Here is a 72089-nt window from a genome sequence, read left to right as displayed (position 1 = left end):
TAAGGAATAAAGCACATCCTGAAAGGCAAATTTCCATGTTCAGTTTAGAGGGAATATCTTCGAAACCATAATATGCAAAAAGATGTGCTTCATACAGAAGCTGAAATCTATTTAACGTTCTTGAAAATTGTGTAACAAACTTTTGTAAAAATTTGAAATTTTTCCAAATATTCCGTCACTATTCATTAATTTTGAAAAATTAAAACTTTTGTTAAAGGAAAGTTAAAGAAGTTTTCATCCCACATCGATCAATGTGTAATAAAGCCAATTTCTGAAATATCTTTCCTGGGAAGTAAGCTGTAGACAATGTGCTCTCAGAGTATTTTCAACATAAATACTTAAAATATCTTACATTCACTTTTGTTCTAATTATTTATCTAACTTATTTTTGTTTTGTATTTTAAACTGTCATTTTAAGTTTTACATTCATGTATTAGTGTATTTTGTTATCTGAAAATCAATACAATAATGATCATCTCTAAATAAATGCTTAATATAACGTATTTACACTCCATGTACATAAAATGAACTAATTTTTCGCACAATACACAAGAAGAGCTGCACAATATAAAACAAAACAAAATTCAGCGGGATTTGAAACTGTGGTGGGTGACCCTGCGTATATCCTAATTTCTACCAGACGTATTTTGCTAGACTGAAAAACTTATCGAAGAGAATTGACTATATACTAGTGACTGCAGCTAGAGTATATTGTTCCTCAAGTGAAGACTGACGTCATAATTATTCAACAGAAATAGACCAACAAATCTTCTCACAAAGTTCTTCTATCATCAAAACATGTATACATCCAATAGCTGTACCTGTCCTGCCGAGCCTTTTGGGATTACTAGATGAACAAGGTTTTTGTCCTCAGGTACAACGATAAAAACGGTTTTTTTCACACTGAACACCACCGCCCCACCCCTTTTCATAGTTTTAGAAGAAATAAATGGAGAATTTGGACCGAGGATTCGAGAATCTCTTTTTGACGCACCAAATGTTCTTGTTCAGAAAATAGTGTCAGCACATCAAACGACATTTACAGAAATTTTCTTTCTGAGAGGGGAAGAATACTCTTCATTATTGTTAGACTGTTAAATACATGTTCGTGAAACAGTAAAATAAGAAACCAAAAAACATGAATGTAAAATAACAGTTTAAGACACAAAACTTCAGTTACCAAATACAGTAATAATGAACATTTAGAAATTTTAATTAGGTATGTCGAAAATACAACAGATTGTTTGCAGCGGAGTGCGCAGTAATGAAACATGCTGGCAGATTAAAATTGTGTGCCGGACCGAGACTCGAACTCGAGACCTTTGCCTCCACAAAGTGAAAATCTCCTTCTGGAAACATGCCCCAGGCAAAGCCATGTCTCCACAATATCCTTTCTTCCAGGAGTGCAGTTCTGCAAGCTTCTGTGAAGTTTGGAAGGTAGGAGACGAGGTACTGCCGGAAGTAAAGGTGTGAGGATGGGTCATGAGTCGTGCTTGGGTAGCTCACCTGGTAGAGCACTTGTCTGGGAAAGGCAACGATCCTGAGTTCGAGTCTTGGTCCAGCACACATTTTAATCTGCCAGGAAGTTTTAATGTGTAGTGGTATTATTGTAGTCAACGCCAGTTTTGTTTTGTTTTTGAATGAAGACAGATGCAGTTTTCATATCGTGGTTTGTCAAACACCAAAATATAGTGAAGCCCCTCTGTTTTCAGGAATATGTTAAGTTGAAATTGTAAAATAAATTGTATTATATGTAGTCTACGAGTTGAGTAATTAGAACTCAGTTGTCTGGTAAGTAGTTACATCTCATTGTGACAGGAAATTTCGATGAAGTAAGAAATTTTCATCTGTATTTGTTCTTTAGTTTTTCTAATTAATAGTTTAATTTTGCTTACTCCTATGAAACTGGCCCTCAAAAAACATCACAGTGCAGTTTCATAACATGTCCAAGATACAAAGATTGAAAATTAAACATCAGTGTCATATGTACAGTAGATTTTTGACTTAGAACACATCGTTCCAGGGTGTGGAAGGTATTTCAGCAATGAAGAAGACATTGAAAGAACATTGTTTCAAATATTACATGCATATATGACGGACTGCAGGGCACTCTCACTTCTGATTCAGTGCTATGCCATTTCATGTTCTTAGGGAATATGATCTTTATTGCAGTTTGACTTCATACATCATGATGAATTGGTGGGCAGTAGTTAATGCTCTTGCTTGTGTGCTCTAGGGAAGGAATAACAGTAAGCTTTACCTGTGTTCAAAAGAATAGGATGCCGATTTAAATGACTGCAGTAAAAGCACGGCAATGGTGGGCCGAGGGAAGCACATTTTTTCTGCGGAACCTGGGTGGAAACATTTCCGGACGGCCGAGTTCTGCAGTCTCGTTGTGCAGACATGTTGATTGGCGCCAGTCAGTAGGCAGGCGCATCCAGGTAGACTGACTAGCGCTGAGGAGTCTCCGGTGCAGTGGCCAGCGCATTGTAGACCGGCAATAAAGCAGAGGATGGGCCCTTGTTAGGGAGCAAGCCGACTGGATAACTGTGAGCGTTCTGCTAATTTCCGTGGGACGGGTCACTGGCGCCCAGATGTCGAGACTCTGTTACAAAACATATTTGTGAAAGCACGAGGCTTTTATTGAGCTTATGACTTTTCTTTGCAAACTTCGAAATAGACGCAACAGGGGAGATAACAAGCTTTTTATGGAGGGGTGTGGTTCCATCCTGTTCATGTTGATAGCAAAAGACATGGCGTAAATGCGTGGGAAAGAGGCCGCAAAGCTGAATCTTTTTTATTTTCTTTTTCCCAATCAACTTTAAAGTCTGTGATAGGTCAAATCAGTGTATGCAGACCAAGGGGTGCTCTTAGAGCTTCGAATGCCATGCCCCAGCTCGTGATTGGCTTGTGCTGAAGTAGGGAAAGTCAAAGATGTAAATGGGCTTTTGCTACTGAGCTGATGAGAAACCTGACATAAAGAGAAGATTACTCTGCTACTGGCCATTCGCTAGTAAAGAACTGCAGGTCTCTACCTAAACAGTGAGACTTATGTCCTTTGCTAGTGTGCCACTTAGAGCCTGTCCCAGTCACCTTCTGAATCATCAGAGTTACTGCTTATAGCATCACGCACACGAGTGATGCGTGGGTGTACTTACGAGTATTTGTCTTTAGTTGGCTAGCTAAACATTTGACATATTCCGTCACACATAGTCGTGGCACGGAGTCTAACTGATTTGGCAGACTAGCAAACGGGTCCACCTGCACACTGGAATCCATCGGGATTTCAGAGGCTCATAGGGAAGTACCTGCGTTCCAAATTAACCGAATGCGAGACCGCGTACTTGCATTTTTCGGGTGCCCGCCGTTAATAACAGATTGCTGCCGTCCATGACTTCAGTCACCGAACGCATTGCGGTGTGCCGCCTTGAGCAGCAGAAAGGTAAAGTATTCGCTGCTATGGCGTAGGGCTCCAATATATGTTTCTCAGCACCCTGTTCTTTCTAACCATATTTTTCTTTTTTTGTACCGTAGATTATAGATGCTTGATGCTGGTGTAGTTTTTGTGCCATAACCCGGATTCACGTGTATGAAGTCAGATAAATCGACTTGTGTTCTGCTTAATCTCGTGTGTCGATCCCCAGCTGATCACTTTGTCCACCATAGACCCCATGTTAGTGAAAGCGTTTGTCAAATAAAAATGTTTGTGTGAAGTTTCTTTAGTCATTTTTGTTGTCTTGTGATGTTAAGAATGAATAAATCTATTGTCATTTAGATCACAACTTCTCCCTGTGTTCTGATTAACATTACCTTACCATTTTTATTAAAGTCCAGTTTATAAAAGAGAGTAGCAAGCTTGCAAACAAACTATGTGTTACAATTAAATTATGACATACATAGGCCTACTTACTTTTTCTCTTATTTTTTACAGTATGAACATTATAATTGAAACTTACAAAACTTTCGTAACTTCAAAGAAGTAATTCTGTTATGGAAAAATCAAAACTTTTTGTGATTGATGTATGTTCCCAAAATTCGTTAATAAGGTTTTCACCAACATTTGGAACAAAGCGTGTATTTTTTATCGGATGTAATAATAAAACGATCGTGTCTGTCGTTGTTTGAACACGCTAATCTCAAAAAATACTAGGCGAATTTTCATAGAATCATCACAGGTAACTTGAGTGCAGCTCGGGGCGACGTGTAGGTTTTACTTCATTTCGTCAAAACTGGCTCACGGAAAGAAAGAGCTATCGCTCATGCAGCAACACATCAGAGTACAATGTTTCGTTTATAAGTTGTAACAAGCTTGTAATAATTGGAATCGACTTCTATTTTTATTTACTGTGTGCATTTTATTCTAACTTCTTACATTTCTAACATATTTGTGTTTGTAGTAGCCACAGTTCTGTATATTAGTTACTGTCTAGTCTATAGTTCCACCGTATTTAATATAGATAGGGGCAGTGATTACTGCGTTCAGATGCGAGCTGAGTTGGCTCACAGCTTCAGGTGGTGCTGGCTTTGGTCACGCAGCTTGAGGCTATAGCCAGTGGTCATTACGGGGGGGGGGGGTCCAAACATGGGGATGAAATGCATCTCCAGCACGTCCCTCGCGTGTCCTGATCGGTCCAGTACCGTGACTGTCCCAGTTACTACTCACACTGAGGATGATCCCTCACCAGTGATCGAGTGGCAGGTCATATCAAGGTGTGGCAGACAGTGAAAAACTTTCAATGCAGCTGACTAAAGGGCCTCCTCAGTTCGCCTGACGACCTGGTTTCGAGCGTTATCTATTCTGTGGCCATAAAGACCCTGAGCCAGATGTAGTTGCTGGCCGTGTTCCAGAGGAAACCTCTCAGCCCGCAAGATCTGTAGCTGAGGGCTGCAATGTTATTGTGTAATGGGGGCCCTTTAGGGATGTGGCTGCCAAGCACAGGAAGAAATGCAGAGTCTGCCCTGTGTGCATACCTGGAGAGCTCATTCCAGATGTTGAAAGAGGGCTTCCAGATGCCATGAAGAGCACAGGATACAGTCAACTGCAGACGGTGCACATGTTGGTACCAACGACTTGTGTCACTTCGGATCGGAAGAGATTCTTTCTACTTTCACGAGGCTAGCTGAAGTGGCAAAGATTGCCAGTCTTTCTTACGAGATGAAGGCAGAGCTCACCACCTATAGCATCGTAAATAGTACTGATGGGAGTCATGTATAATTTTGTTATCTGAATCGACTGTGAGGGAGCAGCGACGTTGTAATGCTGCATCGCAGAAGTTGGCTTATTGTCTTTGGTCTGCGCGAAGGCTCAGTGAGCAGATAATGTTACGCTGTGTTGGAATGAGGAAGCAATGGTAACGTTATGTTTCAAATGTAAAGTCTCAACTTATCAATGTGTTTAATGAGCATGATTATATAAAGATTGTAACGGAAACTGATTTGTGAAGGAGGTGGCAGTTTAATGAAACTAAGTGTATACCAGAAGTGGAATGTCAGAGGTAAATATTATATTGATATTACTTTTTTCCATTATTACTGCGCCATTGGACTAACTTGGTTATTGTACTTAGAGATGCGAGATTTGAAGGATAGGAAAGTGTATTGTTTGGGTATTAAGACGTTCATTAAATTTAAAATCAGCCTTGAGCAGTTTTTTGCAGTACGCAAAAAAAACTTAGTGTTGTCGTTTATACCCATATTTCATTTTTCACTTATCTTTCTCTTACAATTTTTAATTGATCATGGTTTTTCCAAAAGCATACTTCGATTTGCAACTAGCAGAGAACTAATGTCACCTCACGAGAGTCTCTGGATAGATACAGTAATTTGAAGCTTTAGCATAGCGGCGCGCGAGACAGAGAAGTACTACAACGCGTTATTCAGAATTGCGCAGAATAGAGGCAAGGATTAAATATTTTGAGTTTTTTTTTTATTCAGTCGGGGTCAACTTACGTCGAAATTCGAAATTTGTGGGACCAAACTGCTCAGTCATCGGTCGCTAAGATTACACACTATTTAATCTAACTTTAACTTACGTTAAGGACGACACACACACACTCATGGCCGAGGGAGGACTCGAAACTCCGACGGGAGAAACCGCGCAGACCGTGACAAGACGTCCAGGACCGCGCGGCTACCCCGCGCTGCCAACTTATGTCATTCAGATCAGTTTTGCAAAACTAATTTCCGTAGGTTTTATGTCAAAGTTCTTTATTCAGGCAGTTTATACTGTTCAAAATTCTTGCGGTCAGATTGTTAACGTTTACAGTACGAAACAAAGTGGTTGAAATGGCTCTGAGCACTATGCGACTTAACTTCTGAGGTCATCAGTCCCCCTAGAACTTAGAACTAATTAAACCTAACTAACCTAAGGACATCACACACATCCATGCCCGAGGCAGGATTCGAACCTGCGACCGTAGCGGCCGCTCGGTTCCAGACCGTAGCGTCTAGAACCGCACGGCCACTCCGGCAGGCTGTACGAAACACTTCGCTTTACATTACGACAATTCATTATTATTACAGTGCTGCTTTGCCTTCACATGACGACAGTTCATTTATTATTACAGCTCAGATCCTACACTCACAAACAGTACTTCTGGCTTGTTTTTATTTATTCAGAGAGAACTTTCAGTACCGATTACAGACCTTTGGCATAGCACGGAGGAGAGCGAGTGAACCAGAGGACCAGACGGTTCTACGACCGTGTAGGTTGCAGATTTATCGACTTGAGCCATAGTGTCGAAGTTTTTCGGTTTCGCTGAGTAGGTCACGCTTCTACTACCCGGGTAACAAGCATTGAGTCCAAATTAACACGAGCATCAATGCGAAGAATAGAAGACGCCAGCATTTGCTTCTTCGGCTGCAATCTGCAATCGACCTTACGTGTTGGGCGGACGGTAATTTGTCACCTTTCTGTTGCAACCGTGTATGGTGCACTGGAAGAATGTTTGTTGATAAAGCTCCGTTTGATCATGAATCTCTCTACTTTTACCTTCCTGGTTTTATCGTGAGATATGCTTAGGATGGTTGCCTCCTTTGAGCATGTATGCTCTCATAATTTTCACAGTAAATTTCACCATGAGGTAGAACACCTCTCCCATGGTGTCTGCTTTGGTGCTTACTAAACAGTCGTGTGACAAAAAGCACTGCTCTTCTTTGGATCTACCCTTTTCTCTCTATCGGACGTACCTAGGACCAGATTTACAAGCAGGAAGTATCTGTTGAACAACTTTTGTAAGTTAATTCCTTCGTGGATGAGCTACGCATCATAAGTAAATTCAATGAATTTGTCTGGAATCTGCCTTCCATACCATTAGATGTATGTGGTGATTCCAGTATAAATCGTTCCGCTAACGTTCTCTCAGATGTCTAATGGACGTCACTGATTTCGTTAACTGATGGTCAACTAAGTAATCATACAATAATGAGTTATTCCACTTACTTGTTCAAAAAACTTTAAATTTGGTTTTAGCTGAGGGTCAGCACAAATCCCTGAAGAAAACATGGAACCACAGGAAGTCATTCTATAATTACTACAATTTTCACGCATTGCGGCATCTCCGTTTACATCATTATCCGAGAACAGCTTCATGGAAGTTCCGATGTTATCTATAAGTTCCGATGTTATCTACTACGCCGGTCACATGTATTGTGAGGAGTAACCGTCCTAAGACTCTACCCTGGGGTACGCCAGAAGCTGTTTTTCGTGTGAAGCCTCCTCTCTGTTAAGAGTGACTTGCTGCGCTCTGTTTGCTAGGAACTCTTCAGTTCGGTCAAAGAGCTGGTCTTATATTCCATACCCTCCTATTTTGTTTACTATACGATAGTTCTGAACGGTATCGGAACGCCTTCTGGGTGTCTAACTGGGTGTCGATAACTACTTCATTCTAGTTCTCTTGGACAAACGGAGTGAATTTCAGAATATAATATATCCAGGACGATTATAAACGGACTAAAACGTGTTCCAAAATTTTGTAACAGGTTGTCGTCGATGATGTAGCCCTGTAACTGGCAACACAAGCAAATTTTTGCATTCTCTTGGGAATATTTCGTTCCTCTAGCAATGTCATGACGCAGCGTTCCTCTAGTATCATTATCCATCTGAGCAAATAAAGATGATAGATATTCCTGACTGCAAACGCTGCATCTGGGATGCTACACTACTGGCCATTAAAATTTCTACACCAAGAAGAAATGCAGATGATAAACGGGTATTCATTGGACAAATATATTATACTAGAACTGACATGTGATTACATTTTCACGCAATTTGGGTGCATAGATCCTGAGAAATCAGTACCCAGAACAAACACCTCTGGCCGTAATAACGGCCTTGATACGCCTGGGCATTGAGTCAAACGGAGCTTGGATGGCGTGTACAGGTACAGCTGCCCATACAGATCCAACACGATACCACAGTTCATCAAGAGTAGAGACTGGCGTATTGTGACGAGCCAGTTGCTCGGCCACCATTGACCAGACGTTTTCAATTGGCGAGAGATCTAGAAAATGTGCTGGCCAGGGCAGCACTCGAACATTTTCTGTAACCAGAAAGGCCCGTACAGGACCTGCAACATGCGGTCGTGCATTATCCTGCGTAACACATCTAAAATGTAACGTCCACTGTTCAAAGTGCCGTCAATGCGAACAAGAGGTGACCGAGACGTGTAACCACCGGCACCCAATACCATCACGCCGGGTGATACGCTAGTATGGCGATGACAAATACATGCTTCCAATGTGCGTTCACCGCGATGTCGCCAAACACGGATGCGACCATCATGATGCTGTAAACAGAACCCAGATTCATCCGAGTAAATGACGTTTTGCCATTCGTGCACCCAGTTTCGTCGTTGATTACACAATCTCAGGCGCTCCTGTCTGTGATGCAGCTTAAAGGGTAACCGCAGCCATGGTCTCCGAGCTGGTAGTCCATGCTGCTGCAAACGTCGTCGAACCGTTCGTGCAGATGGTTGTTGTCTCGCAAACGTCCCCATCTGTTGACTCAGGGATAGAGACGTGGCTGCACGATCCGTTACAGCCTTGCGGATAAGATGCCTGTCATCTCGACTGCTAGTGACACGAGGCCGTTGAGATCCAGCACGGCGTTCCGTGCTACCCTCCTGAACTCACCGATTCCATATTCTGCTAACTCGAGCAGCAATGTCGCGATACGATAAACTGCAATCGCGGTAGGCTACAATCCGACCTTTACCAAAGTCGGAAACGTGATGGTACGCATTTCTCCTCCTTACACGAGGCATCACAAGAACATTTCACTAGCCAACGCCTGTCAACTGCTGTTTGTGTATGAGAAATCGGTTGGAAACTTTCCTCATGTCAGCAGGTTGTAGGTGTCGCCACCGGCGCCAACCTTTTGTGAATGCACTGAAAAGCTAATCATTTGCATATCACAGCATCTTCTTCCTGTCGGTTAAATTTCGCGTCTGTAGCACGTCATCTTCTTGGTGTAGCAATTTTAATGGCCAGTAGTGTATATTAAGTAGAATCAATGCTTTCCTTCAGCCGATCTTGATGACTTCTCCAATAGCGCGTTGTCGAGCGGTGCCTGAAAGCAGAATCTATTCTTCCGAACACATTGTATTTTGCCTCATCTGCCAATTGATCTCACATGTCCCAAAGGAAAAAGCAACGTACAAAATTCCAGATTCAGTAACTGGGCCAATAAAATGTAATTTATAAATACTTTCATAGCGGACAAAAACGATTATCCGTTATTGCATAAAAACTGTATTTAGTCACAGTCGCAGTTGGTGTGTCCTGCTAGTACCAGTTTTGAATCGTTGGTCATATTCAGATAGCGATAGTTCTCTGTATCAAACAAACAAAAAATTATCCACAGAGTAAAGCAGACTGCATCTGCGTCTCATCATATTGAGGCCAGTTGAATGACGCCTGTGGACGGATCATGCTTTGTTTTATATGAAGAACAAGGTTATCAGGAAATGCTAGTAGGATGGGGTTGGTGACAGCTCATGTCGCGTAACTGTTCCGTTGCTAACGATATCGTAAAAATAAATTTAACGCTCGCGTGAGTAGAGGATTATTCGTGCGACGTACCGCGGTTCAGAACCAATAACTGCTTCTGAAGCTGGAACTACATCGGTCTGCCGTAAGTGGGTTGGACTGCATTTCACTTTCGTTCTGTTCCACTTTTTTCTCTGGCTGCGACATATCAGGCTGCCTCTGCTGCACGCTGACCTCAGCTGCAAAGAGGCCACGCCCACTCTCGTACTTCCGCACATGACCAATCTTGGTACTAAATACCTTGCGCGGTGCTCAGAAATAGATTTCTCCTTGAGAAAGGTTTCTACCCTGTCCTTTTTGCTTAATGCAAATCACTAAACAGATCCGCCAAGTATTGATCTGACCGATATGTCTCTTAAAAACCATCAAGATAGCATCCACAGGCCAGAGACAGTTATTAATTTGTTCCACAACGTTCAATATTAGGTTCACCATTGTTTCTCATACATGCAACTGATCTTCCATGTAATACACGTCATGCAAAATTAGCCCTTTCCACAAATCATGCAAGAGTTATAATCAATCCCAATAGCATGCACCAAAAGGCTATATTGTAAACAGTGTCTTAAAATGAATAATTTACCGGTTTTGTGTAATTAGCCTCTCTGTTCAAAACAGACACCATTTCCACCAGGTTGCGGCACTGACGAGAGCTTAAATAAGCACTGCTGGACACTTTCGATTGCTTGTAGATTTTCTGGTGTATCTGCAGACATAATATTACCTCAGAATTGAATGAAAGTCAAATATATCAAAGTCTCTGCAAACGAACAGGATGTTGGTTGATTTGGGGATTAGGGAAGGAGGGGGAACGAAGTGGGCCGTGCCCTTTCAAATGAATCATCCCGGCATACACTTGAAGCGATTTAGAGAAATCACTGAAAACCTAAATGAGGATGGCCGGACTCGCGTTTGAACAGTATTCCTCCCAAATGCATATCCAATGTGCTAACCACTGCCTCACCCCGCTCTATGTCTCTTCTAATGAAACTGAGTTCTGCACAGCGTTTCCGATTGTTTTGTGTTTATGAATTAGCTCGAAATCCATGAAATGATACTCTCTAGCTTAAGGAGTAATACGTCGGATTTACTGTGCCTTCGCCCTCAGTCTCTCCATTTCTCAGTATTTTCGTGAATTTGATTTATTACTCATTTGAAGACCTGTTGCCTTATATTTTACACCAGGTCATTTCATTTTACAGCTTTTCATGTATATTACAAAATATATTCCATACTACAAACAGCAATTATTGTTTTCAGCAATAACAATGGAAATAATTAAAAGTATATTACAAATTGAAAGAAAAACACAAACAATATTAAAATTTTAAGAATATATGACAGTAGACGATGAGAAAGACTTCGATAGGAGGAGAGAGAGAGAGAGAGAGAAATGTTATCCTATCTGAGCCAGCCTGGTCTGAAAGTCTCGGAATTACTTCGAGGCTTGTAGCCCCCGGTGTTTACTTTAGGGATTAATAATTCTAAACACTGTTTACGAAATCACTATAACTGTTATGTACATTGTGAAAAGTGCAGTGATGTGTGAATGTAAAGTACGTTATTTCTTCGCTGGCCGCTGTGGCCGAACGGTTCTAGGCGCTTCAGTCCGGAACAGCGCTGCTGCTACGGTTGCAGGTTCGAATCCTGCGTCGGACATGGATGTGTGTGATGTCCTTAGGGTAGCTAGGTTTAAGTAGTTCTAAATCTAGGGGACTCTCCTTGAGACATCAACAGCGATTTTATATATTATCTATTATCTCCCACTCATCTTTGTCTCTTTTTGCCCGCATCATGTCATTGTCGTTCTGCGCTGGTGTCTGATGTGCTGCTCTGTATCGGTGACAGTGATAGAGTATGTGTCCTGGGCATCCATGTTCCCCACTTATACATGTATCACTAGCTGCGGCCAACGCGGTGTAAATGCGCAGGGTAGGGTCCGTGACCTGTCATAAAGTGAACCGTACCCCGTGTGAGATTGACGTGGCTCAGTCTCAGACGTTGTAACGTCTAGTAAGAAACAAAAACAACATGTTGTGTGGTAGCGAGAAGGTTATATGTGTCATATTGTGTTATTGTATAAAATTATGTATTTTTTTTATTATTTATTTTTGAGAATATCTGCGTCGGCGAGTAATGAAACCGCCACAGACGATAAATGTCGAACAAAGATTAAAATAAGTAACTAGTATATAATACGTGACGAATAGCAATGTCTTTGTCTTCTTCATCTGGGAGTCGAACGAGTAAGATATCCTGTGTCGTAGTAGCGAACGCTAGTGTAGCATTCTTTTGTCGAGACTAAGCAATGTACGCCATTACGTGTGAATTCACAAAGGTCTGTAATCACTGAGATATTTAAAGGTTTTAATAGAGTTGTTTAAATGAAAACTTGTATTATTTATTGTTAAGCTTGCTTGCATATTATCCCATCCTGTTGAGACATTTTTCAGTTATATAAATATTATCTGTGGTGCTGAGCTGCGTGGAGAACGAAGAGCCGCTGCCGTGGCGTATTTAAACGACTTACAATATAGTCGAGCATACCGCAAGGAAGCGGTAAAATAATAGTAAAATAATATTATTTCTTTTAGCTCCCAGACTGGCAGTGAAGATCAGCAGATTTTATGATGTGTTGCAGATTGACGCGGGCTGCTGATAGGATATAATTTACAGTGCAAATAATTTAATGTACCTTCAGAATCTGATAGGAATCTTGCTGTGCTCCGTTCTGATCTGGCAAACTTTATAGTGACAACGTATTTTTTAATGAGAGTCTCATGTTCTTGGGCTAGTCGTGGTATGAAACAGCATTTTAACGAGAAATAAAATCCACTGCGAACTTGTGTTTTTGAACGATCACACGGACTGTAACATCAGTGCTCATAACAAAGTAATTTCAACTTTTAATCACTATGAAGTAGGGAAGATATATTGATTCTTAGCATGAGTTGCAGTTACGAAAAATCGTTCCTTAAATTGTAGGCCAGATACAGAACAATAAGACTTCCATATATAAATTTTATTCCGCTAAAGGGTAATGATGATAAAGAAATTCAAAGCACAGCATTATTAACAGATATTTCGCGGCTCTTTTCGTATATGCGATAATAAAAAACGTGAAAACGTTCCGCTATGCCCAGGAATAAATGATATCCCCTACGGCCCATATCGCTTGATTCCCATTCCCTTTCCAGGTATTCAACCGCCATTTAATGAGTTGGCGCTTCTCGGCAGTGTCCTGACCGGTAACCTCGATTACCTTACCCTGTGTCTCCCTCCTCAGCCAGCACATTGCAGCCAGAAACCGAATGATTATTTCGAAATGGAAGGTTCAAAACACCATGCACAGTGATTCCTCTCACATGGTGTTAAAAGCTCCTGACAGCCTTATCAAGACACTTATCTGCCCTCACCACACGATGTTCCTATTCGGCACCAGAAGTACTCGGTGGGCGCATGCACTGGCTGAAGAACATACCACATACTCAAAGAGCGCATTATGGTAACTTCTCAATGTGTGCAATGGTATACTGAAGTGTATTATGTTGGGTATGGTAAATTTGTGCATGGTCTTGTCAGCCCTATCAGTCGTTGTTCTGATGTGTTCGTCAAACGCCAGTCATTCATCAAGTTGCACACCAATATACCGTTTTTTCCGTTGTCTGCGTATGCTAATGTCTTATTAGTTTTTTGGTTGTATTACTTTGTAGTGATCCTTTGTGTACTTCTATGGTTGGATTGTTGTTGCTGTGGTCTTCAGTCCTGAGACTGGTTCGATGCAGCTCTCCATCCTACTCTATCCTGTGCAAGCTTCTTCATCTCCCAGTACCTACTGCAACCTACATCCTTCTGAATCTGCTTAGTGTATTCATCTCTTGGTCTCCCTCTACGATTTTTACCCTCCACGCTTGCCTCCAATACTAAATTGGTGATCCCTTGATGCCTCAAAACATGTCCTACCAACCGATCCCTTCTTCTAGTCAAGTTGTGCCACAAACTCCTCTTCTCCCCAATCCTATTCAATACCTCCTCATTAGTTATGTGATCTACCCATCTAATCTTCAGCGTTCTTCTGTAGCACCACATTTCGAAAGCTTCTATTCTCTTCTTGTCTAAACTATTTATCGTCCATGTTTCACTTTCATACATGGCTACACTCCATACAAATACTTTCAGAAACGACTTCCTGACACTTAAATCAATACTAGATGTTAACAAATTCTCTTCTTCAGAAACGCTTTCCTTGCCATTGCCAGTCTACATTTCATATCCTCTCTACTTCGACCATCATCAGTTATTTTGCTCCCCAAATAGCAAAACTCCTTTACTATTTTAAGTGTCTCATTTCCTAATCTAATTCCCTCAGCATCACCCAACTTAATTCGACTACATTCCATTATCCTCGTTTCGATTTTGTTGATGTTCATCTTATATCGTCCTTTCAAGACACTTTCCATTCCGTTCAACTGCTCTTCCAAGTCCTTTGCTGTCTCTGAAAGAATTACAATGTCATCGGTGAACCTCAACGTTTCTATTTCTTCTCGATGGATTTTAATACCTACTCCGAACTTTTTTTTTGTTTCCTTTACTGCTTGCTCAATATACAGATTGAACAGGATCGGGGAGAGGATACGATCCTGTATCACTCCCTTCCCAGTCACTGTTTCTCTTTCATGTCCCTCGACTCTTGTAACTGCCATCTGCTTTCTGTACAAATTGTAAATAGCCTTTCGCTCTCTGTATTTTACCCCTGCCACCTTCAGAATTTGAAAGAGAGTATTCCAGTCAACATTGTCAAAAGCTTTCTCTAAGTCTACAAATGCTAGAAACGTAGGTTTGCCTTTCGTTAATCTTTCTTCTAAGATAAGTCGTAGGGTCAGTATTGCCTCACGTGTTCCAACATTTCTATGGAATCCAAACTGATTCTCCCCGAGGTCGGCTTGTACCAGTTTTTCCATTCGTTTGTAAAGAATTCGCGTTATTATTTTGCAGCTGTGACTTTCTAAACTGATAGTTCGGTAATTTTGAAATCTGTCAACACCTGCTTTCTTTGGGATTGGAATTATTATATTCTTCTTGAAGTCTGAGGGAATTTCACCTGTCTCATACATCTTGCTCACCAGATGGTAGAGTTTTGTCAGGACTGGCTCTCCCAAGGCTGTCAGTAGCTCTAATGGAATGTTGTCTACTCCCAGGGCCTTGTTTCAACTTAGGTCTTTCAGTGCTCTGTCAAACTCTTCACGCAGTATCATATCTCCCATTTCATCTTCATCTACCTCCTCTTCCATTTCCATTATATTGTCCTCATGAACATCGCCCCTGTGTAGATCCTCTATAAACTCCTTCCACGTTTCTGCTTTCCCTTCTTTGCTTAGAACCGGGTTTCCATCTGAGCTCTTGATATTCATGCAAGTGGTTCTCTTTTCTCCAAAGGTCTGGTTGGATGACGTTGCATTTTTTAGTATTATGTAAACTGTTTTATGCAGAGCCAATTGAAGTTTATTATGTTTGCAGCACTGGCTGATGTTTGTGTGTGGTACAGCTGTGTTGACCGGTGTTCGAGTTTCGCTCTTGAGTCCGCAAAGACCATCGGCAAGAGGTCATCTGCGTGCTATTGCCCCGTTCGCACGGTTCTCCCCTATCCAGTTGATGTAGGAGGGCTTAAAAGGCGATATTCCAAAAGACGGGACGACAAATTGATCCTTGCGGGCGACCTTTGGTGATTCTTTGAATCACTTTCTGATTTACCAAGCGCCATTCAACCACTCTGTTTCTACAGTAGTTCGAGAGACTGTGGTAGAGGGCCTTAGGTACCTGCTTTTCTCTGGGTCTTTCAAACATTACGAGCAACCAGAGATTATCAAAGGCGCCCGATATGTCTTTAAGAATAGCAACAGCGCATTTGCTTTCTATGTTGTTAACAGTGGATGGTACCTTATTTAGTGCGTTATCTATAGATTTTCCCGCTCTGAAAGCGAATTGATGTAGACTAAGGCCAAGGAGCTTTCTGTGTGATTGTAAGCGATCGCCCAGAAGTCGCTAGACCTTGGCCAAGGTGTTAATTAAGCATAAAGGCCTATACGTTTTTGAATCTGAGGCATCCTTGTCCTCTAATTTTTTAACTATGACGGCATTTGCTGTTTTCCAGACCACAGGTACCCTTCCCAGCCGTAGCGCTTCGTTGGGACAACCTATGGAACGACAATTTTCAGTGTCTCGGAGTGGCTACCACCTGGCCTGGGGGCTTTTTTTTTCTTTAGTTTGGCAATCGCAAGCGTGGCCTCCTCACATGCAAAGCGAATAACGACGGTACCATATTCATAGCAACAGTTCATTAAGGATCGCTGTCCAGTGTGAATCTGTTCAGTCGACTATTGCTCGTCATCGGGGGGGAGTTTGTTTAGCAGGAATTCCGCAGAACTTCTCCATCCCTTTATTACGGTACCGTTGTCTCGTCTCATCGTTGCTAAGACAAGTGGCGTCTGCAGATTCTCCGTTTGATTTTCAAGGGTTCCTCGCGAATGTTGGTTTGGAGCTGTTTCTCCATGTGTGTGTTCCAATGTTCTTCTCGTGTTTTTTGTACTTCTTGTTTGTAGCGTTGTTTTGCATCCCTGAACTGAGAGAGTCTGACATCTCTGGCCCTTTCTGTTGTCGTTCAACGATACCATTTCCATTTGTTTCTTGCTTCTTTGCGCGACCTTGTTAGCCTTCTAGTCCACGGTATGTTTAGCTTGCGTCCTGTGTCAGCGGTCGGAATTGCAGCCCTTTTGTGCTTTTTTATAATCCACTGAATTCTCAAGGGCATGTAGGGGGAAGGCCTCAATCATCTGTCTTGGTTTTACCCAGTCCGCCTTTTATTCTAAGTGCTTCGAAACGGATCTATACCCGTTCTCTTTGCATAAGGACAAACCATATTCGAGGGCTAACCTCAGTGATGTTGTTCATCGTACGCTTGTTTTTCGGACCTCAGTGATGTTGTTCATCGTACGCTTGTTTTTCGGTCCTGTTTTAAACTAAACCTTCACTTCATCGTCAAATATTTCTCTGGTGACGTCCTTCTTCCACGAAATCCTTGTCCAAAATGGACGTGGGGATGTTGTATATGGCCATTAATGGTCTGTTTTTTTGGCCTCTCCGCATTTGATGTCCTTTAGATGCAGTGTTACCTCTACGATTTTCATGGCAAATGCCTTCGTCTCGGTTTCGATAGTCATTGTGTTTGTTGTTGATCTGATCTCGTTTATTTTGATTTAGTCCTGACGTGGATTAGTCGTTTTAGTCAGTGTATCTCGTACCGCCCTTATGTCCTCGTTGTTTGTTGGCTTAAACAACAGAACACTTCTTTTGTTTCTCAATTTTACTAACCATTTCGTTTTTCGGTTTCGTGACACTAGGAGCAGAAGCTGCAGCAGCATACGTTGCGACATTTGGCATTTACATTCGGAGTTTGTAATTATCTTCCTTGAGTGCCTTTATTTCCGCTTCTAGTTTGGTAGTTCTGAATGGTGCATCAGGTGCAACGGCGACAGCAGGTTGCTTTCATAGTCTTTCATTTTCCACTCTTAATTCCTCGTTGTCACCTGCGAGTATGGCCTGACCAAGAGCAAGTGATGATTCCTTTGTCTAACAGGTGCTGTGATTGTTGAGGTTACTCTTTTTGTTTTAACTCAGCCTGGAAGAATGTGAGAATATAATTAACAATTTCTATTAGTTTTATCTCCATCCTTGATCGTCGCGGTGCAGCCTTCCCCGTCGAGCTAGTTGCTCTGTTCGATGTGTTGTTCCCACCGTCTGACGTGTGTATTATGACCACACCCGGGGATCGGCTCGCGCCATCACTATTTGCAGCGTTGCCTTCAGCTTAAGCCAGGTTACTTACTCCAGCGCCTGCTTATTAACACGGACTTGGGGCTAAACTTAGTGGAGAGCGTCCCTAGTACCCCACTGTGTGACTTAGAGATAACGCACACCAGACAGAAATCGCTGAGCAAAAGCCGCATGATGACACTTACTGTGGTAGTGCATAAAAATAGCCTTTAAGCAGTCACTCGCCGGATGAGGATACCTGAATGCAGCTTTTTGTAGGCTCCGTCTCAACGTAGCGCTGTTATCGGCGTGTGCTGAGTCGCCCGCAGCTGTCAGTAATGGCTGGGCAGCTGGCAGCCGTGAAAGGATGTGTGTGTGTGAATCCCTAAGGGACCAAACTGCTGAGGTCATCGATCCCTAGACTTACACACTACTTAAAATAACTTACGCTAAGGACAACACACACACTCATGCCCGAGGGAGGAGTCGAACCTCCGGCGGGGAGGGGGGGGGGGGCGGCGCGCAATTCGTGACATTGCGCCTCTAACCGCGCGGCCACACCGCGCGGCTCGGGAACTCTCGACGCAGCGCTGCAGTCGGCGTGCGTTGTTGCTCCTTAAGTTTCGGCTGATGATGCGTGACGCTTGACGTAACGCAAGCTGGTTCGCGCCAAGTAACAGGGGAGGCCGACGATCCCTTCACGCTGACGTTATCGATAGCAAATCTAAATTTCATCGCTTGGTCTGTGTAATTCGCACCTGATTTCTTCTTAAAATATTGGGCACCACGACGAATGTCAGTTCCGGCGCTTGTGAGAATAAACACAAGTTGCTGAAATCCGCAGGCCGGAGTGGCCATGCGGTTCTAGGCGCTACAATCTGGAGCCGAGCGACCGCTACGGTCGCAGGTTCGAATCCTGCCTCGGGCATGGATGTGTGTGATGTCCTTAGGTTAGTTAGGTTTAATTAGTTCTAAGTTCTAGGCGACTGATGACCTCAGAAGTTAAGTCGCATAGTGCTCAGAGCCATTTGAACAATTTTTTTGCTGAAATTCACTTCTACCACATGAAAACTACGTCCCAACATGGAGCCGACATCAAGCCACAACCGAACCGGCGGCCATCTTCCTTAGAACATTGTGTCAAGTTGTACTAGGCTTAGATTTTCCGTCGACAATGCGTACGACGTAACGTTGATGAACTTAACCTCCCCATATAACAAGTACCTGATGATTACCAAAGGGGTGTACAACAATTGTTGATAAGCAAACCTGATTTAATGAAACGAGAAATACAAACAGAACCTTATAACTATCTTGGCGTGACACTTCTTACAGTCGAGGACCAGAATAGGTCTTCCAGGTTTACAGTGGAAAGAATATTGTTAAGGAATAGACGAATGACTCTGTGAAATAAAAGTAAAGAAAGTAGTGAATTTCTGCTGACCGGAGGAAATATATCGGTGCCACAAGAATGGTCTCTTTGTGGACCACCAACGGCAAGATAGAACAGCTCTTTACCCTTACCTGTGGTGTGGAGAGGGACGGAGGGAGGAGGAGGAGGATGCGGTAAGACTGCCTCCAGGTTCGTTAGTTCGTGAGCTCACATCGAGGAAAATGCACATTCAAGTACCGCCCCCTCTACAGTCTTCTGGGAAGACGATTTTCCGGAGTACATGTGTTGCATTATGACCAATTCATTACAAGTGCTGGTTCTCTTCATGACAATTTGGATGTGTAATTAGAACAGCATTTTCCATCAGTTGCGGAAACGTCTATTTGTTTTGATTACGAGATGAGATCGACAGGAAGTGCAAAATGGCTAAGCAGGGATGGCTAGAGGACAAATGTAGGGATGCAGAGGCTTATCTCACTAGGGGTAAGATAGATACTGCCTACAGGAAAATTAAAGAGACCTTTGGAGAAAAGAGAACCACATGTATAAATACCAAGAGCTCAGATGGAAACCCAGTTCGAAGCAATGAAGGGAAAGCAGAAAGGTGGAGGGAGTATATAGAGGGTCTATACAAGGGTGATGTACTTTAGGACAATATTATGGAAATGGAAGAGGATGTAGATGAAGATGAAATGGGAGATATGATACTGCGTGAAGAGTTTGACACAACACTGAAAGACCTAAGTCGAAACAATGCCCCGGGAGTAGACAACATTCCATTAGAACTACTGACAGCCTTGGGAGAGCCAGTCCAAACTAAAGACTACCATCTGGTGAGCAAAATGTGTGAGACAGGCGAAATACCCTCAGACTTCAAGAATAATATAATAATTCCAATCCTAAAGAAAGCGGGTGTTGACAGATGTGAAAATTACCGAACTATCAGTTTAATAAGTCACAGCTGCAAAATACTAACGCGAATTCTTTACAGACGAATGGAAAAACTGGTAGAAGCCGACCTCGGGGAAGATCAGTTTGGATTCCGTAGAAATATTGGAACACGTGAGGCAATACTGACCCTACGACTTATCTTAGAAGAAAAATTAAGGAATGGCAGATCTACTTTTCTAGCATATGTAGACTTAGAGAAAGCTTTTGACAATGTTGACTGGAATACTCTCTTTCAAATACTGAAGGTGGCAGGGGTAAAATACAGGGAGCGAAAGGCTATTTACAATGTGTACAGAAGCCAGGTGGCAGTTATAATAGTCGAGGGACACGAAAGGGAAGCAGTAGTTGGGAAGGGGGTGAGACATGGTTGTAGATTCTTCACGATGTTATTCAATCTGTGTATTGAGCAAGCAGTAAAGGAAACAATAGAAAAATTCGGAGTAGGTATTAAAATCCATGGAGAAGAAATAAAAACTTTAAGGTTCGCCGATGACATTGTAATTCTGTCAGAGACATCAAAGGACTTGGAAGAGCAGTTGAACGGAATGGAAAGTGTCTTGAAAGGAGGATATAAGATGAACATCAACAATAGCAAAACGGAGGTAATGGAATATAGTCGAATTAAGTCGGGTGATGATGAGGGAATTGGATTAGGAAATGAGACAAAGTAATAAAAGAATTTTGCTATTTGGGGAGCAAAATAACTGATGATGGTCGAAGTAGAGAGGATATCAAATGTAGACTGGCAATGGCAAGGAAAGCGTTTCTGAAGAAGAAAAATTTGTTAACATCCAATATTGATTTAAGTGTCAGGAAGTCGTTTCTGAAAGTATTTGTATGGAGTGTAGCTATGTATGGAAGTGAAACATGGACGATAAATAGTTTAGACAAGAAGAGAATAGAAGCTTTCGAAATGTGGTGCTACAGAAGAATGCTGAAGATTAGATAGGTAGATCACATAACTAATGAGGAGGTATTGAATAGAATTGGGGAAAAGAGGAGTTTGTGGCACAACTTGACTAGAAGAAGGGATCGGTTGGTAGGGTATGTTCTGAGGCATCAAGGATCACCAATTTAATATTGGAGGGCAGCGTGGAGGGTAAAAATCGTAGAAGAGACGAAGAGATGAATACACTAAGCACATTCAGAGGGATGTAGGCTGCAGTACGTACTGGGAGATAAAGCAGCTTGCACTGAATAGAGTAGCATGAAGAGCTGCATCAAACCAGTCTCAGGACTGAAGACCAAACAACAACAACAAAAACAACGTGGGCTGCAAGGTGATTGACAAGCAGGTGTCTGTAGCGAACTCTGACATCAAACAGCGATAGATGCAGTTCTCAGCCGTATGCTTACAGGTAATACACTTATTAAACTCTTTTCTGTCCAACACCAGCGTCTTGTTAGTTTAATATATTTCCTGCCAAAAATAATAATGGTAGAATTACACCCCAGCCTTTTTCCCGCCAGCTTATAGGTCAAAGGTAGGATTTGAGTGCATTTGCCACTATTTTCAAGTGGTATCTGAAATTTTTTCCCCACAGGATAGCGCCAGTTGTGTCGCATTCTCAATTTTTGAGCTGTATTGTGATTTTAGGCTGTCCTTTTGTAGCGCTAAGAATATATACTGAAGAGCCAAATAAAATGGTACACCTGCCTAATATCGTGTAGGGCCCCCGCGAACACGCTTAAGTGCCGCAACATGATGTGGCATGGGCTTGACTAATGTCTGAAGTAATGGTGGACAGAATTGACACCATGAATCCTGCAGGGATGTCCATAAATCCGTAAGAGTACGAGGGGGTGGAGATCTCTTCTGAAAAGCGCATTGCAAGGCATCCCTGATAAGTTCAATAATGTTCTTGTTTGAGGAGTTTGGTGGTCAGTGAAAGTGTTTAAACTCAGACGAGTGTTCCTGGAGCCACTCTATAGCAATTCTGGATGCGTGGGGTGTCGCATTGTCCTGCTGAATTTGCCGAAGTCCGTCGAAATGCAGAATGGATATGAATTGATGCAGGTAATGAGACGGGATGCTTATGTACGTGTCATCATCAGGGTCATATCTAGACGTATCAGAGGTCCCATATCACATCATTACAGAGCCTTCACAAGCTTGAACAGTTCCCTGCTGACATGCAGGGGCTATGGATTCATGAGGTTGTCTCCATACCTGTACACGTCCACCCGCTCGATACTATTTGAAATGAGAGTCGTCCGACCATGCAACATGTTTCCAGTCGACAACAGTACAATGTCAGTGTTGACAGGCCCAGGTGAGGCATAAAGCTTTGTGTTGTGCAGTGATCAATGGTACGCAAGTGGGCATTCAGCTCTGAAAGCCCATATCTATGATGTTTCGTTGAATGGTTTGCACATTGACACATGTTAATGTCCCAGCACTGAAATCTCCTGCTATTTGCGGAAGGATTGGACTTCTGTAATGTTAAATGATTCTCTTCAGTCTTCATTGGTCCCTTTGTTGCTGGATCATTTTCCACTTGCAGCGATGGTGGAGATTTGATTTTCTACGTAATTTCTCATATTCACGCTACACTTGTGAATTGGCCGTGTGGGAGAATGTCCACTTTGTCACTACGTTGGAGATGCTGTGTCCCATGCTCATCCACCGACTATAAAACCATGTTCAGACTCACTTAAATCTTGATAATCTTCCAGTGTAGCAGCAGTAACCGATCTAACAATTGCGCCAGACACTTGTTGTTTTATATATGGGTTGCCGACCACAGAGCCGTATGCTGCCTGTCTACATATCTCTGTGTTTGAATATGCATGACTATACCAGTTTCTTGGCCGCTTCAGTCTAGTTGTGTAATTAGTAGCGATCTTTATAATTAATTACATAATTAGGACTGGTCTTTGCTGGATCATTTTCCACTTGCAGCGCTGGTGGAGATTTGATTTTTTACGTAATTTCTCATATTCACGCTACACTTGTGAATTGGCCATGTGGGAGAATGTCCACTTTGTCACTACGTTGGAGATGCTGTGTCCCATGCTCATCCACCGACTATAAAACCATGTCCAGACTCACTAAAATCTTGATAATCTTCCAGTGCAGCAGCAGTAACCGATCTAACAATTGCGCCAGACACTTGTTGTTTTATATATGGGTTGCCGACCACAGAGCCGCGTTCTGCCTGTCTACATATCTCTGTGTTTGAATATGCATGACTATACCAGTTTCTTGGCCGCTTCAGTCTAGTTGTGTAATTAGGAGCGATCTTTATAATTAATTGCATAATTAGGACTGATCTTTACTTCAGTTTCCCAACCAAAAGAAATAAAGTACACTGACCTAACCTTCCTTTCCTCCATCTGGGCAGTTTCCATGTGTTGGGGGCACAGCTGTGTTTTCCGTCCAGAAGGACCAGGGTTCAAGTCCCAGAATGTGTACCGTCATTTTTATATATCGTCATTCATTTCATTCATTATATGTCGCCATTCTTTTCCAAAATATTAAAAATACACCATACCCCAGGTTTGGAGCTCCCCCCCTCCCTCGCCTACAAACTACCTACCCTATGGGCGCTCATGCAGCAAAGCGTATTCCGAAATTTCAAGAACCAGGTTTATGCCATCAGTCTAGGAATACACTACAACAATTTACTTATCAGTCCTGTGGGTATTGGGAAACCGAGTTTATGCTATGTTCAGTGCACACAGAGGCATTTAAGCAATCATTCTTCTGCATTCCATCCGTGAGTGGAACGAGAAGAAGCGCTACTAACTGATTCAGTATGGTGCAGTGGGAAACACCCTCCGACATGCACTACACAATGGTTTGAAGAGTAGTTGTAGATGTAGCTGTAGAAGACACTAGTAAACATGGTGTGGTAAATGAAATTATCGTCTTGCATTGTAGTATTGGACGGGAGACCCGCCCGCGGGTTGTTCATCTGCCTTTTGCCGCCACTTCGCTGACTTGCCAGTCGATATTGGTATGATGATTTCTAGCGATAAAGAGTTGCTTTGATGGTAGTAGGAATTATTTCGAGACATTAATATAAAAGGGTCACTATGACAAAATATGGCAAATAAGCTCTATAGTTATGATTAACAACAGGTTCTCTGAGCATCTCCCTAATTACAGTTAATAGTAAGCCTATTTGTACGAAGGCTGACGATTTTTGAAACAGTGTGTTGTTTTGCCGCGCCCAAGCAGTGAATGGCAGATATTACACCTGCCCTGCCTGCACAATTTGTGAGCCAGGAAACGCGCAGCCTCTTTCCACACTCTCTCCCGACTTGTTCAAGGACTTGTTTGTAGGGAGGGGAGCCCGTTCCATTCCGCTGTGACGTGTTCCCTCCCACCGCCGACTGATCGGCTGTGAGACCATTGCGTGGCGGTGGACGCGTCGCCGTATGGTTGTGAGGCAGCCAGTGCCATCTACCGAGCGAGTCGCACACTGCCGCGAGTGTGCGACGCACGACACTGCGCTCTGGTGACCCGCAGACTTTGCTCCCCTCCTCGCCTATGTGTGCACTGTACGGCGCCTGACGACCCAGACGTGCGAGCGCCATTGTTCTGAGGACATTCACTCCCTGCGCATACCTGTCCGTCGAATAGCGTATGCAGTTGCTTAAACAAAATCAGGTGCACGACCTCCGTGCTGAGATCGGTGGTGTACGACGTCTCTGTGTTCGTGACATGAGTTCGTTAACCCTCTATTGCACGGTGTTAATAATTGGCAAAAAACTGTAAATTTATGCAGAATGTTACAGAAACAACTCGTAAATGCATATTGTTTCCGCCTGGCTGCATACAGTAAATGACGCAGGCAAAAAGGAATACAAACGTCTCAAAAATGAGATCGACAGGAAGTGCAAAATGGCGAAGCAGGGATGGCTAGAGGACAAATGTAAGGATGTAGAGGCTTATCTCACTAGGGGCAAGATAGATACTGCCTACAGGAAAATTAAAGAGACCTTTGGAGAAAATAGAGCCACTTGGATGAATATCAAGAGCTCAGATGGAAACCCAGTTCTAAGCAAAGAAGGGAAAGCAGGAAGGTGGAAGGAGTAAATAGAGGATCTATACAAGGGCGATGTACTTGAGGACAATATTATGGAATTAGAAGAAGATGTAGATTAAGATGAAATGGGAGATACGATACTGTGCGAAGATTTTGACAGAGCACTGAAAGACCTGAGTCGAAACAAGGCCCCGGAAGTAGACAACATCCATTAGAACTACTGACGGCCTTGGGAGAGCCAGTCCTGACAAAACTCTACCATCTGGTGAGCAAGATGTATGAGACAGGCAAAATACCCTCAGACTTCAAGAAGAATATAATAATTCCAATCCCAAAGAAAGCAGGTGTTGACAGATGTGAAAATTACCGAACTATCAGTTTAATAAGTCATCGCTGCAAAATACTAACGCGAATTCTTTACAGACGAATGGAAAAACTGGTAGAAGCCGACCTCGGGGCAGATCAGTTTGGATTCCGTAGAAATATTGGAACACGTGAGGCAATACTGACCCTACGACTTATCTTAGAAGAAAAATTAAGGAATGGCAGATCTACTTTTCTAGCATTTGTAGACTTAGAGAAAGCTTTTGACAATGTTGACTGGAATACTCTCTTTCAAATTCTAAAGGTGGCAGAGGTCAAATACAGGGAGCGAAAGGCTATTTACAATTTGTAAAGAAAGCAGATGTAAGTTATAAGAGTCGAGGGGCATGAAAGGGAAGCAGTGGTTGGGGAGGGAGTGAGACAGGGTTGTAGCATCTCCCTGATGTTATTCAATCTGTATATTGAGCAAGCAGTAAAGGAAACAAAAGAAAATTCGGAGTAGGTATTAAAATCCATGGAGAAGAAATAAAAACTTTGAGGTTCGCCGATGACATAGTAATTCTGTCAGAGACAGCAAAGGACTTGGAAGAGCAGTTGAACGGAATGGACACTGTCATGAAAGGAGGATATAAGATGAACATCAACAAAAGCAAAACTAGGATAATGGAATGTAGTCGAATTATGTCGTGTGATGATGAGGGAATTAGATTAGGAAATGAGACACTTAAAGTAGTAAAGGAGTTTTGCTATTTGGGGAGCAAAATAACTGATGATGGTCGAAGTAGAGAGGATATCAAATGTAGACTGGCAATGGCAAGGAAAGCGTTTCTGAAGAAGAGAAATTTGTTGACATCGAGTATAGCTTTAAGTGTCAGGAAGTCATTTCTGAAAGTATTTGTATGGAGTGTAGCCATGTATGGAAGTGAAACATGCACGATAAATAGTTTGGACAAGAAGAGAATAGAAGCTTTCGAAATGTGGTGCTACAGAAGAACGCTGAAGATTAGATGGGTAGATCACACAACTAATGAGGAGGTATTGAATAGAATTGGGGAGAAGAGGAGTTTTTTGGCACAACTTGACAAGAAGAAGGGACCGGTTGGTAGGATATGTTCTGAGGCATCAGGGGATCACAAATTGAGCATTGGAGGGAAGTGTGGAGGGTAAAAATCGTAGAGGGAGACCAAGAGATGAATACACTAAGCAGATTCAGAAGGATGTAGGTTGCAGTAAGTACTGGGAGATGAAGAAGCTTGTACAGGATAGAGTAGCATGGAGACCTGCATCAAACCAGTCTCAGGACTGAAGACCACAACAACAACACACACACACACACACAGTCTGGCTGCATCGACCTAGACTGTATTTAGTGTCACTGTATTGGCATAAATAGTTCATTCAGTAATGTTTGCTGGAGATCGAGTGTACATAAATACGCGCGAAATCCTCTGAAAGCGTTAATTATTTCTACAACTTACACCACATCTTATTAGATTTTTAAGGTATTTAAAATTATGCTTAATGACAGCACAGACTCTGTTTCCTTGTCTCTATAACTGACTGATTAATAATTAATCAGTATTTTCTGTTACATAATATTTCACGTGGCAGACACTATCTCTAGGCTTTCCTTCACTGCATTAGTTTCCTAACAAAAGATATGCGATAGAGGGTTAATACAGTTGTCTTACGTCTACTTTTGGAGGGGATGCAAGGCCAGTAGAATGGAAAGTTGTGTTAGAGTTGCAACTCTGCGTGGGAGTGAAACACGTAGAAGGAGAAAACAAAAATAAAGTTATTAGAAGTTTGTAAAATATGGTGTTACAGGAGAGCTTTGAAGACCGCAGCAAAGTCGTTCTGCAATAAGTCAGCTAGAAAAAAGCCTAATGTAGGACGTAATTAATAAAATAGACCGACTGGTTGGGGATATATTAATATGTAATCGTTGCTAAAAGCTGTAGTTGAGAATGTGGTGGATGTAGAGAATCGCAGGGGTGTATGAGTATCTAAAGCACATCGTTAGTTGTGTGAGATGCAAAACCTACGTCGAGATTATGGGGATAGCTGACAAGCGACAAGAGTGGAGAACTGTGTAAGGACGATAGTAGACGTAATGAGCGAAATAACAACACAGAACCAGTTGGCTGCTTACATGTTATGTAGGCTGGAGAAGTACTGTGTAACGGAGCCTATAAAATTTCTCAGCCTAAGGGGGAGACGATCTTTGGACGTAAGGCCCACTGTGAGGTTTTAGAGACCATCTCTCGGTTTCTCGTTTATGGCGAGCATGTAAAAAACGTCTTACTGAGTAAAAGTCAATAACGAACTGCAAAAAAATATTCGTTTGAAAGGTACAGGCCTATCAAAGAGAAGATACTTTCGACGTTACGAACTTCTTACCTTCTCTTTCCGTCTGTTAAGAAGTCGTACTGAACTTGAACATGCCGTACATGAAATGAAGATGACAAACGTTTAGGACGTTCATTATTTACAACTAACGAGAGCGTGGTAACAATTCACAGTGCTGTTTGTACTCAGTAATCGCGAGCAAACAGATCCCGATAGCCTATGTCCACCTGGGTTTACGCCAAGTTCTCAATGAAACAAACCTTTCCGCTCAATGAGGCAGCGTCCTTTAACCACCTGTAACATCCCCTGGTGGTAAGTCTCTTTCAGTTAATGAATGTCTGTTCTGTTCTGTTTTGACATGAGTGGAACAGCCATCAGCTGCTATATTAATATTCTAGAAACGTTATGCAGGAAGTTCTCTTTTAGCTTTTTCTGTGAACAAACGAATTTTATTAAAGAGTAATATATCTCTGGCATTCCCAGGTTGTAGTATGGTCTCGGATGCATCTATGTGTTACAGCGCTAGTTGACCTATTAAAATAGTGAAAAGGTAGTTATCGTCATTGAAAAAGATGAGATGATTGTGTATCATTTTTCTACTTATGAATTACAAACACGAAGGAACACGGTGTAAATCAACTTCTCTAGTCCTAAAGTGCGGGCACCATCAGAGATCTCAACCTGACAGGATGTTTATTGCCAAGATTCTACAACAACAAGAAAAGTGGTAAAACTTTAATTGATTCTCATCCCAGTCTGATTGCCTTCATGCAGTATAGGAATTCTGAGGCCCCAGTAGCGAGAATAAAGTCATACACCAAAAACATATTTGAAAGAAGATAGCTCAAGAATGTTTAGACTTTTGGAAACGACATCCAGTTTCTACGTTTCATAACAGTAGATGAAACATGGGCTCTCATCATTACACTTCAGAGACGAAATCTCTGTAAAACAGAGCATCCCAAAATATGTGAAACTGCAGCAAAGAAGGCGGGAACAGTTCCATTCAGACCAGTGGCACCCAACCCGGAGGCAATTAACATCTAAGGCGTAAAACGAAAATTTCTGAGTGGTAAAACCAAAATTAATTTGGTGTAGATTTGGTGATCATTCTAAATAAATTTTTTGACGATAATCTCTGTTACCAACATTAGATTTCTATGAATTGCAACCTTCAACGATAAAAATGAATGTTGCTCCTGCCAATTTTCTAATATCATCAATTTACTTTCGATTAGTTTGTGTTCTCAGTCTTTTCTTATTTCTTGGAATCCAGAAAGGACTTTCTCTGGCCATCTACCATCCATCTTCCTGAGTATTGTCCAGCTCACCTCCACTTTTTAATCACTATTATCACAATTCCATTTTGCTCCTTAATCCACTTACTTGCTTTCTCATTTTTTTTTAGCAATTTGCTGCATGCATCTCTCCATTGGTCGGTGAACTACCCTCAAATTTTGAATGGAAAATTTGTAAATTTGTGGTACGTTTCTATGGGACCAAACTGCTGAGGTCATTGGTCTCTAGACTTACACACTACTTAATCTAACTTAAACTAACTTAAGCTAAGGTCAACACACTCACCCATGCTCGGGGGGAGCCGCGCGAACCGTGACAAGGCGCCCTTGTTCGCGCAGCTACTACACGCGTCAAATTTTGAATGGACTTCGTGTTAAAAGATCTTGTCTCATTGTCATGACCGGAAACTATTAATACGAACTGTTTCTTAACGTTCACTTTCACACAATTAAAGGCTTCGTTTCGAAAATTTACTCTGTTTTCCAACAGCATTCAAGGTCAGCTTTACTCTTCTACACTAAGGTGCAAAAGTCATGGGCTACGTTCTAATATCATGTCGGACCTCCTTTCGCCCGGCGTAGTCCAGCAGCTAGACTCAACAAGTATTTTGAAGTCCCCTGCAGAAATATTGAGCCACGTTGCCTCTACAGCCGTCCATAACTACGAAACTGTTGCCGGTGCAGGATTTTGTGGACAGACTGACCTCTCTATTAAGTCCCATAAATTTTCTATGGCATTCATATCGGGTGGTCAAATGATTCACTCAAATTTTCCAGAATGTCCTTCACACCAGTCGCGAACAACTGTGGCCTTGTGACATAGCGCATTGACAGCCCTAAAAATTCCATCGTTGTTTGCGAACATTAAGTCCATGAATGGCTGCAAATGAACTACAAGTAGCCGAAAACAACCATTTACAGTCAAAGATCGGTTCAGTTTAACTAGAGGACCCAGTCCATTCCATGTAAACACTCTTCACATCATTATGGAACCACCACCAGTTTACACAGTGCCTTGTTGACAATTTGGGTCCATGGCTACGTGGGGTCCGTGCCACACTCGCACCCCACCATCAGCTCTTACCAACTGAAACCGGGATTCATCTGACCAGGTGACCGTTTTCCAGACTTCTAGGGCACAACCGATATGGTCACACGCCCAGGGGAGGCGCCGCAAGCTATGTGGTGCTGTTAGCAAAGGCACTCGCATCGTTCGTCTGCCGCCATAGCTCATTATCGCCAAATTTCGCCGCACTGTCGTAACGGATACGTTCGCCGTACAGCCCACATTGATCTCTGCGGTTATTTCACGCCGAGTTGCTTAGCTCTGTGCAAATGCCGCTGCTCTCGGTCGTAAAGTGAAGGCCGTCGGAAAATGTGTTCTCTGCTGTGAGAGGTAATGCCTTAAATTTGGTATTCTAGCTACACTGTTGACACTGTGGATCTGGGTATACTGAATTCCTTAACGATTTCTGAAATGGAATGTCCCTTGCATCTAGCCCTAACTAGCTTCCCACGTTCACAGTTTGTCAATTCCCGTCGCGGGGCCATAATCACTTCAGAAACCTTTTTGACATGAATCAAATGAGAACAAATGACTGCCCGCCAATGCACTGCCGTTCGTTCTGTGGTAGTGAACACTTCTTATCATAAAATTAAGTAGTAATTATTTTTTCAGATTTGGAAATTTGCCCTGGGCTCTAGGCCATTTCAATGGATGAAGGAGGATTTTTAGGTAGTGAAACTCGTACCAATATACAGATACAACACACTGTAAACCGATTTTAATAGGACAAACCTGAAATTGTTTTAGCTGATGGTCTGCCGTTAACAACAGTTATTATTGGGAGAACTCTTAAGAACACCAATTCTGTTATAACCTACAGATGTGAAACTAGACGTTCGACTACGGTTGCAATGAAAATAAAAATGAAGAACCGAATGATCTTTGTACATGACTTCTGATGTACAATGGCTGAGATCAATCAAAATATAACAAGGGATTGTTATAAATAAGCGTACCTAAACACCCTACGAGGTCATTATTTTTCCGTTTTGTTAGAACCGTAGAAAGCTGGTGTGTTTCAGTTGCTTGAATATTAATTATTATAAATAACTTGCCACTCTAAAAATATTAGTGGCAATTTTTTTACAGTCTAGTCTAATTAGGCCCAAAACTTTGGTGTACTGGATGATATCTGATCTCATTCAGGGGTAATGGCCTCAGAATGGTTGAGAACTACGAATGTAGAGGAAAAGCCTTGAATACTGATTTTCTGGAACATTCATGGTGTCGTGTTCAGTAGGGTAGAATCATTACTATAAATCATTATTTCGTTTCTGGGCAAACCGTACACTGTTGTAGTAACAGTCTTATTAATCTATGGATCACTTTTACAGGGATACTGCGCATGTCAGTACACTATATTACAGCTTCAGAACATGAAGTGGAACTGTTGTCAACCGAAAGGTTGGTTTTGGCGTAGCGATATACGTTGACGAATAGAAAGGTGTAAGACTCTACTTGGTGTTCACTAGGACCCTGTGCCGTAAAGAACGTGTCCCCACGATGAGCAGTTGACATATTTCTTCTCTCTGCTCGCTTGCAGCAGGCCTAATCACGCACGTGAACGCTTCGCACATCGTAGAAACCTAACACAAATCTGAGAATTAATAAAGTTATTTCCCTTACACCAATCGCTATGAAATTTTATTCAAGTTTTCAGAATAACAATAGGTAACTGTTGTACGAATTTCAGTTCAGTGATTCAAATAATTTCTGAGATATTCGGAACTACTTAAAACCTAGATGATATAACTTCCCATAACAAGGTACTTCCTGACACGTCCGACGTGTATGTGAATAGCTGAGAAGAGGAACTTAAACGCTACACTTCGTTGCTAAATAATTAATTAAACAATATTTTTTAATGTTTTCAGTTTCACACTATAATTGTTATTTTCAGTTGTTAGGCATTAGTATTTTGATTTATTGTGCTATTAGAGAAAGTGAGAGAGTGACTACACAATGTATGTGATGAATGAATATCCTAATTTGTTAATAACTGATGATGAATGATCATGTGAATGATGCTGTGCAATCGTGCAAGGGACTCACATACAGGGCTTGAAAGGCTTGTTATAAAGTAGCCAGATTAAGCACTCTGAAGCGTATCGTATAAAAAGATATTTTTATTGCTTTTGTGAAGAAACCATCGGCCTGAAAGAAACTTTTATATCACAAGATTTAAGAATAGATTTTAATTGTAAGTAAGAGGCGACAGGCAGTATGGATGAGGCGTAATAAGCAACCTCTGTATTGCATTAATATTTTTTTATATAGGAACAAACTGTTAGGAAGCTGGCTACGACGTACATATTGTCATTCCTGTTTAACATGTGATTTATAGAATAATAATAATATTATTCAAGAATAGTTGCGTCTGCAGTTGTTGTAGAATGCTTTTCCTGGTACCAGATAGATTTTATTTGGTGATATCATATTTTTCAGGAAGATATATCAGAAAAATCAAGGGCATAACGACTGATTGCTTACCGCGTCGTGTCCTTTAAGTATTTAATCTCCGCAAATAAATCAGCAGATCTATTTGTATTAAGTCCGAATTAATATTTATTACGAGAGTTTACGTAGAAATCACTACAGCATTTTCACGGCCAACGAGCCTTCTACCAATGATGACGCTCTATAACTTGACACCTCGAAAGATCATGATGTGAAATGGTTTAAGAATATAAATGACGCGTATTTACAAGGTGTGCATCTTTGCTTCTGCCGTTTGCCGGTAGGTGGCGACAACGGCAAGTAGTGGTCGAAAGAAACAGATCGCAGACGTCAGGCAGTTAGCTTGGACCTCGGTCAACATAACCTCATTCAAACATTAGTCAATTTGTGACTGCATCATAAAGTTGTTCTCCATTGAAAACGTCAGTTTACGAGCCTAATTCACGTCATTTGCGGGAGGTGTAACTGTTTTGTTTCAATATGAACAAAACAGCGGCTGAGTCTCATCGAATGCTCTCAAGTACGTATGATAAGGACGCTATTAGTGAAAGAACGTGTCGAGAGTAGTTTCAACGCTTCAAGAACGGCGACTTTAACGTCGTAGATCGGCATAGTGGTGGAAGAGAGAATGTTTTCGAAGATGCAAAATTGGAGACTGCTGAGTGAAGACTTGCGTCGAACTCAAGAAGAATTGGCACGATTAGTGGGAGTGACACAGCAAGCCACTTCAAAACGTCTCAAGTCTATGGGCATGATTCAGAAAGAAGGAACTTGGGTCCGTGTGAGCTGAAACCGAGACGTTGAACGGAGTTTGTGTGTTTGTGAACAGTTGCTTCATAGGGAAAAACGGAAGGGATTTCTGCATCGCATTGTGACTGGGGACGAAAAATGGGTTCATTACGATAATCCTATATGCAAAAAATCATGGGGATATCCCGGCCATGCTTCCACGCTGACGGCCAAACCGAATATTTACCGCTTCAAGATCATGCTCTACATTTGATGGGACCAGCTCGGCGTCGTGTACTATGAGGTGTTAAAACCAAATGAAACAATCACAGGTACTCGTTATCGAACGCAATTAATGCGTTTGAACAGAGCATTAAAAGACAAAAGGCCGCAGTACGGCGAGAGACACGATAAAGTGATTTTGCAGCACGTCAACGCTCGACCCCACGTTGCAAAATAGGTCAAAACTTACTTCGAAACGTTAAAATGGAAAGTCCTACCACACTCACCGTATTCTCCAGACATTGCTCCCTCTGACCATCACCTGTTTAGATCAATGGCACATGGCGTGGTTGACCAACACTTCCAATCTCACGAGGAATTCGCAAATTGAATCCATTCGTGGATCGCTTCAAACGATGAACAAATTTTTCGACGCGGGATTCGTGCACTGCCCGAAAGATGGGGGAGGAGGTAGTGGCCAGCGATGGAAAATACTTTGAATGATGCATGTGTAACCAGTTTGTTTCATTAAAGCCTTAAATGCTGGGGAAAGCAAAGTTCTACACCTTGTAGTGCGATAGGAAGTTTGCCTGTATCACAATGTGTGTAATGTTACCAAACACATCGGATTTGCAACGTTTGTTTCCCGATGCAAACTTTTATTCATGTATTGCATATTTTTATCAAAATTTAAATATTTCCCTCACTTTTATCTGCTAGAAAGGAAAGGTACATTAGAATTCTAGAAACAAAATCTTTGCTTCCGTCTTTGAAACAAGTAAAAATGAGAATGCTCCGAGTTTGTTTGCTTTTCAAAATGGTTCAAATGGTTCTGAGCACTATGGGACTTAACATCTATGGTCATCAGTCCCGTAGAACTTAAAACTTCTTAAACCTAACTAACCTAAGGACATCATACAACACCCAGTCATCAAGAGGCAGAGAAAATCCCTGACTCCGCCGGGAATCGAACCGTTTGCTTTTCAGAATGTGTAAATTTTGTCATATGATTAAATGAAATCCGAAGTTGAGGACTGGTCTAGAAGGGAAATTACAATGCTGTTCGAGAAAAGCTATCAAGCTGATCGGTTACAGTGTGTTGCAACTAATCATAAAGGAGAAGATACAGGCGAGAGAGATATGCTCGCTTCGTTTCGAGGAGTCGTGATTCGGCTTTAGTAGTACTCTAGTTATGCCGGCCGCGGTGGTCTAGCGGTTCTAGGCGCTCTGTTCGGAACCGCGCGACTGCTACGGTCGCAGGTTCGAATCCTGCCTCGGGCATGGATGTGTGTAATGTCCTTAGGTTAGTTAGGTTTAAGTAGTTCCAAGTTCTAGGGGACTGATGACCACAGATGTTAAGTCCCATAGTGCTCCGAGCCATTTGAACCATTTGAACCATTTCCTCTAGTAATTTTGTAAAAATATCTGCATTTGCTTTTGCTGAGAAGTGCTGGGGCACTTTGGACGAAAACTTCGGCAACCCTGGAGCCTACAGTGCCGTCTGGGAAACTTCCGAAACGGACTTCCCTGTCAGTCGGCATTTGCCTGGCGGTGACTCGCGAACAGTGGCGGGTCGGGAGTCTCTGGGCGGAAGGCGAAAGTGTGTGCCGGCCGCACCGCTCCCCTTCCACTTCAAAAACAGGTTTGAGGTGTTGCTCACTGGTGAAAGTAACGTCTGAGCCAGCACGGGATGCCTCGCCTGTTGTTTCTTCCTGAGAGATCCGGACGAGCACAGAGGTTGGGATCCCTGCCCACTGGGGTCTCCAATGTAAGATGGGTGATGGAAACCCTCAGGTAAATAGAGGGCAGATCGGGAAAGAAGGCCCGTGTCGTTAGCTCGTCGGGAGGTTTCTTCTGAGATATAGAGGAGACTCTGCCGGCAGCGATTGAGCGCATGGCTCATGTAGAGATGAAAGATGCACATCGTCTGGGTTCAGAGGCCATCCTCGGTTATTAAAAGCGGCTGGCTGATTGGGTGAACACAGCTAGCCTCGCTCATGGGGTGGAAGCAGGGCAAAGGGTTTCTAGCATCGTTCCGAGAAACGGCTACGGTCATCTAGTTTCGAACTTAAAGCACAGTCAGACTATTCTGCGAAGATCCTGGATGCGAATTTCTAGACCTCCGCTATCGATTGCTGAACTGTAGGACTTCCTGAATAGATCCAGCGTTCACTATAAGAATGAGGCTGTACAAGGGTAGCGTGTACCCCTACACATGTTGGTTTTTCAGAGCAGAGAAATGACTTCACAGGCCCGAAAAAACGCGTCCAGACGGGATGGCATTCGTCACAGAACATCGGAGGAAGACAACGTCATTATACTATTACACTACTGGCCATTAAAACTGCTACACCAAGAAGAAATTCAGATGATAAACGGGTATTCATTGCACAAATATATTATACTAGAACTGACATGTGATTACGTTTCACGCAATTTGGGTGCATAGATCCTGAGAAATCAGTACCCAGAACAACCACTTCTGGCCGTAATAACGGCCTTGATACGCATGGGCATTGAGTCAAACAGAGCTTGGATGGTGTGTACGGGTACAGCTGCCCATGCAGCTTCAACACGGTACCACAGTTTATCAAGAGTAGTGACTGGCGTATTGTGACGAGCCAGTTGCTCAGCCACCATTGATCAGACGTTTTCAGTTGGTGAGAGATCTGGAGAATGTGCTGGCCAGGGCAGCAGTCGAACATATTCTGTATCCAGAAAGTCCCGTACGGGACCTGCAACATGTGGTCGTGCATTATCCTGCTGAAATGTAGGTTTTCGCAGGGATCGAATGAAGGGTAGAGCCACGGGTCGTAACACATCTGAAATGTAACGTCCACTGCTAAAAGTGCCATCATTGCGAACAAGAGGTGACCGAGACGTGTAACCAATGGCACCCCATACCAACTCACCGGGTGATACGCCAGTATGGCGATGACGAATATACGCTTTCAATGTGCGTTCACCGCGATGTCGCCAAACACGGATGCCACCATCGTGATGCTGTAAACACAACCTGGATCATCCGAAAAAATGACGTTTTGCCATTCGTGCACCCAGGTTCGTCGTTGAGTACACCATCGCAGGCGCTCCTGTCTGTGATGCAGCGTCAGCGGTAACCACAGCCATGGTCACCGAGCTGATAGTCCATGCTGCTGCAAACGTCGTCGAACTGTTCGTGCAGATGTTTGTTGTCTTGCAACCGTCCCCATCTGTTGACTCAGGGATCGGGACGTGGCTGCACGATCCGTTAAGCCATGCGGATAAGGTGCCTGTCATCTCGACTGCTAGTCATACGAGGCCGTTGGGATCCAGCACGGCGTTCCGTATTACCTTCCTGAACCCACCGATTCCATATTCTGCTAACAGTCATTGGATCTCGACCAACGCGAGCACCAATGTCGCGATACGATAAACCACAATCGCGATAGACTATAATCCGACCTTTATCAAAGTCGGAAACGTGATGGTGCGCATTTGTCCTCTTTACACGAGGCATCACAACAACGTTTCATCAGACAACGCCGGTCAACTGCTGTTTGTGTATGAGAAATCGGCTGGAAACTTTCCTCATGTCAGCACGTTGTAGGTGTCGCCACCGGCGCCAACGTTGCGTGTATGCTCTGAAAAGCTAAACATTTGCATATCACAGCATCTTCTTCCTGTCGGTTAAATTTCGCGTCTGTAGCACGTGATCTTCGTGGTGTAGCAATTTTAATGGCCAGTAGTGTAATAACAGACTTTGGCCTATAATTAGCAGCGAAATTAAAATTTCCCTCTGTTGAGGGTCTTGTTTTTTCTAATTATATGAGCTTTCAGACTGTTTATTGAGTGGCCAAGGCTTTGACTGTTTGGACAGTACCCGGGTTCCCGGGTTCGATTCCCGGCGGGGTCAGGGATTTTCTCTGCCTCATGATGACTAGGTGTTGTGTGGTGTCCTTAGGTTAGTTAGGTTTAAGTGGTTCTAAGTTCTAGGGGACTGATGACCATAGATGTTAAGTCCCATAGTGCTCAGAGCCATTTGAACCATTTTTTTTTTTTTTTGGACAGTATGTTGCGAAATCTATACCAATGTAGTGAGAGAATGTGTTGCGCAAATGAGAGGAGAATTGTAAAGTACGATCAAGTATTCGCTATTACCTCGGAAATGTTTTTTGTTACGGACGTAGTAACAGCATCTGAATTGCTGAAGTAATATTGCACAGCGCACATTTTAGTTGAGAAACGGTATTATTTAGTAGCTTCAAAAATGGTTCAAATGGCTCTGAGCACTATGGGACTTAACAGCTTAGGTCATCAGTCCCCTAGAACTTAGAACTACTTAAACCTAACTAACCTAAGGACATCACACAACACCCAGCCATCACGAGGCAGAGAAAATCCCTGACCCCGCCGGGAATCGAACCCGGGAACCCGGGCGTGGGAAGCGAGAACGCTACCGCACGACCACGAGATGCGGGCATTTAGTAGCTTCAGCTGAACCTGAAAGAATTAGCCCTCTTTTCACTTACGAGAAGTTAAAACTTACGCCCTCTGCTGACGCTGTATCTTTTACAGCTTTCCATGTTGAAAGACGTTACGCGCTACATGAGGGCAAGATAGTGAGTCAAAGGAGCTAGCTGAGGTAACTGATTAACTTCCAGGAATAAGAACGACAGAACTGTGGCGCAGTTTAAACACAACCGTGCTTTCCTAGTCACGTTCGTATTAGGCTAGGCGCAAATTGAGGCGCGTAAGCGCGTCTGGCGCGTCGCAGCGCTACGGGCATTTTTGTAGCTTCACAGGTTCAAATGGGACCGCGGAAATTGCGACGCGGCGCGACTGGGACGCGACACGCGCCTGCGCCAGGTCGCGCGGCGTTGTGGTTGGGGCACAGTTTCTCGCGCCGCGCGTCGCGCGTGCCTCGCTAGCACCGTGGGAAATTTGAGGCGGGGAGCGCAAAAGTAGCCCGGCCATATGCTCACATCGGAACGGCGCATATCAGCAGTGGTAGTATTGCCCATACGATAAATTTTGCCTTACTGTGTGCTAAATGTTATTGCTTTTGGGTGGTGGTTCGTTTTTCGCCGTTTAAACGCCCTAGCTTTCTTCGTTAGTGCATTATACTTTTCTGTTATGTATATAGTATTCTTTTGTTTTTCTTCTGTCAAGAAAAATGCAGACCTCAGTAACTGGTGAGCCATTGGCCGCTGGAATTGTATCATATGCCTCCGCGATGCTTTCAGATCGCAAGAAGGGACAGAGCGTAGTGAATAAGGAAGCAAGGAATATTATAAAATCATGTGATTAAGAAGCAAGGCAGGAAAGTAAAACAAGGTTATCTTCTCGCTGCCTAGTATGCTGGCGTACCTGTTCGATCTGTTGCAAAAATTTAGAAAGAGATATTCTTCACAGGTGTGATCCCTTTGTGCTCCTGGTAAAAAGCGTCAAAATCTGTAGTATAGAAGTCTCACTGTGATTTTTGGATATGGATGTGATAATGTAATACGACACATTGTACCACATGCATGTGAACATCACATTTCCACCGCAGGCTAGAACAGTCGAAAAGCAGTCACAAATAACAATGGTTTAATTGGTTCGCCGTGATGAGAAAAACATTTCAATTGTTGCATGCACATTATCAGTATTAATAAACTAATTATACAACAGGCTACACAAATGAAGAAAATGGTCGGTATTATTACGAAAGTAGGGATTTCCTAAAAGAGTGTCATGATTAGATATATTTAATTCGTTGAAATGTACTGCTGGCAAAGGCAGATCTTCATTCATGACAATGTTTTTCGAACTCCAACTCACAAGGCACACATGGCTAGCTTGCGCATTACTGTCGCGCGTATTATCCTCCGCTGCTGACAACACACTGCCGGCCGAAGTGGCCGAGCGGTTCTAGGCGCTACAGTCTGGAACCGCGCAACCGCTACGGTCGCAGGTTCGAATCCTGCCTCGGGCATGGATGTGTGTGATGTCCTTAGTTTAAGTAGTTTTTTAGTTCTAGGGGACTGATGACCTTAGAAGTTAAGTCCCATAGTGCTCACAGCCATTTGAACCATTTTTTTGACAACACACTGACCATTGTGTTGTGCGACAGATCAATTGTTTATTTTTCTCAAAAACAACTATTTTATTCGCGATCACACATTGTCAGTTTTGCAAGCCATAGGTGAGTAACCAGTATCTGGCATGTGCCTATCATTCCGCCTGATGGAACGCTCGTCATTATTTTAATACAGCTCAGATCAAGAGAAGGAATAAAATCCTTTGGTAAGTTTCCATTCCAGTCGCTCAGTGTTAAAGATACGATGGGTTACATGGATTCCACCAAAATTCCAACAGAATTTTCAATCTACTGTATTTTTGTGTGAGTTGTTAACCTTTTCTCATTCGAAGAAACATCGCCATTTGTGAATAACGGCCACATTTCTCTTGGTGACTGGTTTAATTGTACTTCCTTTGTCACAGTGTAATTTGCCAAACTCATCTCACAGCAGCTATTGCGACAGAATTCCGAAACGGAGTGCCTCATTAAACAAGTAATTGGCAATCACAGAGCTCAATAGCTTACGAAAAAGCTCATAGTGTCGTTTTGCAGTAACATAAAAGAAGAAATTTCATGTTTATTTTCATACTAGGAAGCTCTTGATTCGCAAGCTGTCGATAACTCTTAAAAAGTCACTGGAGTGAAATAAATAAAAAGGAAAGTATAAGTACTGATATATCGCCGTAGATAAGAAAGTTCCGTGCGTTTAAGAAGTGGCAAAACACTCTCCTCCTTGTGTGCTATCATCCACCAAATTTTCGTTTCGATGCCTCGAGCGGTTTAGGAGATATGAGAGATGCTGCGAGTATTTCATTCCCGCGGGCGTGAGATCGGAAGTGAGCGCGCTACATGGGATTCGTTTTCTCGAGATCGGAGGCAGATAGAGACCTCCTCCCAAGTCTAAACAAAAGTTCAACATGTTAGCTAAATTTCATACGCAGCAATATATGGTATAATACGCACCAAACGCAAAGTCATAGCGACCCCTAATTTTCGTGCAAACTTTTTGAGTTTTGCGTAGTGTCTTACTAAAATGTGTACATCACAATAAGAATGGTCATTAGCGAGCTGAAGGCACTTCGTCACGAAGCTGACATATAGCGCTACAAGTAAGGCGAAAATCAAATATTTTCAGTTAATAGTTTCTGTAAAATCGTTTGAGAAAAATAACAGGTTGCGCGCGCTTCGGTTCTGTCAGCGCGCGTTTTTGTAACATCACAGGCCCAAATGGGATGAGGTGCGCATAGACCTCTTCAAACGTATACCATTTTATCTACATATACAGATATACAGAATTTTAATAAAATATGACGCGCAGCCGCGCACCTGCGCGGGATGCGGAGGTGAAGGTCACCTCTGTGCGCGGTGCAAGCAACAGCCAAGAGCGCAACTAATAAACCCAGTCATACTTGATGACGCTAAGGAAATGCAAACAGAGCCGTAACGTATGCATATACAGTCACGAGGCCAGGATCTTCACGAGAAGCATTCCCACATCAAACACTCGCGGACAGTATTGAAATTCAATCTAACAACAACTCGCTGCAGTCAGATAATATCATGAATAATCAGACTGAGTCAGCAATTTACACAAATAAATGTATGTCCAACACGAACATTCGACTACAATGTGTCTAAGCAGTCTAACAACACACAGCTCACGGGACAACTACTGTGACCTCTGTAAGTCAGAATGTTAGGAATAATCGCAGAGCAGAAACCGTAATTCCACTGCACAGACAGAATCATAAGTCAGAGGCAACATTAAGTCAGGACATTGCCAAAGAACCATCCCGATCATCATCTCAGACGAGAAAGAAGAAGAACAAACCATAAATACTAAAGGTTGAATCAACAAGGATTGTTACAAGGCAAGTCACAGTAGAAGAGACAGCCGTGCGTAGAACAAATCTAACGCGTGTCCATTCGTTAGACTCACTATCGACCACTAGTAACACGTTGCAAACCAAACAACAGGAGGGCACTGAAAAAACACCACAGAGCAAGAGAAACAAATAGGAGACGAAAGAAGCTTCGTACGCGGGGCCAAACCCGGAAAGATAAGGAGAAGGATGCGAACCAGGATGCTCGAACAAAATAAACAGACAAGCCAGGAACACATGATATGAGCACAAACAATATACAGTAGATGATACCGAACAGATGGATATCACACAACAATCTGATGATCAAAAAAGGATTGACTTGACGCGTGATACTGAACTTTAAACGAGCACATTGATATAAGGGGCGTTCAAAAAGAAACGAGCCGGAGTCATAATTACAGAAACCAGTTCCTGTATGTTAGAAGTACTGACCCTGGCTGTTGAGAAACTTGTCCCCTGTATGACACAAGGCGACGAATGGCTGTCTCATGAAATTGCCGGCGCTGCGATGTTAACCAGTTCCGCACGTACAGCTGGACGTTGCCGTCCACTATAGTGCAGGAAGGGTTATGCTGACGTCCTTCTTTGACCATATCGGCCCCCTTCTGATTCACTTGCTGCAGCACGGGACAACAATGAATGACCAGCGTTACTCGCAAACATTGACCACCCTTTGCCAAGCGATCAAATCGAAAAGATCGGGCAATTTCACGCATGGGGTCATTCTGCTCCACGCCAATGTAAAGCCTCATACGGCCAACACAGTCGCGGCACTCCTGCAGAAATTCAAATGGGAGGTTCTCGGCCACCCTCCATACAGTCCGGACCTCTCTCCCTGTGATCACGCTAGTTTTGGTCCCCTTAATAAGGCTCTGAAGTGCAAACGATTCGACGTCCAACTATACTTGTGGAACTGGTTAATATTGCAGCCCCGGGAATTTTATGAGACAGCCATTCACCGCCTTGTGCCACAGTGTGACAAGTGTCTCAACAGCCAGGGTCGGTACTTCCAACATAAGGAACTGGTTTCTGTAATTATGCCTCCGGCTCGATTCTCTTTGAACGCCCCTTTCTAACAATACCACCACTTGCAAAGTAGGTTAGAAATCAGATTAATAATGTTGCTCACGTAGTATATGGTCGCTTCATCGGGCAAAAACAAAGTTATTGACTGTGGATGGTATCGTCAGAATGGAAATAATGAAGTCACTGTAAAAAAGTCATTAATTTTGGCACTTATCTTGAATGGATTCCCCCGTAGATTTCGTCGAAGTTGTTATCGCTCATCTTGTTGACTGCTAGAAGGTCCAGATCTGTATTTTAGCAATATTTGAAGACCTAACAAATGCGTTTTTCAGGAAATTCTTGACGTTCAAACAATCCCAGATGAGAACAATGGTATGATAGAAATAATTTTTGACTTGGTGTTCACGATCCACATTTTTATTAAACTTCTTGTAAATTCATATATATTTCTTCTTAATTGTCACATCATCAAGAAAACAGTTTTGTATCAATTTTCACAAATTTAATTTCCACTTTAACTAAACACAAGCCTTGACTGTTCTTTTACAAAGCGAAATAACAACTTAACTTCTGCAAAGTGAAACAATGACTGCTCTGTGCGCATTCGCGCCAGAACGGTTACAAGTAAGGCAAAGATTATGACAGTCTCACAGAAATGAATACACACAAGAACCATATCACTGTAATATATCGATACATCGGAGTACCTATACATCAATAAAACCAAATGTGAATATTGTCACAAAAATATGTCTGTTACTTCGCAGAAAAGTAGTACGATATTACTGGTATCGAGAACTGGGGATGGAGTGCCGTAATGGTCACGTAAATAAAGAACCATTACACCTTGTATTACAGACTTGCACACTCGTGACCATTAATTTTAACAGGGTGTAGTAGGCCGTGAACATTAACAGCCTCAGACAATACGTATATGCCGCCGACTTGGACATTATTCTGATTTCTGATGCAGGAAGTATCGAACGGCATCTCCAGCCGCGTCGGGAAGCCGCGCGGTCTTGGGGGGGGGGGGGGGGGGGGGGGAAATCTGCCACGGTTAGCGTCGGAGGTTCGAGTCCTCCCTCTGGCATGGGTGTGTGTGTTGCCTTAGCGTAAATTAGTTTAAGTTAGATTAAGTAATGTGTAAGCCTAGCGACCGATGACCTCAGCAGTTTGGTCCCGTAGGACCTCGCCACAAATTTCCAAATTCCCGACATCTCCACAAATGCCGGGATATGTTGCAGCAATTAATATGGCTAGTGAAGAGGGTACGGCAATGTTACACAAGGAAGGAATCAGTTACACCGCCGGCCGGAGTGGTCGAGCGGTTCTAGGCGCTACAGTCTGGAACCGAGCGACCGCTACGGTCGCAGGTTCGAATCCTGCCTCGGGCATGGATGTGTGTGATGTCCTTAGGTTAGTATGATTTAAGTAGTTTTTTAGTTCTAGGGGACTGATGACCTCAGAAGTTAAGTCCCATAGTGCTCAAAACCATTTTTTTGTTACATCATCACATTTCTGCTAGAAATGAACCAAGGCATTACCATCTCGACGCATAAGTTTAAAATTTGGCTCAAAGGTTGTAAGAGGTCCATGAGTAAGGAATTTCTTGCTAGCGCACTCGAGCAGATGTAATTTCGATGGATTGCTCACAACGCTGCCTGCGATATATAAGCTATAAGAGAATCTCAGACCAGAGAGCAGTGTTGACTGCAGTAGGAACTGTGTGGCAGTAGTAGTAGTAGGTAGCAGTCGTGTGTATGGAGTTGGCTGGGCCGGTCGTGGGGAGGTTAGAAGGCCTCGGTAAAGTACGGGGTGGGCTGCAATCTCAAAGGGTGCATGGCAAATACAGGACGTGCGTGAATCAAGGAACAGTCGGAATTGTAGTTGTAAATTGTTGTAGTTGTGCTGAGAAAGTCCCTGAGCTTCAAGCGCTGATAGAAAGCACAGAAGCTGAAATCGTTATAGGTACAGAAAGCTGGTTAAAGCCTGAAATAAGTTCTGCAGCAATTTTTACGAAGTCTCAGACGGTGTTCAGGAAAGATAGATTAGGCAGAATTGGTGGTGGAGTGTTTGTGTTTGTCAGTAGTGGTTTATCTTGTAATGAAGTCGAAGTAGGTACTCCGTGCGAATTGGTATGGGTGGAGGTTATACTTAACAGCCGAACTAAGTTAATAATTGGCTCCTTCTACCGACCCCCAGACTCCGATGATATAGTTGCTGAACAGTTCAGAGAAAATTTGAGTCTCGTAACAAATAAATACCCCACTCATACGGTTATAGTTGGTGGGGACTTCAACCTTCCCTCGATATGTTGGGAAAAATACTTGTTCAAAACCGGTGGTAGGCAGAAAACATCTTCCAAGATTGTCCTAAATGCTTTCTCCGAAAATTATTTCGAGCAGTTAGTCCACGAACCCACGCGAATTGTAAATGGTTGCGAAAACACACTTGACCTCTTAGCCACAAACAATCCAGAGCTGATAGAGAGCATCATGACTGATACAGGGTTTAGTGATCATAAGGTCGTTGTAGCTAGGCTCAATACCGTTTCTTCCAAATCCACCAGAAACAAACGCAAAATAATTTTATTTAAAAAAGCGGATAAAGTGTCACTAGATGCCTTCCTAAGAGACAATCTCCATTCCTTCCGAACTGACTATGCAAATGTAGACGAGATGTGGTTCAAATTCAAATATATAGTAGCAACAGCAATTGAGAGATTCATACCGCATAAATTGGTAAGAGATGGAACTGATCCACCGTGGTACACAAAACAGGTCCGAGCGCTGTTGCAGAGGCAACGGAAAAAGCATGTGAAGTTCAGAAGAACGCGAAATCCCGAAGATTGGCAAAAATTTACAGATGCGCGAAATTTGGCACGGACTTCAATGCGAGATGCCTTTAATAAGTTCCACAACGAAACATTGTCTCGAAATTTGGTAGAAAATCCGAAGAAATTCTGGTCGTATGTAAAGTACACAAGCGGCAAGACGCAGTCAATACCTTTGCTGCGCAGTGCCGATGGTACTGTTACCGACGACTGTGCCGCTAAAGCGGAGTTATTGAACGCAGTTTTCCGAAATTCCTTCACCAGGGAAGACGAATGGAATATTCCAGAATTTGAAACACGAACAGCTGCTAGCATGAGTTTCTTAGAAGTAGATACCTTAGGGGTTGCGAAGCAACTCAAATCGCTTGATACGGGCAAGTCTTCAGGTCCAGATTGTATACTGATTAGGTTCCTATCATATTACGCTGATACAATAGCTCCCTACTTAGCAATCATATACAACCGCTCGCTCACCGATAGATCTGTACCTACAGATCGGAAAATTGCGCAGGTCGCACCAGTGTTTAAGAAGGGTAGTAGGAGTAATCCATCGAACTACAGACCTATATCATTGACGACGGTTTGCAGTAGAGTTTTGGAGCACATACTGTATTCAAACATTATGAATCACATCACCTCGAAGGGAACGATCTATTGATACGTAATCAGCATGGTTTCAGAAAACATCGTTCTTGTGCAACGCAGCTAGCTCTTTATTCGCACGAAGTAATGGCCGCTATCGACAGGGGATCTCAAGTTGATTCCGTATTTCTAGATTTCCGGAAAGCTTTTGACACCGTTCCTCACAAGCGACTTCTAATTAAGCTGCGGGCCTATGGGGTATCGTCTCAGTTGTGCGACTGGATTCGTGATTTCCTGTCAAGAAGGTCGCAGTTCGTAGTAATAGACGGCAAATTATCGAGTAAAACTGAAGTGGTATCAGGTGTTCCCCAGGGAAGCGTTCTGGGACCTCTGCTGTTCCTGATCTATATAAATGACCTGGGTGACAATCTGAGCAGTTCTCTTAGGTTGTTCGCAGATGATGCTGTAATTTACCGTCTAGTAAGGTCATCCGAAGACCATTATCAGTTGCAAAGCGATTTATAGAAGATTGTTGTATAGTGTGGCAGGTGGCAGTTGACGCTAAATAAAGAAAAGTGTGAGGTGATCCACATGAGTTCCAAAAGAAATCCGTTGGAATTCGATTACTCGATAAATAGTACAATTCTCAAGGCTGTCAATACAACTAGGTACCTGGGTGTTACAATTACGAACAACTTCAGTTGGAAAAACCACATAGATAATATTGTGGGGAAGGCGAGCCAAAGGTTGCGTTTCTTTGGCAGCACACTTAGAAGATGCAAGTCCACTAAAGAGACAGCTTACACTACACTCGTTCGTCCTCTGTTAGAATATTACTGCGCGGTGTGCGATCCTTACCAGGTGGGATTGACGGAGGACATCGAAAGGGTGCAAAAAAGGGCAGCTCGTTTTGTATTATCACGTAATAGGGGAGAGAGTGTGGCAGATATGATACGCGAATTGGGATGGAATTCATTAAAGCAAAGACGTTTTTCGTCGCGGCGATATCTATTTACGAAATTTCAGTCACCAACTTTCTCTTCCGAATGCGAAAATATTTTGTTGAGCCCAACCTGCATAGGTAGGAATGATCATCAAAATAAAATAAGAGAAATCAGAGCTCGAACAGAAAGGTTTAGGCGTTCGTTTTTCCCGCGCGCTGTTCGGGAGTGGAATGGTAGAGAGATAGTATGATTGTGGTTCAATGAACCCTCTGCCAAGCACTTAAATGTGAATTGGAGTGTAGTCATGTAGATGCCTGAGCATTGTAGTATAAGGTAAAATCAGCCTCGCGCATATGTACTATTGTTATATCAATTCCCATGTAAATGTTTTTAAAAAATCTCTTAATAATATTCTTTCTTATAAAAATTAACTTTTGATGATCATTCATCTCAGTTTAAAGAATTTACTAATTTCTCCAATCCATGGTCATCCCGATTATTGTAAAGAAAAATCAGTTGTTTCTTTTTATACATGACAAATCTATTGGCCAGCATTGCACTGGGCTGTGCCAGAAAAATTTCTTATAGGAGCGGATACATACGCGTTATCCGGCGACCTTATTGTGGTAAGAATTTTCAATTTATTCCGTATGATCTTTCAGGGCGATGACGCAGTACTGCTGACGTCCAGTTTAGATTCACAGTCAATTAATAATTGAAAGGTTATACGTAAGCCACAATATTATTGAGAGATTAGTCACATTTTGTTATTGGTAGATTACGAAATTTTATGTGTTCAAATGGTTCAAATGGCTCTGAGCACAATGGGACTCAACATCTGAGGTCATCAGTCCTCTAGAACTTAGAACTACTTAAACCTAACTAACCTAAGGACATCACACACATCCATGCCCGAGGCAGGATTCGAACCTGCGACCGTAGCAGTCACGCGGTTCCGGACTGAAGTGCCTAGAACCGCACGGCCATCGCGGCCGGCTTTTATCTGTGGGGAGGTTACAAGGTGCTTACAAGATTCCTCTGTAGTGGTACACAAGCATGGCGCCCTAAGACATCACCCTTTGACACAGTGATACTTGAAACAGCAAGGTGTCGACACGTTCGAAAAGAAGGCTACTGCTCAGAAGTTAATGTGAGTTGTAAGGTGGGTTAAAGATGTCGCATTGGCACCAAATTTCACCATGATTCTGCCCAACTCCACTGTAAACGTGTTACACAATCGGAAGACCGTCACAGCCCCTCGTACCCACATCTGACCCCTTCCTTTGCTCCTGTTCGATGGTGTTCCGAACGGCGACACCCAGTGTTGAAATCACGCGGTTTTCTTATAGATGACAGTGGGAAACATTTCAGACACACCGCCTCCCAAAATCGACACGGAAAGTCCTCAGCGGATCCACCCCTCTCCTTCGGGCATTGATTTCCATACATTTCGAAGTCGAAAACGACCGTTTGCAGTGGGATGACAACACGATGACGTTCTCGACAACGTTCGACACTGTTACCATCCTCTGGCCATTTCAGCCCGTCGAAACTTGAAAAAAGAGGTCCTTTAATTCTGTTGCACAGAGTGGTTAATTTTCTATATATGACGCTTCAGTCGGAGATTTCAGTTGCGTCTACACCGGGATGATCTAGAAATATGTATTACTCTACTGGCCATTACAATTGCTACAGACGCGAAATTTAACCGACAGGAAGAAGATGCTGTGATATGCAAATGATTAGCTTTTCACATTCACAAGAGGTTGGTGCCGGTGGCGACAGCTACAACGTGCTGACGTGAGGAAAGTTTCTAACAGATTTCTCATACACAAACACCAGTTGATCGGCGTTGCATGGTGAAACGTTGTTGTGACGCCTCGTGTAAGGAGGAGAAATGCATACCATCACGTTTCCGACTTTGATAAAGGTCGGATTGTAGCCTGTCGCAATTGCGGTTTATCTTATCGCGACATTGCTGCGCGCGTTGGTCGAGATCCAATAACTGTTAACAGAATATGGAATCGGTGGGTTCAGGAGGGTAATACCGAACGCCGAGCTGGATCCCAACGGCCTCGTATCACTGGCAGTCGAGATGACAAGCATCTGTAACGGACTGTGCAGCCACGTCCCGATCCCTGAGTCAACAGATGGGGGCGTTTGCAAGGCAACAACCATCTGCACGAACAGTTTGACGACGTTTCCAGCAGCATGGAGTATCAGCTCGGAGACCATGGCTGCGACCTTGACGCTGCATCACAGACAGGAGCGCCTGCAGTGGTGTACCCAACGACGAACCTGGATGCACGAATGGCAAAACGTCATTTTTTCGGATGAATCCAGGTTATGCTTACAGCATCATGATGGTCGCATCCGTGTGTGGCGACATCGCGGTGAACGCACATTGGAAGCGTGTTTTCGCCATCGCCAAACTGGCGCATCACCCGGCGTGTTGGTATCGGGTGCCATTGGTTACACGTCTCGGTCACCTCTTGTTCGCATTGACGGCACTTTGAACAGTGGACGTTACATTTCAGATGTGTTACGACCCGTGGCTCTACCCTTCATTCGATCCCTGTGAAACTCTACATTTCAGCAGGATAATGCACGACCGCATGTTGCAGGTCCTGTACGGGTCTTTCTGGATACAGAAAATGTTCGACTGCTGCCCTGGCCAACACATTCTCAAGATCTCTCACCAATTGAAAACGTCTGGTCAATGGTGGCCGAGCAACTGGCTCGTCACAATACGCCAGTCACTACTCTCGATGAACAGTCGTATCGTGTTGAAGCTGCGTGGGCAGCTGTACATGTACACGCCATCCAAGCTCTGTTTGACTCAATGCCTAGGCGTATCAAGGCCGTTATTATGGCCAGAGGTGGTTGTCCTGGGTACTGATTTCTCAGGGTCTATGCACTCAAATTGCGTGGAAATGTAATCACATGTCAGTTCTAGTATAATATATTGGTTCAATGAATACCCGTTTATCATCTGCATTTCTTCTTAGTGTAGCAATTTTAATGGCCAGTAGTGTAATTTTAGCAGAGAGCTTCAGACCATTCTAAATGAACTTCGGCTCTCAGATATTCGTAAATGTTGCCACCCTGGCACTGTGACATACTCATATATCATCCCAGTATACACAGGTAGGATTGACGGGATATACGTACACAGGGCCGGCAAACATTCCTCTCAATATGTGTTTAGAGGCAGGGTACTATGGAAGTTAGACTGTCGCATATTACAAGATCTACCTTTGGAATGTGAAATCATACGTTTGTGGCAACAGCTGATAGCCTCGCAATCTCGGTGTGACACACGAATTAAATTGTGTGTGTTCAGAGTTAAACCCAGTATCGTCCATCAGATGCATAAAGACCTATGTGAGAAAACAGGCCCAGTGACGACGACATATGCCGGACTGCTACTTCGCGGCCTTATTACAGTTGTACTCCGCAGTTACACAGCCATCAAACGAGTTAAAGCCAAAATTGTTAGCCTAAGTAGATAACAAACAGAAGGGCATAAAATCAGATCCCGAGGCAGTATAGGCGAATGGCAGCACCCCGCTACTATCACTTAGTGCGCGTGTTACGCACCGCTCGCTATCATATTACAGACTCTTTACAGGATGGCAATGGCATCATACTCATAACACACACTCGCATTAAGAAGGCTATCAAGAACTATTTTACTCGCTTATACATCAGTCTATACGAAGCAAGTACGAGGCACGAAATTGGCTCACATCATAAGCCACGCTTATACATCAGTCTATACGAAGCAAGTACGAGGCACGATATTGGCTCACATTATAAGCCTCGCCGAACGTCAATAGGGAACAACGAAACGGAGATATGTTAGTTCCGTTTGCAGCTGTGGACTCATACTAAACTCTTAAACACTCGCCGCGAATTAAGGGACCGGACAGCTTACCGGTTGAGTTCCATATTGCATATTGTGGGAGACGAGCTCACAAATATGAGGGTGAGTCAAATAAAAATCTTAAATTTGTAATAACAAATCGAAATTTTGCGCCGTTATCCTGTAAGTTGGTAAGCGTGCTACAAACTGTGTAGAATGGCCTGTAGGTGGCAGCATAGTGCAGATGCACACATACCGTCGCAGTATCAGTATAAACATCGCCGCCCCACTTGCGACTTGCACCAGGGAAGAACAGCGTTCTGTTATTCGGTTTTTGCGTAGTGAAGGTGTGAAACCTATTGAAATTAATCAACGAATGAAGGTTCCGTGCGGTGATGCATATTTGTCACAGCAGCAAGTCTACAAATGGAGTAGCAAGTTCGCAAATGGTGTGACTTTAGTGGAAGATGCTCCTCGTCCAGGTCAGACACAATGAGTTGTGACTCCACAGAACATTGCAGCAGTTGAAGCCATAGTGAAGAAAAACCGCCGAGTGACACTGAATGACATTGCAGCATGTTTACAGAATAGTCATGGGTCAGCACACCACATTGTGCATGATGGCTCCAGTTTCACAAAGTGTCTGCAAGATGGGTGCCACGGCAGCTGACTCCTGAAATGAGAGAACGGCTTGTTGATGCTTGGGAAGAACTTCTTCGGCGTTTTGAACGAGAAGGTGACGGCTTCTTTGCAAGAATCATTACTGGGGACGAAACCTGGGTTCACTTCCACCAACCGGAAACAAAGAGAGCGAGCAAGGAACGGCGCCATTCCTCATCACCAAAACCAAAGAAGTTTCGAACAGAACCTTCAGCAGGGAAGGTTATGCTGACTTTCTTTTGGGACGAAAAAGACTATTTTGGAGCATTACTTGCCTAGAGGGACCACTGTCACCAGTGCATCATACACAGTCTCCTAAAAAAATCATATGCGGCCTGCAATGAAATCAAAGCGACGTGGGTTGCTGTTAGCAAGTGTCCTTTTACAACATGACAATGCAAGGCCCACACTGCCCGTACAACAGTTGCAACAATCACAGGCCTGCATTTTGAGCATCTTCCTCATCCACCATACTCACCAGACCTTGCCCCATGTGATTTCCATATGTTTGGACCACTCAAACACGCAATGGCAGGAAAGAAGCTCCGTTCTGATGAAGAGGTACACCACGCGGAGCATGAGTGGTCGTGCGGACTACCAAAAGCATTTTTTTCTAAAGGAATTTATGCACTTCGTAAGCGCTGGAGTATTTTCATTGAGCGTGGAGGAGATTATGTTGAAAAGTGATGCACCTTTGTACCACTTCTGCACAATAGATAATATTTAGAAAAATATTTAGGGTTTTCATTTGACTCACCCTCGTATCTACAAGGACCTGTTACAAGGCGGCCAAATGCCAACGCATTTCGTTGAGGCGATAAGTCTCAGCTCCAAAGAAGACCAGAATCACGTCAGTCTCGAATCTAAGCCCACTAACATTACTCAACACAGATTTCAAGATTTTCAATCTCTCCATCAACGCAAGTTTCGAAGCAGTCTTACTAAATATACACCGTCCTTATCAAAAATCGGAAGTCCGAGGTCGGAGGATGACATATACAGGGTGACCCGTTCGTTCGTTAACATTTGAAAACGCTCTAATTTACGGCATAATGTAGGAAGAGAAGTAAAACGTGACACACTTGCCCGAAATGACATGAGGTTTTACTGAAACCAAAAACTAGTCTAAAAAACGGCCAGCAGATGACGCTGGACATCAATAAGTTAGTGACTGCATACGAGAATCACGTACAATATGAGCTGTAGTCAGAGAGGATGTCAGATGCGCCAGAAATCGGGAATGTTGACTTTACCAGAAAAGGTACTGTTAATGAACCTTTACTATTAGACTGGAGAAACCGCTGCTACAGCTTCACGACACTGTTAGAACCAGTAAAGGTGCTGTGACAAGTGTCGCTGTGAAGAAAATGATCACGAAGTTCGATAAACACCTGCTTGAATGTACGACTTTTACACAGGATGGCGCTCCACCCCATCTTGCCACACGTGTAAAACATCTCTTGCCAACATTGTTTGGTGAGGACTGCGCGTGTTGAGCTGCAACTTCCGTTACGCTTATCATCCCAGTTTCACACATCTCAATTCATCTGATCATTAGCTATGAGATTACTTGAAGGCGCAAGTCTGCCGCGAAGTCCGACCTCATTAGGGATGCTGAAAGACAACATCTGACAGCAGTTTCTCACCATACCTACTGATATCCTGTACAGTGCTGTTCACCACATTGTACCTCGACTGCAGATATCGTTGATGAATGACGCCTGACAAGTTGAGCATTTGTTATAAACAACATCGCCTTTGCTAAAAATCAATTGTTATGCTAATTATTGTGTTTGTCTCACATAAAGCGCCATCTCTTGGTCATTTTGTGCACTTTTTTTGGTTTCACTAAAACTTCATGTCATTTCAAGCATGTGTGTCAATCTTTATCTTTTATCTACACTATTTCGCGAAGTGTTGAATTTTCAAATGTTAACGGAGTATGGGTTACCCTATATGTTGACTTTATTACCGAGGCCTGGTATATCTCATTTGGAATGCCCGACATCCCCAGCAAATGCCCCTCTCGACTTCGAGAAAGCTTACGACCGGCTTGAACACGGTTACGTTCTTACAGTCATGACAATCGTATGGGTTTGCTGATGACGTAATAATTGTCATTCGAAAGTGTCCCCACAGAACAATGACTAAAATCCAGGTCAACAACACCAGCAGAATGCAGCTTGCACCTAAACAGGATTGCCCTTGTGTTCTTCACTTTATGCCACTGCGGTCGAATCATCTCTGCCAAATTTACAAAATATATTTAGCGGCTTCCAAATCTTCGGAATTAAAGATGTTGTTCTCGCAGATGCAGATTATATAAGCATTTTAGTGGACAGTGTCGAAGATGCGTGAACGGCAGGGGAAATAGTCGCGCATTACCGGCAAACCACTGTGGTCGTCCCTATCAAAACAAAACAAGCCGTACTCGCCTTAGGACCCCGGGAACAGCATCTACAGCACTGGTTACCACGAGTGACTGACAGACTGCAACTGACAATGTACAATATGGCTTGCTCGGAAGAAATATCACATCGAAACTGGCATAATAAGACATGTACCAGCAAAGTCATACTTACGGAGCAACACATATGCAACCTAGACCGAATAGAAAAGGCCTTTTGTATTAACACATATATCTTGGCGAAAATAAGTCATATTTATGCCATATTTCCAAAGCCTTTACCCTTCACAACACAGATTTCATCAAAATAGTCATGGTTCATGTAGAACCTAAACATATTTAAAATGCCTTTTTATCAGATTGAGGGACGTCGGACTACAGAATACGGGTACGCAACGCCATCTATCTCAGGTGGACATACCGGATTCTCGACGCTAAAGAAGAAACCAACACCAAACATATATTTCTTTTCCGTCAGCCTGCAGACACTGTTCAACAATATACGTTAAAACCCTGAGAACTACACCGGATTACATCGACAAACAATATTTATAGTGAAGCTATGTTGATACAAAAATCATCCACATGTTTAGTCTGCTAGGCCTTAGTAATGAGCACCCCAGACAATCCATGTCAGTCAAACACCCGCGGACCTTATGCACCCAAGTCTGGAGGAACATTAATCGGTCGGTGACGGCCACGCATATCAGAGGCATTTCGCATGATGAAGTCTCAGAAACACAACCGACACCTGAACAGAAATTTAATCTGAAATTGTTACCGAGTCCGCTTTGTATATCATGAAGCCAGGTAGCCTACAATGCCCACTACTTTCTTTTTGAAGATCTGTACTCATTTTGAGATGGACGAGGAAGAAGTTCGCAGTGATAACAAAGATGTCTCCTCAACAGACTGATATCACTACAATAATGCGATTAGATTAGAAATTATTTCCGACTGCAAAACACCGTAGCTATATTTGGCAGGCAGACAGTGCGTCTGCTACATTTTGAAGACAACACTCCCTTGTTTAAGGAATTATCAGATCTACCTACGTCAGTAGCACTGAATATTCAAGAGTCAATTTCACGATAAATGTCAAGTTACTCGCTAAAATTATCCGCAAATGGACAAAGATGTACACGAAATTTATCACTATAATTTCCTAAGGTCTTTAACGGGAAAAGGTTCGTAAATCAGGATTACATTTATTTAGTTAATTTATTCTTCCTCTATTTTAATCCTTTTAATGACAGTTTATTTACTTTATTACAAAATTCTAATTTATTCTGTATCTCCAACGACGCAGAAGGAAACGTCCAGGACCTCAGTTCGATTTCCTGCCGTGACAGAGACTTTCACCCGTTCGGGGACTGGGTGCAGTGTCGTCTTCACCATAATTTCATCATCGACGACGCTCAGGTCGCCAAAGTGTCCTAAAATAAAAAGACTTGCACTATGCGGCAGAACAGCTCCTAGATGGGGTCTCCCAGCAAATAATGTAGTACGAGGATTTCATTTCTTTTCAACATTACGTAGAATGTATTGCTTAATACGTACCTTCAAAGTAGGTTTCAAATAAGTGCGTTTCCATAATATCTTTGGGAATTTATAGTATGAGGGGGAGTTGGAAAATAAGTTTCTCCTGTCGACTGTGGGCAGAGTCGTGTGATATGGGCGAAAGGCCGCATCCAGGGAGTGGGAACATCCGTCATCACCTGTCCGAAAGAAGTTCAAAAGCACTCCGTCTGCAGGTTAAGTGCTACTCACCGTTTTCTGGGACGCCAAAGGAGTTTTCCTGTTGGACTTTCTGGAGAATGCAACCATCAATGCTGGGCGGTACTGTACCACTCTGTCAAAATTGAAAGAGGTGATTCGGAAAAAGCGGCCTGGCCTTCTCAGATCTGGCGTTCTGCTATTGGATGACAATGCGAGACCACACACGGCGACGGCAAAGCAAAACCATACTGCAACTCTTGGTTTGGAGCGCCTACACCATCCGCCTTACAGTCCGGACCTCACACCAAGTGACTTCCATCTGTTTCCTTCTTCGAAGAACACTCTCGGCGGAAGGCGCTTTGGCAGCAGTGCTGACGTCAAACAAGCCGTTCAACGCTCCTTCCGTGTGCAATGTCTTGATTTTCTCCTGGAAGGCTTTTTGAAGCTATAAAGCGGTGAGGCAGATTTCTCAGTGTACTTGGAAATTATGTAGAAAAATAAAGATATGTCTTATCTTTAATGTCGCATTCCTTTTTTTTTCGATTCACACACATCTCTGACCAAAGTCGACAGGGGAAACTTACTTTCCAACTCCCTCACGTACAATGTAATCCTTGACAGAAAATGCTGTTTCGATTTGTGTTCATTCTTTATTTATTGGTAAATATAAATTTAGCCTAGATCTTATTCCGTGGGCATGGGGACATCTTGCGAAAAACAAACTTCTCTCCATTATGACAACTCGTTCTCACATTTACTACGAATAGAGTTATTAATGTGAAACTGCTCGTAAACCGCTTCAAAATGCCTCAGCAGGTAGTACTCACCATGTTTGGGCTGCAATGATTGATTTTCGTTTCCAAGCTAAATGAAATCACCCACTAGATGAAAATTAATATCAAATTATGAAGAAGTGGAAGCTAAGACTGATGCATTGTGTCTCAGAGCCGAAGACCATATTTTGTTGGAAGCACTTAAAACTCTTAAATTCGATAGACTAAAATTTACAAAGTTGCTATGACGAAATATTAAAGTCATTATCTCACGTGCCTCATTTTTCCACTGTCAGGCTCTTAAAATCTTGATAAGTAAAGCTGTTGCAAACACGGAAATTGTTTTGATCACCATCGTACTTTACCAGACATTTTTCTATTCGAGGTGGCATGAAGTTGCCTTCCTTCGATTGCTAAACTAATTTAAGAACATGAATTCCCTCCGTCTTTTCTTTTGTGATGAAACTCTTAAACGTTTATCCTTCTCCAGTGTCGGTTAACAGATCTTCTAGATGTTTTATCTGTTTGTTAATGTAAAAACCTTGGCTAGTTCTAGTACTGCTCGTTCACTTGTCAGACCAATATAGCTGGAAAACAAAGCTACATACCGCTGAATCGTCAGAGATATCAAATGAAACTATTTTATTGCAGATACCTTATCAAGTCTCAAACATCTTGCGACCGAACCGCCAAATCCTTCCATCAGTAAATGGGGTATGTTCTCAACTGACTCGGTTGTTTTAACCCCCTCCACTGACGGAATGACCCGCTTCCTACTTCCGTATGTATAAAGCCAATACGGACTTGTAGCTGTCACACCTTTGCGCTTACTGCTACGCATTTTAACCGTAAATAGCTCAGTCCTAATGGTAAGAGGTAGTAGTGAATTCACGTTATTAATCTTCGAATACAGCGCAGCTGCCACAAGCTCAGCTCACTTTTACTTCACTCCTACCCTCGCCATTGCACCACATTAACTAGGTGCTACATGGTCCTTGCTAAATTCACTTGCGTATACATTTTTGACCGTTACTCGCCAGTATTTACCTAATGATTAGTACACTCCCAACCGGACTATTTCCCAAAGAGCTGTGATGATTGAACGGGTTCGATCCACGGCCTACAGTGCCCTACAGTTCACATGGTAACACTGCCTACCTGACCCACTTAACTTGGTAGTGAGCTTATGTATCCAATCACCACTGCTAGCAGCAGTGGATAATCCTATCAGCACGACGAGAGCAGCAGACTTACCGTCGAATCCTCCTGAAAATACTTATAACTACGGTCGCCAGCTCTGAAGGAGCAAAAGAATAAATCAATTTTTTGGCTCGTTTCAAAGTGAAACGGCTTGAGTTGAATTTAAACTTAATTCTGAATATTACTATTTCTGATCATTCTAGGTGATTCTACAAAGCAAATACTCTCTCAATTTCTGTGAGTTGGCTTGGTAATTACCACCAAGACAATTTAAGCAACTTAGGTTAACAAACTTCTACCTTTCAACTTATTTAATGATTTTGGATATTACTCTTTGGACAATTGAGATAGAATTAGTTAAGTGACTTTACTTGAAAGGTTACTCAGAAAAATTTAAGTAACTATAAACAGGCGACTCATTCTGGTGTGACCATTGCTCTTTTCAACATTCTTATACGCTAAAGTATTCTACAACCAAAAGAATTGTAAATGAAAGAAGCGATGGTGGCCTCAGTCTGATTTCACTACACTATATTTGAGGTTACTACACTTTACAATGAACAACATGCGTCGTAATTTTACTCATTACTATATTCTGTTCTCTGCACTTGCATAAAAGAAAACTGGTATTCTCCTTTTACATGTATACAAAGTTCAACTTAACAATTGCAAGCAGTCTTGCCTTGGGTAGACGTGTCGGTGCTGGTGGTGAGATGCATGTGGCTAACGCAGCTCTTCACGCCTCATGCCCTTAATGGCGGCTGGAACTACGAGCTGTAGCACTCGTATAAGCTACTGCACATCCGCCATAAAATCTGGGCGCAGGAACTCTTACAATCAGCCCCAGTGGCATAGAGACGGCTTCGACAACCATTCGTCGCGTTCTACTCCACAAACGCTGACGATATTCGCCTCTTCGCTGATGCACAATCACTTTTGCGTGGGCACAGTTACGCACGTCTGATCACGTCAACATTCCCCAGGCCATTTCATTGTTCAGTCCCTGTGTCTCCAGCTACCTCTAGCTACGCTCGTATCACCAAGAGTGGGGGCGTTCCCCTACCACCTTGTCACCGAAATCATTTAGTATTTAAGAATATTTATATTTATTACCCTGGAGTTCATACCAGTCATAATAATTTACTACTAACGCTTTATAACATTAAATCATACAGTAATAACTTATAATTACCAAGAAAAAGAATACATTTGACTCCGGGAGCTTAGTGCATTGTCTGACAGGTAGCGCTAATTCCCAGTTTCGCCAATAGATGGCATCAGGGTGCACTCCCTGGCAGTCTCACACCAGCGCGCCCGTTTCCGACGCGCTGGCTCCAAATTACTGTCAGCCCACCATCATTTCAGTTCCGTTACACATGCCCCACTTCTTATTGAAGTATCTAACAGTGATAATTCAATAAGAAGTCTCTCCTATAATGAATCTGAAATTTTCGTTAAGCTTTTTACCAAGGGTTTTCCCTTTCTTACTGATACACCTCGATACTTATATTACATATTTAAAATTAAACACCAATTCTTTCTCTCTTTCCTGCTAAACATTAGATAAATGATTTACATATATTCTTTCCAATTTTCTTACTTCTAAACACAGTACACTTTAAACATCTTTTTTTTTTTTTTTTTTTTTTTTTTTTACAAAAGTTTTAAATACACTTCTTTTCTCTCAGGCAAGTAAAACACACGTCATGCGCCTATTACTTTATTGCCCGTCCTTTTCACTTTACCTCCTAACTATTCTACCTCGTCCACAACGCTTATTTCCTCTATTAAGGCTTTCTTAGAAGCTCAGTCTCTCCCAGTCTGTTTAGTCTCTACTTAAACTAGAAGTTTCATTAGAATACTGCAACATATTTTAGTGAACATTTACCTTTCACATAGAACAAAAGAAACAAAACTATTTATATATTGGTTTACTTTAATATTTATTTATATATTTATTTTCAATCTGGTAGAATTCGTGGTTCATACCTTTTGAGATCCACTATGTTTCTTACTCCCAGGCGTTTGCCTGTTAATGGGTACTCTAAATAATAATCATTCACATTGGGTATGGACACTATTTTAAATGGTCCATTATATATATATTTAAATTTGCTGATCTCGCTATTAATTTCACTTGATTTTTCATGTGTTTTTACAAGAATGAGATCACCTATTTTGAATTTAGGATTCCTTACTTTTTCGTCATGACGACGAATTCTCGCATCTGCTTGTTTTCTCATCTTGTCTTTTACTAAGTTCTTTTTACTATCATAATCTAATTCAACTCTATCTGGAAATTCTAGTAGGTCTTCTACTAGACTTTTACTTCTCGTCTTTTTCAGGATTTCTTCTGGAGTAAATCCAGTGCTCTCGTTTGTTAATGAATTCATGATTTCTTCGAATTCACTCACATACATGCCCCACTTCTTGTGGTTACTATGGCAGTACGTCCTAAATAACCGACCTATCTCACGCATATATCTTTCTGCCGGATTGCTTGATGGGTGATAAGCTGAGATATGTACCACTTCTACCTGTTTCTCAGTTATCCCATCCTTCCACATTTTTGAGCAAAACTGAACACCATTATCTGATAGTATTCTGTTTGGCTTCCCTACTTTCACAAAATAATCACACACCATTTTATCATACACAGCTCTGGCAGTAGCTTTTCTCAAGGGATATAGCTTTATATACTTTGAGAAAAGTTCAACTGCTACAAATATGTACACAAAACCCCCCATGGTTTTCGGTAATGGTCCAAAGATATCTACTGCTACTATTTCTAATACTTCATCAGGTTTTATTGATTGCATGGGCCCTTGATTAGTTGCATTTGTTACTTTCGCCTTTTGGCATAGATCACAAGATCTTATCCTCTGTGCTACCCTTCGTGCCATGTTGTTAAAGGTAACGCATTCATCTAACTTATCGGTACACTTCAGTGCACCACAATGGCCATATGCCAAGTGAACATAATCTATCAGCACTTCAGTGTGTTGTTCCGGCCAACATACTCTCCACTTCCCTGGATTATTTAATCTTTGAAGGTACAGTACACCTTTATTTATTTTATATGTAGCCCTTATGTTAGTTGCGTCCGGATTGTCAAACTTGACCTTTACCGACTTGAGTGCATCATCATCACTTTGATGTCTTCGCATATTCCGACATATTTCCCTAATTTTTTCTCTTCCTTCCGCTTTTTTGAAGTAATTCACCTCAAAAACATCTTCCCTATTCTTTACACTTTCTAGTGCCTCACATCCTTCCGGTAATCTCGACAAAGCATCCGGTACTGCATGTTCTTTCCCCTTAACATACTTGATCTCTATATCAAATTGTTGTAAAAACAGCGTCCATCTGGTCAACCCGTTATGTAAAAATCTGCAGTCCTTCAAAAGTATTAAAGCTTTGTGGTCTGTATGGGCCACAGTCTTATGTCCCCATAAGAAAAGTTGAAATTTCCTAAAACCCCATACTATAGCTAAAGCCTCCTTCTCTGAAACCATATAGTTTCTTTCGTACTTAGACACGGTTCTACTCGCAAATGCTATTTGTCTATGAGTTTTTTTTCCCCATCTATCGTTACCTCCTGAAATATGGATACTCCCAATCCATAATCTGAACTATCTGTTGCCATGTGGAATGGTTCACACAGGTCAGGATGCCATAACTTTATGTTTTTAGCCAAATTGTCTTTTAGCCGGTTGAATGCTGTTTCACATTCCTCAGCCCACATATGCACACTGTTCTTCTTAAGTAGGTAGTTCAGATGTGGGCTATTGAACACCTGATCATCCACATACTTACGATAAAAGGAACAAAGTCCTATAAACGACTTTAGTTGTTTTTTATTCTTGGGAGCCGGACAATGTCTTATTGCTTTGACTTTATCGGGATCCTTTTCAATTTCCTCTGGTGTTACTATGTGACCCAAAAACTTTATTTCTTTCTTCACAAACTCGCATTTTTTCAGGTTCAGGGTCATTCTTCCTTTAACTAAAGCTTTGAACACCCTGTCGCATAACTCCATGTGCTCTTCCCATGTCCTTGTAGCAATTAACAGATCATCTACATAAACCATGATTAGCGAACTAAGTTCACTCCCTAAAATTTTGTCTAAAGCCCGAATGAACACTGAAACGGAAGTATTTAGGCCAAATGGTACCACTGTGTAATGGTAGCATTTGCCATTGAATAAAAATGCTGTGTACTTCCTAGACTCCTCACTTAATGGGATTTGCCAGTATCCTGCAGTTAGGTCTAAACTAGTCATGTACTTCACACAATTAAACTTCTGCAATAAATTATCTATGTTCTCTGGACGATCCAACTTCCTCTTCACTACTTTATTCGGAGTACGAGCATCTATCACTATTCGTACACTTCCATCCTTCTTAACTACTATCACCAATGGGTTATTACAGGGGATAAAACTCCGTTCAATGACCCCACATGAAACCATTTTATCTATTTCTTTTTGAACTGCTTCTTTCTTAGACAAGGGTACATTATATGGTGGTTTAAAGAAAGGTTCATGCTCCTCTACCTCCATGCAGTACTCATAATTTATCACTCGTCCCAGTTTGCCCAAAAATACCTCCTGATTTTCTTTCAGAATTTGCCATAGATCCTCCCTTTGGGCATCAGATAGTCCTTCCGTTTTATCCACTACATTTCGAAGGAGTGTCTCCTTATTTCCATCTTCAACTATCTGCCTCACCAGAAACCAATCAAATTTTTGACCTATTCCTGAATCATGATCATCTCTAAATTCTACCCATCCCAGCTGGTTCTCTTCCATTACTCTAGATGATTCAAATGGTATTTCTAATACCGCACTATCAACTTTACAAACTATTATCCCTTTGTCACAATCTATAATTACTTTCTGTTTTATTAACCAGTCAATGCCTAAAATGATGTCGGCACTGAGCTCTGGAACTACTAAAAATGCATTCGAAAATTGCTTGTTTTTTATCTTAAATTCCATCATCACTTGATGTTTAACAGGTTTACTACATTTCCCTGTCACCTCTATCACTTTAACACCTGTTACTGGCATCATGACTACTCCTCGTTGCTCTTTGATCATCTCAAAAAATGCGTGCGAAATAGCACTTATTTGAGCACCTGTATCCAACAATACATATAAATCGTACCCACATACATTAATGGGCAGGATTGTTTGCATCCTATTGTCCTCTTTCATACTTTCTTTATCTTCCCATAATAAATCCTTTTCCACCGCCAAGTCTTGCCATATTATTTATCCGCTTTTTATACTGACCATTCCATCTGGAGGTTTCTTTCTCCTTTTCATCCTAAATTCTTTCACCACTTTATCCAATAGTCCTTCGTCTAGGCTCTTTAATGCCATCTCGTTCTCATTCGAATCTGTCATGCCTGAACTCTCGGTTGCGGGATCGGAAACTTCCTCTACTTCTTTTTCTCCCTGGATGCTTTCTGATGATTCTGACGATAATTCCTCCTCCTTAGAAATATGACCTTCTTCGGATTCAAATAATTCTCGCAAATTATAATCCCTTTCTCTACTTTCCCTTTGTTGGATAGTGCATTCGCCACTTTTACTTTCATTATTTTCCCCTACTAATGGAATTCCAGTCTCACTCAACTCATTTGCTTCAGTACTACAGGGATCACAACACTCTTTCCCTTGGTTAGATACGCTTTCTCTAATTTCTTTAAAAGAATCTTCATCACAGTCATGTACTCTTGCTGTCACTAGTACACATCATAATCGGTATGGCTCTCTAACACCGTCATATTCGGGTCCAAACTAATCACTGGAGTGGAAGATCTTTCTAATTGTGCTGGCTGGCTTTTGAGCTGATGTACATATTCTGCATACGAGGTAATTTCTGAATCGGCATGCGTCTCTGCACTATGCCCCTTTTTCTTATCCACCCTTCCCTCTTTAATTACTTCTCGATGCGATTCGTCGACTATTCGTACGAACCTTTTACCATAAGTCACATCACTCCTACCTTGCCCCTGCCTCTCTGCACAGTTGCCATCCCTACCGACAAACAACGCCTTCTCTGACTCTTCCTTCATCAATTCGTCACTCTGACCTTGAATTGTACTTATTTCATCCACGTGAGCCTTCACATCCGACCGATATTCTTTTCCTACTTCATTTCCCTTAATAATTCCTCCCTGCTCTCTCTCCTCTGTTTGTATCCCTGCATTATACTTCGCAAAGTTTCGTTTATGTAACTGCTCTTCAGGCGAACGACGCACTATCCTACTATAGTACTGACTACTCCGATCTTCCCTATATTTGGGCCATTTCTTTCTTTCCGCGCGCGTTAGGCCCTTGACCTACGCGGTATTTAGTTTTCCTGATTTTGATAATGCATCCCGTTTCCCTGATAGTGTCCTCTACCTCGCTGAGAGTTACCTCCTCGACCTCTTCCTCTCATCATGTTAATTTGCGGTTCATTCCTACCACCTTTTACTAATCCATTCTGATTTCTGAAGCCTCGAAACTCTCTAGTTTCACGCCACCTATCTTCATTCTCGATTTTTTCTAAAAATTCATCGAATGTTCGATGAGTGCCTCCTACATAACGCTTTGAATCGTCAGGTAGCTTTTTCCACAACTCCCACACTATCTCCGATTCTGATCTACGATCTTTAAGATACTCCAAACGCTTGAACCATCCTTCACAGTATTCTTTCATGAGCCCACGCCCATGTTCTGGCATTCTGGCGACAACGAATTCTCTCCACAACCTATCTCTCTGTTGTGTGCTCCAGAATTCCTCAAGGAACTTTTCTTTGAAGTCTGTAAACTTCAAATTGTCGATATCCAAATTCAATCCCCAACGTTTAGCATGACCTGCTAAAGCGTCTATTACTAAATTAATTTTTTCTTTATCCGACATGTCTGTTGGTAAGACGCGTTCACAATTTTTTATAAAATCCATTGGATGCCATCCACCTTGTTTCTTTTGAGGATCGTATTTTTCCTCCCTACTCAGTATTTCTGATTTTTGCATTACCAATGGGATACCACTACAGTTAAGAAACGTCTGATTCTGAACTTGCTGACTTAACAATTTTATCTCATTACGCAGTGTATTTTCCTGCTCCTGCACACATGCATCAAAACTCAACATGGTATTGCGCAGTGTTTCAATATCAGCTGCCGTTTCTTTAACAATCTCTTTCTTCACAACTGGTACTATCACCTGTAATTTACTTTCAATTATCGGTTCTAATTTTTCACTAACCAAAGGTTCCACTGATTTCTCTATTCTCTGAATTTCGGTATCAAATCTTTTCTCTATTTCTGTGACTTTTCTCTGAACATTTGTTATTTCAGCCCTAATGCTATTTACTGATTTGTTTACCTCTGTGATACGCTGGCTTTGCGTATTCAAAATATCTAAATTGGCTTTTATTTTACCAGATAGGTTTTCATCCAGTTGGGATATATGACTAGCCATTTCTGCTTTCAAACTAGCATTCCCTTCTCGAATTTGCGCCATCATCCTATTTAACAAACTTGTTAATTCCATATCCTCTCCCTTGTGAATTGCATCCACAGATACATTGGGTTCACTTTTCACTACCTTTGGTTTCATTTCCCATTCCTCCTGTCTTGTGGGTGTGGATTCATCTATAATATTTTCCAACCCTACAACAGTATCTATGGTCCCTAATTCTGGGTCTGACCTTGTAATGTTTTCGTCTTGTTTGTTACTATTCGACTCCATCTTATGCTGCTGTATTTCGTGCCTCATAGAAATGTTTATTAAACCAAGTATTACTTGCTTAACTCCTACTATTGGACTTTCTTTTGCTGGTTTGCAGGTTGTCGTCTTGAACTTACCAATTGTGGTATATTTGTCTACCACAGAATTTTAAATTTAAAATTTTCTTGAAACTACAAGTTTATATAAAACACTTTTATTGCAGCCATTATTCTACAAACTTGGTAAGTCCTGTCATGGTCGCCACATGTGTCCGAACCGCCGAATCCTTCCATCAGTAAATGGGGTATGTTCTCAACTGATTCGGTTGGTTTAACCCCCTCCACTGACGGAATGACCCACTTCCTACTTCCGTATGTATAAAGCCAATACGGACTTGTAGCTGTCACACCTTTACGCTTACTGCTACGTATTTTAACCGTAAATAGCTCAGTTCTAATGGTAAGAGGTAGTAGTGAATTCACGTTATTAATCTTCGAATACACCACATTAACTAGGTGCTACATGGACCTTGCTAAATTCACTTGCGTATACATTTTTGACCGTTACTCGCCAGTATTTACCTAATGATTAGTACACTCCTAACCGGACTATTTCCCAAAGAGCTGTGATGATTGAACGGGTTCGATCCACGGCCTACAGTGCCCTACAGTTCACACGGTAACACTGCCTACCTGACCCACTTAACTTGGTAGTGAGCTTATGTATCCAATCACCACTGCTAGCAGCAGTGGATAATCCTATCAGCACGACGAGAGCAGCAGACTTACCGTCGAATCCTCCTGAAAATACTTATAACTACGGTCGCCAGCTCTGAAGGAGCAAAACAATAAATTAATTTTTTGGCTCGTTTCAAAGTGAAACGGCTTGAGTTGAATTTAAACTTAATTCTGAATATTACTATTTCTGATCATTCTAGGTAATTCTACAAAGCAAATACTCTCTCAGTTTCTGTGAGTTGGCTTGGTAATTACCACCAAGACAATTTAAGCAACTTAGGTTAACAAACTTCTACCCTTCAACTTATTTAATGATTTTGGATATTACTCTTTGGACAATTGATATAGAATTAGTTAAGTGACTTTACTTGAAAGGTTACTCAGAAAAATTTAAGTAACTATAAATAGGCGACTCATTCTGGTGTGACCATTGCTCTTTTCAACATTCTTATACGCTAAAGTATTCTACAACCAAAAGAATTGTAAATGAAAGAGGCGATGGTGGCCTCAGTCTGATTTCACTACACTATATTTGAGGTTACTACACTTTACAATGAACAACATGCGTCGTAATTTTACTCATTACTATATTCTGTCCTCTGCACTTGCATAAAAGAAAACTGGTACTCTCCTTTTACATGTATACAAAGTTCGACTTAACAATTGCAAGCAGTCTTGCCTTGGTTAGACGTGTCGGTGCTGGTGGTGAGATGCATGTGGCTAACGCAGCTCTTCACGCCTCATGCCCTTAATGGCGGCTGGAACTACGAGCTGTAGCACTCGTATAAGCTACTGCACATCCGCCATAAAATCTGGGCGCAGGAACTCTTACAATCAGCCCCAGTGGCATAGAGACGGCTTCGACAACCATTCGTCGCGTTCTACTCCACAAACGGCGACGATCTTCGCCTCTTCGCTGTTGCACAATCACTTTTGCGTGGGCACAGTTACGCACGTCTGATCACGTCAACACTCCCCAGGCCATTTCATTGTTCAGTCCCTGTGTCTCCAGCTACCTCTAGCTACGCTCGTATCACCAAGAGTGGGGGCGTTCCCCTACCACCTTGTCACCGAAATCATTTAGTATTTAAGAATATTTATATTTATTACCCTGGAGTTCATACCAGTCATAATAATTTACTACTAATGCTTTATAACATTAAATCATACAGTAATAACTTATAATTACCAAGAAAAAGAATACATTTGACTCCGGGAGCTTAGTGCATTGTCTGACAGGTAGCGCTAATTCCCAGTTTCGCCAATAGATGGCATCAGGGTGCACTCCCTGGCAGTCTCACACCAGCGCGCCCGTTTCCGACGCGCTGGCTCCAAATTACTGTCAGCCCACCATCATTTCAGTTCCGTTACAATCTGTGAACTATATATGCAGACTAAAGCGACAAATGGACGAGTCAGAGATATGATCTCCTCCTATGACTTCTTTAGTTCCAATAGATTCATATACATATAGTTCTCTTCAAGCATTGGTTCCTATTAATAAAGTTTCTCTAACTAACATTCAGATAGACAATAGAAACATTTTGAAAACCTCGATTTCAGTCTAAGTAGCAAAAGGACTAAACAGCGACTTCCGGTTGTTCAGTGAGTCCGTATTTTCTAGACTTTAGATATTTTCAGCACATAAGCTTCTATGAAAACAATTTTCATCATCCAGTCAACAGCTTAAATCCGAGAGGTTTACCCGTGATTATAAGAAAATTTTATTATTACGCTACTTCAAACTTAAAACTGTGAAAATTCAATAAACAGACATAGATACTCTTTGTGTCTTAACTGTTACAGACTCTTGTTCTCCCTTGGACACTACTGAAATGGGCTCCTACAACGTCCCCTTTGACACTGTCCCTAGATTTTTTTATTTAGGAAATAAAAGAAGTTCCCTACTCGCCACTGCTGCCTTGTCTCCGATCGTTAAATATTTTTAACAAACTCTCCCTCTTCAAGCGTTGGCTCCTATTTATATCTTCTCCCACTAGCATTTAGATAGAAATATTTTGGAAACCTCGAATTCAGTTTAGGTACCAAAAGGACTAAATAGAGACTTCCGGTTGTTTAGCGATTCCATATTTTCTAAACGAGTCAACTGTTTTAATTACGAGTGGCTAGTTTATTCTTTTAGAATTAGCCGTTGAATTCGTCCAGATCGTGACTCTGTTTGCTGTAAAACTAAAAATTTCATTCAGTCCCTCACCCTTTAGGCATCAGAATCTTCTTTCAGGTCGGACTCACTATGAAAAATGCGAATATGTCCCCGTTCAAAATCAATAATTCACATCTGTAGGCCTACTATCTCCAAAAGTCCAGAGAGGTAAAAGGAAGCATTTATAAACAACCAAGTAAGTGCACCTGTCCAGCCTCTTTTTAAGCTTTGTCTTTTGCGGATGGTTGTCATTGCTCTGCTTTTTGACACACTTCTGAGCTTCCAGTGATAACAGCCCGCCAAGGATTTTCCGCTTTTCGTGTCTCTCTGGCGTCTCCATTGGCACCAGTTCCTTTTTCTCTTACTTATCTATAACATCAAACACCTACATGCCTAAAACATTACCAGTTAAAACGTAAACATTTACTGTTGGTCGGTACTGGAGTTTGTGCTACAGAAGTAGTTTTGTGGCTGCTATCATTCCGAGTAACATAACCACTCTAGTTTGTTCCGCCACATCAGTTACTGACAGGGGGACCTATAGACAGACCCGATGAGGGGTAGGGGGGGGGGGGGATACCCAGAGCCCAAGCTTCACGGAGGGGGGGGGGGACAAGTCTCTCAACAGCTAGGAACACCCAGGGTACTAACTTGGCAAATAGCAGGCTGCTATTGTTATATAAATTTTGTATCATATAATAAATAAAGGAACATTACCCCAGCTTCTTTTTCACTTCAATTCTTCAGTGTTATGCGTCATACAAACCATTTAGTGTTTAATCTTGAATGCACTATGTTTTCTTTAGACGTTTTACACTAAAACCATTTTGCACAATTCTATATTATGTTTAACCTTGAATGCAATATGTTTTCTTTAGACATTGCGCACTAAAACCACCTTGTATTGAGTCGAAAATGCTCCTTCCTCTTATAATCCTATAAAAAAAAATTCGCCAACAGATGTAGACGACGACAGGTGATTTTACGCGAAAACCGATTATACAGAAATAGTTTGCATTCAAGAGTAAACTCAAAATAAAATATTTTTGTTTGTACATAGTTGTTCTGGCACAACAATGAAAGTAAATAAATGAAATGGCATGGAAGAGGCGTATTGGACAAGCTAATTCTCGGAAGTGAAGAGTTCTTCTTTTGTTCGTATGTAGAATAGCCGACGTACAAGGGATCTCTCATATTACGTGATGTGACATTTCTTGGTCAAAGAGGTTTGACCTTCAGAGATTCAGCTCAGAAAATTTGAGATCCAAATAATGGAAGTTTCGAAGGAAAATTAGAGCTCTTATGTCACTGTGACCAATTTCTTGTAGAACACATTAACAAGGTCAGAGCACGACAAGAAGCTCGAAAGCTGTTACAAGTGTATTATCTGTCAAGTGATACACAGAATGAATTTACAGGGTTATTACAAATGATTGAAGCGATTTCACAGCTCTACAATAACTTTATTATTTGAGATATTTTCACAATGCTTTACACACACATACAAAAACTCAAAAAGTTTTTTAGGCATTCACAAATGTTCGATATGTGCCCCTTTAGTGATTCGGCAGACATCAAGCCGATAATCAAGTTCCTCCCACACTCGGCGCAGCATGTCTCCATCAATGAGTTCGAAAGCATCGTTGATGCGAGCTCGCAGTTCTGGCACGTTTCTTGGTAGAGGAGGTTGAAACACTGAATCTTTCACGTAACCCCACAGAAAGAAATCGCATGGGGTTAAGTCGGGAGAGCGTGGAGGCCATGACATGAATTGCTGATCATGATCTCCACCACGGCCGATCCATCGGTTTTCCAATCTCCTGTGTAAGAAATGCCGAGCATCATGATGGAAGTACGGTGGAGGACCATCCTGTTGAAAGATGAAATCGGCGCCGTCGGTCTCCAGTTGTGGCATGAGCCAATTTTCCAGCATGTCCAGATACACGTGTCCTGTAACGTTTTTTTCGCAGAAGAAAAAGGGGCCGTAAACTTTAAACCGTGAGATTGCACAAAACACGTTAACTTTTGGTGAATTGCGAATTTGCTGCACGAATGCGTGAGAATTCTCTACCGCCCAGATTCGCACATTGTGTCTGTTCACTTCACCATTAAGAAAAAATGTTGCTTCATCACTGAAAACAAGTTTCGCACTGAACGCATCCTCTTCCATGAGCTGTTGCAACCGCGCCGAAAATTCAAAGCGTTTGACTTTGTCATCTGGTGTCAGGGCTTGTAGCAATTGTAAACGGTAAAGCTTCTGCTTTAGCCTTTTCCGTAAGATTTTCCAAACCGTCGGCTGTGGTACGTTTAGCTCCCTGCTTGCTTTATTCGTCGACTTCCGCGGGCTACGCGTGAAACTTGCCCCCACGCGTTCAACCGTTTCTTCGCTCACTGCAGGCCGACCCGTTGATTTCCCCTTACAGAGGCATCCAGAAGCTTTAAACTGCGCCTACTATCGCCGAATGGAGTTATCAGTTGGTGGATCTTTGTTGAACTTCGTCCTGAAGTGTCGTTGCACTGTTATGACTGACTGATGTTAGTGCATTTCAAGCACGACATACGCTTTCTCGGCTCCTGTCGCCATTTTGTCTCATTGCGCTCTCGAGCGCTCTGGCGGCAGAAACCTGAAGTGCGGCTTCAGCCGAACAAAACTTTATGAGTTTTTCTACGTATCTGTAGTGTGTCGTGACCATATGTCAATGAATGGAGCTACAGTGAATTTATGAAATCGCTTTAATCATTTGTAATAGCCCTGTATTTCTTGTTATGCCTATCAGTGATGTAGTTGTTAGAGTAAAGGACAAGGACAGTGTTCTGCTCATGGGTGATTTCAATGCCAGGATTGGAAATCGAACAGAAGGGTATGAAAAGGTTATGGGTAAATTTGGAGAGGATATGGAGGCCAACAGGAATGGGAAACAACTCTTGTATTTCTGTGCCAGTATGGGCTTAGTAATCACAAACTCCTTTTTTAAACATAATAACATTCACCGGTATACTTGGGAAGGCAAGGGAACCAGATCTGTCATCGGCTATATAATAACAGATCAGAAAGGCTGTGAGGGACACACGTGTATTCAGGGGATTCTTTGATGACACTGATCATTATTTAATCTGCAGTGAAATTGGGATTGTGAGGCCAAAAGTGCAGGAGGTCAGGTCCATATGTAGGAGGATAAGAGTGGAGAAACTTCAGGATAAGGAAATTAGCCACAAGTATATAACAGTGATCTCAGGAAGGTACCAGTTAGTTGAATGTAGTGAATTACAGTCATTGGAAAAGGAATGGACAAGGTACAGGGACACAGTACTAGAAGTGGCTAAAGACTGTCTTGGAACAGTAGTGTGTAAAGGTTGGATGAAGCAAACAGCTTGGTGAAATGACATAGTCAAGGCAGCCAGTAAAAGGAAAAAGAAGGCGTATCAAAAATGGCTACATACTAGAACTCAGGTAGACAGAGAAAGTTATGTTGAAGAAAGAAACAAAGCCAAACAGATAATTGCAGCATCCAAGAAGAAATCTTGGGAAGACTTTGGAAACACGTTGAAGACTTTGTGTCAAGCTGCTGGAAAACCATTCTGGAGTGTAATGAGCAGTCTTCGAAAGGGAGGTAAGAAGGAAATGACAAGTATTTTGGACAGATCAGTAAAACTGCTGGTGAATCCTGTGGATTCCTTGGGCAGATGGAGGGAATATTTTGAAGAGTTGCTCAATGTAGGTGAAAATAAGATCAGTAATGTTTTAGATTTCGAGGTACAATGGGATAGGAATGATGATGGAAATAGGATCACATTTGAAGAAGTGGAAAAAATTGTCAATAGATTGCAGTGCAATAAAGCAGCTGGGGTGGATGAAATTAAGTCGGAACTCATCAAATACA

The sequence above is a fragment of the Schistocerca piceifrons genome, chromosome 3 (assembly GCF_021461385.2).
Source record: "Schistocerca piceifrons isolate TAMUIC-IGC-003096 chromosome 3, iqSchPice1.1, whole genome shotgun sequence".
NCBI classification, from domain to species: domain Eukaryota; kingdom Metazoa; phylum Arthropoda; class Insecta; order Orthoptera; family Acrididae; genus Schistocerca; species Schistocerca piceifrons.
Note: the sequence above shows the minus strand (reverse complement) of the source record.